General features: G+C 46.3%; 2 protein-coding genes across 2 annotated transcripts; one reads left to right on the top strand and one right to left on the bottom strand.

The window, feature by feature from the left end:
* Positions 1-8,127: 8,127 nt before the first annotated feature.
* Positions 8,128-11,697, top strand: s100t (S100 calcium binding protein T). The gene is made up of 3 exons (XM_024407212.2): positions 8,128-8,178; positions 10,864-11,029; positions 11,106-11,697. Exons 2-3 carry the CDS (start codon positions 10,865-10,867, stop codon positions 11,265-11,267), a joined length of 327 nt encoding a protein of 108 aa, XP_024262980.1. The 5' UTR covers positions 8,128-8,178; position 10,864; the 3' UTR covers positions 11,268-11,697.
* A 5,469-nt stretch (positions 11,698-17,166) lies between these two features.
* chrnb2 (cholinergic receptor, nicotinic, beta 2) lies at positions 17,167-51,393 on the bottom strand. Its single transcript, XM_042319343.1, is given in 8 exon segments — positions 17,167-19,037; positions 21,987-22,140; positions 22,142-22,326; positions 22,328-23,099; positions 25,388-25,497; positions 30,031-30,075; positions 30,195-30,340; positions 50,534-51,393. Coding segments are annotated over 8 exon segments (1,611 nt in total). The 5' UTR covers positions 50,580-51,393; the 3' UTR covers positions 17,167-18,884.
* Positions 51,394-52,945: the final 1,552 nt, after the last annotated feature.

Below are 52,945 nucleotides of genomic sequence, written 5' to 3'. Positions count from 1 at the left end.
TACAATGCTGCATTGCACCGGGGAGAGATAACAAGTCTATACTGTAATACAGGCAGATCTATACCCTACAGTCCTACTCTCCACTCCCCCGGGGCTAGCAGCCTCAGAGCTGTAGTGGATGTAAGTACTGTATGTTACATTAACATTCAGACTTAACAAACATGACGTGCACAGACACTATACAATTCAGTGGTTGTATAAGCCTGAGGCGTGGTCAAAGAAACAGCACGGACAAACAAGGAGACATATTTACTTTGCTGTTTTGGTTTGTGGAGTGCAGTTGTCGTTTAAAATATACATTATTACAATAGCTGTGCATTTGTATGAGTGTAGGATTTGTGTGTAATTATGTTTGTGTGTGTTCCAGAAGTGATAACTATGCATGGCTGCCTGTCAAGGGTGTTGTCTCCATTCAGCTAGTACCCTCTGATCCTGTATCAGGTACCAGCTTCCCTTTCAAACAGCCTCAGGCCAGACACACACCCACTAGGCTAACCACAGCCTCCAGTCTGCTGAGCTGTTTACATTATAAACCCCCTCTGGAGCTCCTATATTACCCTAAAGCCATTCCAACATGTTCTGCACTTCATTTCAATAACCACTACCATCTAACCTACTGGGAGACACAACCATTGTTTCAGTTCTTAACCTAATCACCAGCTGAAATTGGCTGCTACCAATCAGTGGGTCCAACACAGCATTTGGAAACACAAGCAGGGCAGCTGTTGGACCAGGCCCAGCCAACAAGGTCATCACACCACACGCCCTGAGGGGAACAGACACAGTTCACTGAGCAGATGCTTGAGAATGACAGATTAGTTTTTCCCAATTGTTTACACACTAAAATTGGAACTTGAAACGCAATCACCGAAACCTGAAACTCATGTACCAAATCCTTAAACCAAGTCTGCAAAATTGCCAGCTCTATAAACAATTCCAAGCTCTATAAACCAATTGGCTACACCCACTCCTCACAGGTGTAAACACTAGTTGCTGAATTGTTCACTTAGAAATCAGAGCTTTAGCACTCTAAAAGGCCAAAGATGAGCTCCTGTTTTGGAGGAAAATGGAAGTCAATGGTGAATCAAGAGCTAGAGGAGAAGGAGTGAGAAGAGGAGGACGAGGAAGGACAGTTGTCTCAGATGAGATCAGGGCCACATTGGATGACCATGTGCTCAACCATGGGTTGAGTATGAGGGAGGCTGGGCAGAGAGTTCAGCTCAACCTGAGCTGCTAAACGGTTGCATCTATCATTCGTACATTCAGAAATAACAACCGGTAAGTTACCTACCACCTACACTATGCTCTTTATGGATACTGCAGTCCGACATACCAGGAGGTCTATGTTACTCAGTGATTGTTACCCAACGTTACAGTAATGTCATTTGATATTGAAATAAAATAGATTATTTTAGCTTACTGTAACCAATCATATATTTGTGGATCTTCTGCAGAACTGAGAGATGGCCAGGCCATGGTAGAAGACACCGGCTGTTCACACCAGAACTGAGAGATGGCCAGGCCATGGTAGAAGACACCGGCTGTTCACACCAGAACTGAGAGATGGCCAGGCCATGGTAGAAGACACCGGCTGTTCACACCAGAACTGAGATACGGTCAGGCCATGGTAGAAGACACCGGCTGTTCACACCAGAACTGAGAGATGGCCAGGCCATGGTTGAAGACACCGGCTGTTCACACCAGAACTGAGAGACGGCCAGGCCATGGTAGAAGACACCGGCTGTTCACACCAGAACTGAGAGATGGCCAGGCCATGGTAGAAGACACCGGCTGTTCACACCAGAACTGAGAGATGGCCAGGCCATGGTAGAAGACACCGGCTGTTCACACCAGAACTGAGATACGGTCAGGCCATGGTAGAAGACACCGGCTGTTCACACCAGAACTGAGAGACGGCCAGGCCATGGTAGAAGACACCGGCTGTTCACACCAGAACTGAGAGATGGCCAGGTCATGGTAGAAGACACCGGCTGTTCACACCAGAACTGAGAGACGGCCAGGCCATGGTAGAAGACACCGGCTGTTCACACCAGAACTGAGAGATGGCCAGGTCATGGTAGAAGACACCGGCTGTTCACACCAGAACAGGAGACCGCTATTGTGAACATGGTGGTGGCAAACAATACCATTAGCCTACGAGAAATCCAGAACCACATCAATTCAGACAACACAATATTCAATAACATTCACCAGATGGGCTTGTCTACATTGGACCGTGTATTACAGTGTAACTGAATCCTGATGAAACAGGTCTACAGGTCGCCATTTGAGCGACACTCAGAGAGGGTTAAAGAACAGCACTATGAATATGAGCAAGTGAGTACTATACTGTGAATTTACTATCATATCAGCACTGTATAGACACATTACAGTACTGTAATCCAGTGTATTGTGCCTCAACATATTGACTGCTCTAGGTCACATTGTCTTGTCTGTTTCAGAGAGTCATGGAGCTGGATGCTAGCCAAAAGAAGGGGACGGAACATTATTGGCCACCGTGCCATTGTGAATGTCCCTGGACAGCGTGGAGGGAATATCACCATGTGTGCAGCCGTTAGCCAGCAAGGCATCAGCCATCACCATGCCAACCTTAGTCCCTACAACACCGCCCTTCTCATCACATTCCTGGACACACTACACGGCATCCTCATTCCAGCCGAGCAGAGGGGTGGACCAGAGCAGCCCAGGTATGTTGTCATCTAGGACAACGTGAGTTTCCACCGGGCTGCTCTGGTTCATCGACCACCCACAGTTTGCACCATATTCCCCATTCCTAAACACAATTGAATAGTTTTTTTCGGCATGGTGGTGGAAGGTGTATGACCGCCATCCCCTCACACGCCTCTTCTCCAGGCAATGGAGGATGCATGTGGTGAAGTTGATGTGGGGGCTTTTGGTGGCTGGACCCATCACTCCAGAAGATTCTGTTTAGCCAGGGAGAACATCGCTTGTGATGTGGATGAGGTGCTGTTTAGCCAGGGAGAACATCGCTTGTGATGTAGATGAGGTGCTGTGGCCAGACCAAAATAGGAGGAAGGTGTAATGAACACGAGGGGAGACAGCGCTGGTTTCAAGCGTTGTTTATTGCATAGGACCACAGGAGGAGGCAGGTAGCTGGGTCCAGGGGCAGGCAGAAGGTCATACACATGGGGTCCAAAAGGGCAACAGTACAGGCAGGGGAAAAGGCTAGTAACATAGTCCGGGAGATCAGGCAGTAGGTAGATAACAGGAAATCCGATAGGCAGGGAATAGGCAAAAGGTGTGGTTAGTGAGGCAGACAAAAACTATCATACACAGGAGAAGCCGATCATGGGCACCACAGCGCTCTGCAAGCCGTGTGTCACAAAACAAACAATACCTCACAGTGATGGGGTGCAAAGAACTGAACTAAATAGTGTGTGATAATGACATACAGGTGACTAGAATTCAGGTGATTGGAATCTGGAGAATGAGCTGCGTTCAGGGGATCTACGTGTTTGAGGATGTGAGTTTGAAGCAGACATTACAGCAGGATGTAGCCTAATGTTTTTCTTTCTTGCATTTTGCATGTGTTTTTGTCTTTAGAGTTTTGAAGGAATGAGCCACTTTTATTTTTGTACAGAAAACCCTTTATCTTACTGAATGTTTTTCCTGTTTTACTCCTGTTGGGTACAGAAAGTGTTACATACAAAACACAAGTGTTCAAAAATACTGCAATTTGGAAATAAATGACAATGTTTTTGCTACTGTATTGCATTTGTATGTGTTTATTTATGTATATTTGAGTAGGTATACATTACTGTAACAATATTTTACAACCGGCTACAGTGTAACACTGACAATGCAAACGGCATAAACCTACTGCTGGGATATTCATAGTAGTGTTTTGTGTTGAGCACATCATAAACCTACTGCTGGGATATTCAGTGTTTTGTGTTGAGCACATCATAAACCTACTGCTGGGATATTCATAGTAGTGTTTTGTGTTGAGCACATCATAAACCTACTGCTGGGATATTCAGTGTTTTGTGTTGAGCACATCATAAACCTACTGCTGGGATATTCAGTGTTTTGTGTTGAGCACATCATAAACCTACTGCTGGGATATTCAGTGTTTTGTGTTGAGCACATCATAAACCTACTGCTGGGATTTCAGTGTTTTGTGTTGAGCACATCATAAACCTACTGCTGGGATATTCAGTGTTTTGTGTTGAGCACATCATAAACCTACTGCTGGGATATTCAGTGTTTTGTGTTGAGCACATCATAAACCTACTGCTGGGATATTCAGTGTTTTGTGTTGAGCACATCATAAACCTACTGCTGGGACATTCAGTGTTTTGTGTTGAGCACATCAGTGTGTTGTTGGTTGGTAGACAGATCTATTCATATGACGTGTGTCATTTTGATGCAAAAAAAAACAAACATGGAAAGCAATAACAGTTTTAAATGCAGTGCTATTGCTACAGATTTGTAGAGTTTTGTGTTTACAGATTTGGGAAAATGGCCCAATGATTCAGCAAACATGTGTAAACAATTGTGGAAAACTGTAAATGAAATATTTTCCATTTCAGAGTATAAGTATTGAGATGGCCTGTATTTTAATCTTGTGGATGCCATGCATCTTTGAAAGAATATTGTCGGCGCCATAGCAGGGCCTCTCACCTTCCTCCAGGGCTTCTCCTGTTTATCTAAACACGCTTTCACTGCTTCCCCTGGCCTATGTTTTGACACGCAGTACAATATGGCTACAGGCCCGGGCCATGGTATTCCACTGCTACAATAGCACACTGACTGAGACAGTAAGTGATACCCCATTGTGGCTCTCTCTGCACCTTGGCTCCATTGTGGCTCTCTCTGCACCTTGGCTCCATTGTGGCTCTCTCTGCACCTTGGCTCCATTGTGGCTCTCTCTGCACCTTGGCTCCATTGTGGCTCTCTCTGCACCTTGGCTCCATTGTGGCTCTCTCTGTACCTTGGCTCCATTGTGGCTCTCTCTGCACCTTGGCTCCATTGTGGCTCTCTCTGCACCTTGGCTCCATTGTGGCTCTCTCTGGCTCCATTGTGGCTCTTGGCTCCATTGTGGCTCTCTGCACCTTGGCCCCATTGTGGCTCTCTCTGCACCTTGGCCCCATTGTGGCTCTCTCTGCACCTTGGCTCCATTGTGGCTCTCTCTGCACCTTGGCTCCATTGTGGCTCTCTCTGCACCTTGGCTCCATTGTGGCTCTCTGCACCTTGGCTCCATTGTGGCTCTCTCTGCACCTTGGCTCCATTGTGGCTCTCTCTGTACCTTGGCTCCATTGTGGCTCTCTGCACCTTGGCTCCATTGTGGCTCTCTCTGCATCTTGGCTCCATTGTGGCTCTCTCTGTACCTTGGCTCTATTGTGGCTCTCTCTGTACCTTGGCTCCATTGTGGCTCTCTCTGCATCTTGGCTCCATTGTGGCTCTCTCTGTACCTTGGCTCCATTGTGGCTCTCTCTGCACCTTGGCTCCATTGTGGCTCTCTCTGCACCTAAGCTCCATTGTGGCTCTCTCTGTACCTTGGCTCCATTGTGGCTCTCTCTGCACCTTGGCTCCATTGTGGCTCTCTCTGTACCTTGGCTCCATTGTGGCTCTCTCTGCACCTTGGCTCCATTCTGTAGTGTGGTGTGGTTGATGTGCATCGTCTGTGGACCTATTTGGGCGGTGTGGCTCTCTCTGTACCTTGGCTCCATTGTGGCTCTCTCTGCACCTTGGCTCCATTGTGGCTCTCTCTGCACCTTGGCTCCATTGTGGCTCTCTGTACCTTGGCTCCATTGTGGCTCTCTGCACCTTGGCCCCATTGTGGCTCTCTCTGCACCTTGGCCCCATTGTGGCTCTCTCTGCACCTTGGCTCCATTGTGGCTCTCTCTGCACCTTGGCTCCATTGTGGCTCTCTCTGCACCTTGGCTCCATTGTGGCTCTCTGCACCTTGGCTCCATTGTGGCTCTCTCTGCACCTTGGCTCCATTGTGGCTCTCTCTGTACCTTGGCTCCATTGTGGCTCTCTGCACCTTGGCTCCATTGTGGCTCTCTCTGCATCTTGGCTCCATTGTGGCTCTCTCTGTACCTTGGCTCTATTGTGGCTCTCTCTGTACCTTGGCTCCATTGTGGCTCTCTCTGCATCTTGGCTCCATTGTGGCTCTCTCTGTACCTTGGCTCCATTGTGTCTCTGGGATGTCCTCTGGGAAAAATGCTACCCTTGCTCGGATTTCATCAACCTTGTTGTCAAGAGACTGACATTGGCAAGAAGAATGCTGGGGAGTGGTGCACGATGCTCTCTCTGCACCTTGGCTCCATTGTGGCTCTCTCTGCACCTAAGCTCCATTGTGGCTCTCTCTGTACCTTGGCTCCATTGTGGCTCTCTCTGCACCTTGGCTCCATTGTGGCTCTCTCTGTACCTTGGCTCCATTGTGGCTCTCTCTGCACCTTGGCTCCATTGTGGCTCTCTCTGTACCTTGGCTTCATTGTGGCTCTCTCTGTACCTTGGCTCCATTGTGGCTCTCTCTGCACCTTGGCTCCATTGTGGCTCTCTCTGCACCTTGGCTCCATTGTGGCTCTCTCTGTACCTTGGCTCCATTGTGGCTCTGTCTGCACCTTGGCTCCATTGTGGCTCTCTCTGTACCTTGGCCCCATTGTGGCTCTCTCTGTACCTTGGCTTCATTGTGGCTCTCTCTGTACCTTGGCTCCATTGTGGCTCTCTCTGCACCTTGGCTCCATTGTGGCTCTCTCTGCACCTTGGCTCCATTGTGGCTCTCTCTGCACCTTGGCTCCATTGTGGCTCTCTCTGCACCTTGGCTCCATTGTGGCTCTCTCTGCACCTTGGCTCCATTGTGGCTCTCTCTGTACCTTGGCTCCATTGTGGCCAAAGTGGATAAATAGGCTACACCACGTCGCTCCCCTCTCCTCCTGTTTTCCTCTTCTGCTTTCCCTCTGCTCCTCTCTTCTGCTTTCCCTCTGCTCCTCTCTTCTGCTTTCCCTCTCATCTCCCTGGCTTTCTCAAAAACGTCTTGAAGGTAATATTTGATACTAATAATGTAAATGTGATCATCCTGAGGTAGTGATGTGGTGTCATGTCTGACAGCTTTTATGAAGGATGGATCTTATCTCTCCATCACAGGAAGGCAGGTGTCCGTCGTGTAAACAGAGAAGGAGGAGAGGAGACTGGGGGGGATGGGACAGAGAAGATGAGCAACAGGTGGAAGAAGAGAGGGATTGAGGAGGGGGGAGAGGTGGAGTGGGAGGAGGGGAGAGAGGCAGAGTGGGAGGAGGGAGAGAGGCGGAGTGGGAGGAGGGAGAGAGGCAGAGTGGGAGGAGGGAGAGAGGCGGAGTGGGAGGAGGTAGAGAGGCGGAGTGGGAGGAGGGAGAGAGGCAGAGTGGGAGGAGGGAGAGAGGCGGAGGGGAGGAGGTAGAGAGGCGGAGGAGGGAGGAGGGAGAGAGGCGGAGTGGGAGGAGGGGAGAGAGGCAGAGTGGGAGGAGGGAGCGAAGCGGAGGGGGAGGAGGTAGAGAGGTGGAGGGGAGGAGGGGAGAGAGGCGGAGTGGGAGGAGGTAGAGAGGCGGAGTGGGAGGAGGGAGAGAGGCGGAGTGGGAGGAGGGAGAGGCGGGGGAGGGAGAGAGGCGGAGTGGGAGGAGGGAGAGAGGCGGAGGGGGAGGAGGGAGAGAAGCGGAGTGGGAGGAGGGAGAGAGGCGGAGTGGGAGGAGGGAGAGAGGCGGAGTGGGAGGAGGGAGAGAGGCGGAGTGGGAGGAGGGAGGAGGGAGTGGGAGGAGGGAGGGAGAGAGGCAGAGGGGAGAGGGTGGAGGGGGAGGGGGAGAGAAGCGGAGTGGGAGGAGGGAGAGAGGTGGGAGTGGGAGGAGGGAGAGAGGCGGAGTGGGAGGAGGGAGAGAAGCGGAGTGGGAGGAGGGAGAGAGGTGGAGTGGGAGGAGGGAGAGGTGGAGTGGGAGGAGGGAGAGGTGGAGAGGAGGGAGGCAGAGGAGGGAGAGAGGTGGGAGGAGGGAGAGTGGAGTGGGAGGAGGGAGAGAAGCGGAGTGGGAGGAGGGAGAGAGGTGGAGTGGGAGGAGGGAGAGAAGTATTTAAGAGGCTGTCCATCTCCCCCTCCTCACCGTTCTTCGTTACTCTCCCTCTACGTGTCCAACAGCAGGCCAGCACTCCTCCTTTGCTCAGGTAAGGAAGAAAGGTTGACTCAGGAATGAATGCAGTTTTTCAGCAACAGGCAAAACAATTCAGCCCTTCTGCTCTTCAGGAGGTAGTTCTGTCTAGCACGGTAAAATGTGGAGCAGATTAAATATATTTCAGCTGTTTGTGATCTAGAGACAATGATACAAAGTTTGCGTTGCTGTAACCCTAAACAACGTCATTATAACTTTTACAGAGGGGGGAAAGCACACAGCCTGTACTGTAGACTTCACTACTCTGTGTGTTTGGTGATTTCATGTCTATTCCCTGGTCTATTCCGGTGTGATGTTAGCCTCTATAGAGTTTCTGACCTGTTGTGTTTCCTCTGTCCTGACTGACCTCTCTTCTCTTTCTTCTTTATTTTCTGTTTATGTAAATATCTTGCTCAAAGGAGGCAAATCTATATTTTTCCTAAACAAGAATGACCTCAGATTTCTGTTGGGATAAAGTGAATTTGATAAAGTGTAAATGTAATTGTAGGGAAAGAAGTAGAGTGGTCAGGGAAGAGGGGTGGGAGAGGTGGAGGTAAGATGGAGAGGTGGGGAAGGGATGGGGTGCGAAGGGAAGGTGGAGGGGTGGGATGGAGAGGTAGAGAGGTGGAATAAAGAGATGGGGGATAAAGAGATGTAGAGCTGAGGGGTGGGATAAAAAGATGGAGGGGTGGGATAGAGATATGGAGAGATGTAGGGGTGGGATAAAGAGATGTAGGGGTGGGATAAAGAGATGTAGGGGTGGGATAAAGAGATGTAGGGGTGGGATAAAGAGATGTAGGGGTGGGATAAAGAGATGTAGGGGTGGGATAAAGAGATGGAGGGGTGGGATAAAGAGATGGAGGGGTGGGATAAAGAGATGTAGGGGTGGAGGGGGGTGGGATAAAGAGATGTAGGGGTGGGATAAAGAGATGGATATAAAGAGATGGAGGGGTGGGATAGGAGATGGATAAAAGATATGTAGGGGTGGGATAAAGAGATGTAGGGGTGGGATAAAGAGATGTAGGGGTGGGATAAAGAGATGGAGGGGTGGGATAAAGAGGGGTGATGGAGGGGTGGGATAAAGAGATGGAGGGGTGGGATAAAGAGATGGAGGGGTGGGATAAAGAGATGGAGGGGTGGGATAAAGAGATGGAGGGGTGGGATAAGGAGATGGAGGGGTGGGATAAAGAGATGGGGGGTGGGATAAGGAGATGTAGGGGTGGGATAAAGAGATGGAGGCAGGGTGGGATAAAGAGATGTAGGGGTGGGATAAAGAGATGTAGGGGTGGGATAAAGAGATGTGGGGGTGGGATAAAGAGATGTGGGGGTGGGATAAAGAGATGGAGGGGTGGGATAAAGAGATGGAGGGGTGGGATAGAGAGATGGAGGGGGGTGGGATAAAGAGATGTAGGGGTGGGATAAAGAGATGTAGGGGTGGGATAAAGAGATGTAGGGGTGGGATAAAGAGATGGAGGGGTGGGATAAAGAGATGTGGGGGTGGGATAACGAGATGGAGGGGTGGGATAAAGAGATGTAGGGGTGGGATAAAAAGATGTAGGGGTGGGATAAAGAGATGGAGGGGGGTGGGATAAAGAGATGTAGGGGTGGGATAAAGAGATGGAGGGGTGGGATAAAGAGATGTAGGGGTGGGATAAAGAGATGTAGGGGTGGGATAAGGAGATGGAGGGGTGGGATAAAGAGATGTAGGGGAGGATAAAGAGATGGAGGGGTGGGATAAAGAGATGTAGGGGGATACAGAGATGGAGGGGTGGGATAAAGAGATGTAGGGGTGGGATAAAGAGATGGAGGGGTGGGATAGTGATATGGAGAGATGTAGGGGTGGGATAAAGAAATGGAGGGGTGGGATGGAGGCAGGGTGGTGGGATACATACACCTGTCTCCTCTGTTACCAACCATCCAGTCCAGCTCAGGTAGAGACTAGCTCAGGTTCATATGGTCCCAGTTCCTCCTGTACTGGTTTGGACAGGACAGGGCTATAGGGTTAAAGACAGGGTTAGAGTTAGAGCCAGGTGTGTTTCTACCTGGTGTGAGTTTCACTCTTATCAGAAGGCTGGGGTTCGCATATCCTGCTCACTATTACCTATCTCCTTTCCATTACAGTGTCTCAATGTGGCTCCCCACAGATCCAGGATCAACTTATCCTTAAGTGGGGAAACTAATCATCAATCATCATCATACTCCATGGCTAACTGTCTGGGGCTTTAGTAATGTAGTAGAACTCTTGGGGTTTGTAGTTCTTCAGGTGTTGGGTAGGATGACTTTATACTTGTGACTAATTCAGGAACTAGACAGGGTTGAGGAACAAGCAGCATCTGTCCTGCCGTGCTCAGCAGACATGGTGATTGCTAACTCAGTTGATACTGTACCAGTGGAGGCTGCTGAGGGGAGGATGGATCATAATAATGGAATGGAGTGATATCAAACACATGAAGTGTTTGGGGGGGGGGGGTGTTTCATGTGTTTGATATCACTCTATTCCAGCCATTATTGTGAGATGTCCTCCTCTCACCAGCCTCCACTGCTCTCTACAGTGTGATTGACTGATCCATCTGATCCTGGCTCAGCTTCCATGAGAAAATACAAAAACACTCTGCACAGGCTACATCACTTGATGTCCTACTACAATGTGAAACACCTACTCATTATCCTAACCATGTCTATTGTCTTTCTACCTCTGTAGTATGTCTAACCCTACCAAAACAGAGAATGTGTCCACCTTGGAGACTGCCATGCAGCTGATGATCCAGACCTTCCATAAGTATTCTGGAGACGAGGGCGACAAATACACCCTGAGCAGAGCAGAGCTCAAAGTGATGCTCTCTGCAGAGCTGGGCAACTACCTGGGGGTAAGGAGCTTCACACACACACAGACACACACGCACAGACACACAGCGTAAAAGTCTTCCTCTCTCCCTTACCCAGAATGCCCAGGACAAGGAAGCAGTGGACAAGGTGATGGGGGACCTGGATGCCAACAATGATGGAGAGGTGGACTTCACTGAGTTTGTTATCCTGGTGGGGGCGCTCACCGTCGCCTGCAACGACTTCTTCCTGGAGTACAACGACAAGGGGGAGAAGAAGTGAACACAACACACACACGTACACTCACACATATCTATGCTCTCTCTCTCTCTCACACTCACTCACTCACTCAGGAGGACGATTATTATGAGACATCTCCACTCAAATCCTGGCTAGGCTTAATGTCTACTGTTTAATAACAGAGACCTACACACACCATACATACCACACACATGCACACACACACTCTGAGATGTTCATAGATGCATCGTGGCACACTGGGCAGTGTGTTTTTGTGTTTAGTGTGTGTGCCATCTCAATCCAAACCAAACCAACACACAGAAGTTTATTCCAGAGTAAAAATGTGGAGTTTAAATCATCATTAATAACGGTCATTGTTGAATATGTGAATATAATTTCTCTATCTTTTCATTTGTTTTGTAAACTCCCTGTTCATTTCTTGTTCATTGTTAAACTGTTCCTCCTCAATAGAATAAACATGACATTTAACCAAAGCTTGTCGTGGAGTATTGTTGTGGTTTCTGGATACTTTGTGTGTATGTTTGGGATATTCCTCATTTTACCCAGTCTCTCTGATGGAGAGGAGTAGTAACACAGTCTGGCCACCAGATGGGAGCAGAGTGAAAGACTCTCCAGGGATGGACTTTTGTGTCTGTGCTGCACTTCCATTAACTTAATCAAATCCAATTTTATTGGTCACATACAGGTGTTTAGCAGATGTTATTGCGGGTGCAGCGAAATGCTTGTGTTTGTAGCTCTAACAGTTCAGTAATATCTAACAAGTATTTCACAACATGTACACACACATCTAAGTAAAGGAATGAAATTAAGAATATATAACTATATGATGAGCAATGTCAGAGCGGCATAGAGTAAGATACAGTAGAATAGAATACAGTATATACATACGAGATGAGTAATGAAAAATGTGTAAACATTATTAAAGTAACTAGCATTCCATTTATTAATGTGGCCAGTGAGTCCAAGTCTATGTATATTGTCAGCAGCCTCTAATGTGCTAGTGATGGCTATTTAACAGCATTTAACAGTCTGATGGCCTTGAGATAGAAGCTGTTTTTCAGTCTCTAGGTCCCAGCCTTGATGACCTTTTTGGCCTTCCTGTGACATTGGGTGCTCTAGGTGTCTTGGAGGGCAGATAGTTTGCATCGGGCAGACCGCACCACCCTCTGGAGAGCCCTGCGGTCACGGGCGGTGCAGTTGGCGTACCAGGCAGTGATACAGCCGACAGGATGCTCTCAATTGTGCATCTGTAAAAGTTTGTAAGGGTTTTTGGTGCCAAGCCAAATTTCTTCAGCCTCCTGAGGTTGAAGAGGTGCTGTTGTGCCTTCTTCACACCACTGTCTGTGTGGGTGGACCATTTCAGTTTGTCAGTGATGTGTATGCCGAGGAACTTGAAGCTTTCCCCCTTCTCCACTGCGGTCCCGTCGAGGTCATTCTGAAGGATATTACCTGAATAGCCTGATATTTTACATTACCACTGATACCAATAGTACCTGGATGGCCTGACAGTGACAGATCAGTTTCATCCATACCTTATGAAGATCTGTGAGCTCTACAATGAGCTCTATAATCTGTCCAACAACAGATCTCAGAACTGTGTTCCCCACTGACCCATCTTAGACTGTCCTCTCATTTTTAAGATGTTCTTCCTAAAGTTGAATCCAAAGCCAACATTACTGAATATTAAACCTTTAGAATTAGCAGAACAGACAGAATCCCTCAGGAAACAGATATTCAGGATGTTGGTAGTCTATACCAAATATGAAATGTTTCCATTGTCGATGAACACTGATGTGGTACAGAATTGTAATGTGATAGGAATGCATTAATCAAACATTACAAATGGTACTACAACACACATGCAAACACACAATCCTGTAAATGTGCACATACAACAGTTGGTTGGCAGTAGGAAGAACTTGAAATTACCTTGAAACAGGCCTGTTAGTACAGTAATAGTTTATTTTACTGTAAAGCTACAGCACTTTGAATCAGGTTACGGGCCATAATGTTTATTTTACTGTAAAGCTATGGCTCTTTGAATCAGGTTACTGGCCATAATGTTTATTTTACTGTAAAGCTATGGCTCTTTGAATCAGGTTACTGGCCATAATGTTTATTTTACTGTAAAGCTATGGCTCTTTGAATCAGGTTACTGGCCATAATATTTATTTTACTGTAAAGCTATGGCTCTTTGAATCAGGTTACTGGCCATAATGTTTATTTTACTGTAAAGCTACGGGTCTTTGAATCAGGTTACTGGCCATAATGTTTATTTTACTGTAAAGCTACAGCACTTTGAATCAGGTTACTGGCCATAATGTTTATTTTACTGTAAAGCTATGGCTCTTTGAATCAGGTTACTGGCCATAATGTTTATTTTACTGTAAAGCTACAGCACTTTGAATCAGGTTACTGGCCATAATGTTTATTTTACTGTAAAGCTACAGCACTTTGAATCAGGTTACTGGCCATAATGTTTATTTTACTGTAAAGCTATGGCTCTTTGAATCAGGTTACTGGCCATAATGTTTATTTTACTGTAAAGCTACGGCTCTTTGAATCAGGTTACTGGCCATAATGTTTATTTTACTGTAAAGCTACGGCTCTTTGAATCAGGTTACTGGCCATAATGTTTATTTTACTGTAAAGCTACAGCACTTTGAATCAGGTTACTGGCCATAATGTTTATTTTACTGTAAAGCTACAGCACTTTGAATCAGGTTACTGGCCATAATGTTTATTTTACTGTAAAGCTACGGCTCTTTGAATCAGGTTACTGGCCATAATGTTTATTTTACTGTAAAGCTATGGCTCTTTGAATCAGGTTACTGGCCATAATGTTTGTTTTTCTGTAAAGCTACGGCTCTTTGAATCAGGTTACTGGCCATAATGTTTATTTTACTGTAAAGCTACGGCTCTTTGAATCAGGTTACTGGCCATAATGTTTATTTTACTGTAAAGCTATGGCTCTTTGAATCAGGTTACTGGCCATAATGTTTATTTTACTGTAAAGCTACGGCTCTTTGAATCAGGTTACTGGCCATAATGTTTGTTTTACTGTAAAGCTATGGCTCTTTGAATCAGGTTACTGGCCATAATGTTTATTTTACTGTAAAGCTATGGCTCTTTGAATCAGGTTACTGGCCATAATGTTTATTTTACTGTAAAGCTATGGCTCTTTGAATCAGGTTACTGGCCATAATGTTTGTTTTTCTGTAAAGCTACGGCTCTTTGAATCAGGTTACTGGCCATAATGTTTATTTTACTGTAAAGCTATGGCTCTTTGAATCAGGTTACTGGCCATCAGCAGCATCAATCTTAGAAAGACAGGAAATTATGTTTTCTTTTGTGTGTTTTATGTGAACTCAGGGTAATTCCAATACCGTTCCAAGTGTGTGTGTGTGTGTGTGTGTGTGTGTGTGTGTGTGTGTGTGTGTGTGTGTGTGTGTGTGTGTGTGTGTGTGTGTGTGTGTCAGAAGAACATACAACAGAAACTGAATGTTGAACTGAACCTACAACCTTTATTGCGCAGGAACAAAGCTGTGAGCGGTTATTGGAGGACAACGCTCTCCTCTGAGTGGGGAATGGAGAAACACACAGAGACAAAGAGAGAGGGACAGAGGAGAGAGAGACAACAAGAAAGGACAGAGGAGAGAGAGAACAAGGGAATGAAGGATGGAGAAGGAAGAAAAGAGAGGTGGGGAGGAGGGAGTGGATGGACAGCACTCTGTTTGCATCACACCTCTACAGACAGGTCCTGAAGGGAAAGAGAGGACTCCACTCCACTCCACAGGATTTCACAGCTCTCTGATAGGCTTTACACACTCCTGGGCCTTTCCTGGGGATGTCCTGGGGTTCTTCTGGGGATGTCCTGGGGTTCTTCTGGGGATGTCCTGGGGTTATCCTGGCCCTCTCCTGGGGATGTCCTAGGGTTCTCCTGGGGATGTCCTGGGGATGTCCTGGGGTTCTCCTGGCCCTCTCCTGGGGATGTCCTGAGGTTCTCCTGGCCCTCTCCTGGGGATGTCCTGGGCCTTTCCTGGGGATGTCCTAGGTTTCTCCTGGGCCTCTCCTGGGGATGTCCTGGTGTTGTTCTGGGGTTCTCCTGGGCCTGTCCTGGGGTTCTCCTGGGCCTCTCCTGGGGATGTCCCGGGGTTCTCCTGGCCCTCTCCTGGGGATGTCCTGGGCCTCTCCTGGGGATGTCCTAGGGTTCTCCTGGGGATGTCCTGGTGTTATTCTGGGGTTCTCCTGGGCCTCTCCTGGGGATGTCCTGGGCCTCTCCTGGGGATGTCCTGGGGTTCTCCTTGCCCTCTCCTGGGGATGACTACCCCACTGTGAAAAGCCTGTGTCCCACAGAGTGACGCAAGGTCATGGAAGGGGATCACTCAGGATGGCAGTTAACACTTAGCTGGAGGTATATTTTGCTGGCTGGCTGGCTGGCTGGCTGGCTGGCTGGCTGGCTGGCTGGCTGGCTGGTGTGTGTGTGTGTGTGTGTGTGTGTGTGTGTGTGTGTGTGTGTGTGTGTGTGTGTGTGTGTGTGTGTGTGTGTGTGTGTGTGTGTGTGTGTGTGTGTGTGTGTGTGTGTGTGTCCAAATCCCACCCCACCAGGACCTGTTATAGCCAGAATCAGAGGGAGGAGGAACAGAGGGATGGAGAGAGATTGACAGAGGGAACATAACATGAGGAATCTGTCATTCAGAGATGGACAGAGAAGAGGGGAGGAGATATAGAAAGAAAGGAGGGGGCTGAGAGAGCAGGAGTGAGGGAAGGATGGTGGTGCTTCAGTGTGTAGGTGGGCTGGTCATTACCCTAATTTCATACCCCAATGTCTATACTACAGATGTCCAGGGAGAGAGAGAACGAGGGAAGAGGTGAGACAGCGAGGGAAGTAACTCTCTTGCACATTGCGGCAGACAGATATGATAATGCAGTGGGCAATGAGTACACACACACACACATCGGACATTAAGTAAATGAACCTGGCCCATTACTGTAATAACTATAGGTGGCGTGTGTTCTGACAATAATAATAATACAGCCTTACACACCGTTACACACCGGGGAGAGTCAGCTACAGAGCACAACACAATCTGAGAGAGGGAGGACAGGAGGGGGAAGGAGGAGAGGAGAGAGTCAGCTACAGAGCACAACACAATCTGAGAGAGGGAGGACAGGAGGGGGAAGGAGGAGAGGAGAGAGTCAGCTACAGAGCACAACACAATCTGAGAGAGGGAGGACAGGAGGGGGAAGGAGGAGAGGAGAGAGTCAGCTACAGAGCACAACACAATCTGAGAGAGGGAGGACAGGAGGGGGAAGGAGGAGAGGAGAGAGTCAGCTACAGAGCACAACACAATCTGAGAGAGGGAGGACAGGAGGGGGAAGGAGGAGAGGAGAGAGTCAGCTACAGAGCACAACACAATCTGAGAGAGGGAGGACAGGAGGGGGAGGAGGAGAGGAGAGAGTCAGCTACAGAGCACAACACAATCTGAGAGAGGGAGGACAGGAGGGGGAAGGAGGAGAGGAGAGAGTCAGCTACAGAGCACAACACAATCTGAGAGAGGGAGGACAGGAGGGGGAAGGAGGAGAGGAGAGAGTCAGCTACAGAGCACAACACAATATTGAGAGAGGGAGGACAGGAGGGGGAAGGAGGAGAGGAGAGAGTCAGCTACAGAGCACAACACAATCTGAGAAAGGGAGGACAAGAGGTGGAAGGAGGGAGGACAGGTGGGGGAAGGAGGAGAGGAGAGAAGGAGAAGAGGAAAGAGGGGGAAGGAGGGAAGGACAGGAGGGGGAAGGAGGTGAGGAGAGAGGGGAATGAGGGGGAAGGAGGAGAGGAGAGAGGGGGAAGGAGGAGAGGACAGGAGGGGGAGGAGAGAGGGGAAGGGGGAGAGGGCAAGAGGGGGAAGGAGGGGAGGACAGGAGGGGGAAGGAGGGGAGGAGAGAGGGGGAAGGAGGGGAGGAGAGAGGGAGGAAAGGAAGAGAGGACAGAGTGAGACACTGTCTTACTCTGATAATGAGAATCACAGTGATGACAGAAATTAACATTTGTGCAAACATTCATAACATACAATAGCTTATGTTTCATGAGAAAACATCCTTATTCCAACAATACATATCATCTGTCAGTTCTATATTCGACCACCCAATTTTGTGCAATCATGGCTCAACTGTAAAAGGAGGGAATTTACTCCATCTTGGCTCAACCCAATCTCAGTTTCCCAGGAACTTACTGAATCTAGACTCATCCCCTTGCAACTGTACCCGATGGCACAAGCTGCTATTATCCCAATAGAGCTGCATATGCAGACATCCTACACCTTTATCTTTCTCTAAGGCTGAATCCCAAATCACCCCCTTCGCCTGGCCCCTCGGCACTCCATTTGCGCGTTCACATGAGCCTCCGCCATTTGCACAAGTGTACTAAAGCTGAGCGAGTGAATATTATGGGGGTGTAGGGGCTAATTAGATCCTCCTAGAGCCACTTCGACCTAGCCAGCACGGATGCAGGCTTCAGAGCGACATACTATCCCGACACTTACTGCTATACGTCTGAAGTTAGCACAATTGAATTGTAAAAAATGGAGAGGCGTGTCTAATTATATACCACGTGCATGTGTTTATGTCTGATTCAGAGACTGGTCACGGTGGGTTTATTGATCCCATCGCCACTCTCTGGAAGTCACCCTTGGAGCTTCATCAGCAACACGTGACAACGGAGGGAGTTGGTATTGGAGAGGGGGCGGTTTGGGATTCACTATAACTACTTCATCTCATTCCATCTAACTCTCTGTCAATATCCCTCTCTCTCTTTCATATCTCTCCTTCACAATCTCTCTCTTCTCCTCATATAGTGTTAGCGTGCACGTCACAGGCTGTGTAGTACAGGTAATATCACATTCTTGTTTAAAAGCGTAGAGAATCATACAACAAACCACTGCACCCTACCTTTCTCTCAGGAACAGACACAGAGAAATCGCAATACTATTATATTCAAAGCTATACTGTGGTATACTGCTATGCTATGGTAAAATATACTGTACTGTACTATCAGTTGGCTTAACAGAAGTGGCTTGGAAAAACAATTATGAACCTTGACAACCCCCCACTTGCCTTTATATTTTTTTGATTGGTTGACACAGTTTCCAATCAAGGTTCTGTTACTGAAGCATTAAGTTCTGTACCAGTTAAGGTGTGACAATATACTCTCAGTAAGCTTGCACAGTCAGCCTGGAATGAAGAGCATTGATTGGCTGGCGTAGTGTTCTACAGGATGTCAAACAATTTAGAGATTGTCCTCTCTCCCTGATTGGCTTCTGCTGCTTGTCACTCAGAGGGAGAGAGGAGAGGCATAACTCCACCTTCCTCTGGGAAAAAGGCAAGAGTTGTCCATCCATTTATCCCTCCTCTGGAAAAAAAACGATCTTTAATACGATGTTGGTGTTAAGTTAAGTTCTTCAGTTCAGAACAGTTCAGTAGAAAGGCTATAAAGGTTAACAGGTGTGGCTCCTGTCCAATTTAGTTCCACAGACTTAATAAAACCCACTTCCCCTGCTGGGCAGGTCCCTGCCTCCTGCCCCTGTTCTGCTGTGCTGATTGGGTCGGGGCGGTGTCTATCGATGCTGCTGGGAACCTGGTTGGTCAGCCATTGGTGTTGGTGATGGTCTTGGCAGTGTAGTTCTGGAACAGTGGCTGGAGGAACATCCCGACCGTTCCGGACACACACACAATTATAAAGATCCACAGGAAGAGACGGTCGATCACCATGGCAACATACTTCCAGTCCTCGCTCACCTGAAGAGGGTGTAGGCAGAGGTTTACATAAGTACAGTTCTTACTAAAAGTATTCACACCTTTGACTTTTTCCACTTATTGTTGTGTTAAAAGATAGGATTCAAATGGATTTAATTGTCATTTTGTTGTGAACGATCTACACAAAATACTCTAATGTCAAAGTGGAAGAACAATTGTAACATTTGTAAAAAATCTATGAAAAATAAAATACTAATATACAGTATCTTGTTTACACAAGTAGTGTAACGACCCTGGGTTTATAAACGCAGATATCGACTCTGCCGCTCAAGCATGCTTTTGGGGCACAGCCGACAGCACGCTGGACTTTGATAGAGACCTACCCCAAGCGACTTACAGCTGTAATCGCAGCAAAAGGTGGCGCTACAAAGTATTAACTTAAGGGGTCTGAATAATTTTGCACGCCCAATGTTTCAGTTTTTGATTTGTTAAAAAAGTTTGAAATATCCAATAAATGTCGTTCCACTTCATGATTGTGTCCCACTTGTTGTTGATTCTTCACAAAAAAATACAGTTTTATATCTTTATGTTTGAAGCCTGAAATGTGGCAAAAGGTCGCAAAGTTCAAGGGGGCCGAATACTTTCGCAAGGCACTGTATGTGTAGGGTACAGAGATGAGGTAGTCATTCAAAAATCACTATTATTGCACACAGAGGGAGTCCATGCAACTTATTATGTGACTTGTTAAGCAAATGTTAACTCCTGAACTTGTTTAGGCTTGCCGTAACAAAGGAGTTGAATACTTATTGACTCAAGACATTTCAGATTTTAATTTTTAATGAATTAGTCAAACATAATTCCACTTTGACATTATGGGGTATTGTGTGTAAGCCAGTGACAACACAACATCTCAATTCAATCCATTTGAAATGTAGGCTGCAACACAACATCTCAATTCAATCCATTTGAAATGTAGGCTGCAACACAACAACATGTGGAAGAAGTCAAGGGGTGAATACTTTCTGAAGGCCCTGTAGACGATGAAGGAAAACACAGCTCTCTTTTCTCCTCTTCCTCTATCACTTGTCTCTCTCACTTTCTCGCTCCTTCCCTCCCCCTCACCTATTAAAGGGGGGTGAGAGGCGGGGTTGAAAGGTTAATGTGAGTGGAGACTGGATTCCACCACAGAGCTCTGATGAGGTTTGACACTGAAAGAGGGTGAGGAGGAGAAGAGAGGTGAGGGGAGAGAAAAAAAGAGACCAGATGTAGGGGAACAAGAGATGGATGAGTACTGCAGGGAAGGAGAGGGAGGAGGAGAGAAGGGAGGTGGAGAGAGAAAGAGACCGGGTATAGGGGAATAAGGGATGGATGAGTACTGCAGGGAAGGGGATAGAGGAGGAGAGAAGGGAGGTGGAGAGAGAAAGAGACCGGGTATAGGGGAATAAGGGATGGATGAGTACTGCAGGGAAGGGGATAGAGGAGGAAAGAAGGGAGGTGGAGAGAGAAAGAGACCGGGTATAGGGGAATAAGGGATGGATGAGTACTGCAGGGAAGGGGATAGAGGAGGAGAGAAGGGAGGTGGAGAGAGAAAGAGACCGGGTATAGGGGAATAAGGGATGGATGAGTACTGCAGGGAAGGGGATAGAGGAGGAGAGAAGGGAGGTGGAGAGAGAAAGAGAGACCGGGTGTAGTGGAATAAGGGATGGATGAGTACTGCAGGGAAGGAGAGGGAGGAGGAGGAGAGAGGAGAGGGGAGAGAAAAAGAGAGACCGGGTGTAGGGGAATAAGGGATGGATGAGTACTGCAGGGAAGGAGAGGGAGGAGGAGGAGAGAGGAGAGGGGAGAGAAAAAGAGATACCGGGTGTAGGGGAATAAGGGATGGATGAGTACTGCAGGGAAGGGGATAGAGGAGGAGAGAGAGGGGAGGGGTGATGATGACTTGAAGAGGACAGGAGGGAGGACCTGAAGTGAAAGAAGGATCAGGTGGGTCTTAAAAGTGTCAGGGTCTCTCATTCCAGGAGAATGTTCTTTCCTCCCTTTCCATGTCTTTAAGCATCCCTGCCCACTGAAGGAACCCCCCTTGTCGTTCATCCTCCTCTCTTTCTACTCCTCTACTCCTACGTTGGGAGAGCCCTGTTTTATTCACTCAAAATGCTGATATCATACAGTAGCTAAGATTAAAACTGTGTTAAATATTCAGAGCAGAACAAGTGTAGCCCATGAATTCATAACCATTCACCCATAGTTATTCTCTCTAGAATGTAGCAGTAGGTGGTAGCTATTCATAGGTTGCACCTCCGTCACTCGGTCGCATCATGCCATTGTTATGAACGTTCTCAAGCCGCCCTCCACCATAGTGGTGCCCAAAAGTTGTGATAAGCCCAGTCATTCTGAACAGAGGCAATTGACTGTTTAGTCTAAATTACACTATAGTGGACTGGAAATATGATTATATTGCTAAAGTGGGCAAATATTTAGTAGGACACAACTTTGACATCATTATCATGTCATCAAATGTACTTCAAACAGACGGCAATGAAGTCATTAGCTAGCAATGCTAACGTTAGCTAGTTAAAATCCGGTGGCCTCCCCTCAATCTTAGCTAGCTAGCTAACATTATACTGCATTTAAAGTCAATCTGGCAACATCAAAGTGATGACAAAGGGTTTTCCTAATAATTATTTTCCTCCTTTTGAATGTCATTGTATTTCCAAGCCACTACAATGCACTTTGCATGAAATCTTCATCAGCGCTTATTGACAATGCATTGAGTAGAGTGCTAGGCATCAGTCCTAAAACAAATGTTCAAAACAATACCGTCTCGAAACAAGCCTATCTGCTGTGAATAAGTGTAGATATATGGCCTTCTAGACCGAGTGTAAGTAACATTCTATGATGTGTATGGCAGAACAGGGTCAAGACATCAGATATATAATGTGATATATAGTTGTAGTGAACTGTGAATACATGGTGTATTTCTACGTTACTCACACTCTGGTCGTCATCTTCAGTCTTCATGTGGTTGGCGATGAAGCGGACCCCGTCGACAGCCTCCTCCAACCCAGGGCAGGCTTGTCCTAGCACGGCCTGGGTCAGGGCTGGGCCCCCTCCTACCTGTTTCCCCCTGGGCCGGTTCCCCTGCCCCCTCCCTGTCTTCCCTCAGCCCGTTCAGCCCCTCCATCGACCCCCTCCCCTCCTCCTCCCCCGCGCCCCCTCCCAGCTCTCCTACAAACTGTTTCACCGACGCTCGGTTCACGTAACACGTACAGGGGTCGTTGTTATCCGTGCCACCCCCTCCGCCCCCCAGCCCCAGGCCCACCATCAGCCCCCGGTGGAGCCCCATCCCTGCCCCCCTCCCTCTGCTCCTGGCCCCTCCGTCGCTGGCGCAGCTTCTGACGCTCGCAGCTGTTCTGGGGCTGGCGCATGAAGAGCAGCGCAGGTAATTTGTTGAGGAACACCAGCTTGACCCAGGGGGGCATGGTGTGTGTGGTGGGTGAGCGGTGGTGCACGTTGAGAACACACACACTGGTGACAATAGAGAAGGTCACCAGGACCATGGTGAACATCAGGTACTTCCCAACCAGAGGAACGTCCAGGGAGGTGGGGGGGACGATCTTAGAGATCAGCAGGAGGAACACAGTGAGGGCCAGCAGGACAGAGATACACAGGGTCATCTTCTCTCCACAGTCAGAGGGCAGATAGAACACTAAGATAGCCAGAGAAGTGATGAGGACACAGGGGATGATGAGGTTGATGGTGTAGAACAGAGGTTTCCTGCGGATGATGAAGTCATAAGTGATGTCTACGTAGGTGGGGTCAGCAGGGTTCTCGTTGCGGCGCCCCGGCAGGGCGATGATGTCCCACTCTCCGCTGGGTGTGAAGTCGTCCATGCTGGCCACGTCGGACCTCAGGATCAGGTCGATCTCTGTGCGGTCGTAGGTCCAGGAGCGGAACCTCATGGTGCAGTTCTGCTGGTCGAAGGGGAAGTGTTTGACCTCGATCTTACAGGCTGACTTGTAGATGGCTGGAGGCAGCCAGAAGATACTGCCGTCATGGGAGACCACCGCGTTGGAGTAGAAGGAGACCTCGTACATTCCGTCAGCACTAAGGAAGGAGGGGTGGAAAGAGAGAGAACGTTAGACTATTGGAAGGATTTTAGATATTAAAATACAGTATATAAAATGCATGCCCTTTTAAATCTATCACATCTTTGAAAACAAATTAGTAATACATACAGATTAAAATGAGCAGAAAAGAGCGAGACGTTTTCTCCTATAAATGGGTGTAAATGTAACTTCAGCTCTCTGTGTGTCTCATTAGATTTCCTCCAGTCTCACTACAGATCCTTTATCACACAGCCTCAGCCACATCTCACACAGACAGGACTGGGTGACAGGGGCAGGACAGGTAAGACTCTACTGTTACAGACAGCCAGGTAAGATGACCACAGAAGATATCTCTCTCTCACACACACACACACACACACACACATTCTGACTACAGAAAGATGGGGAAGGTCAGACAGATGAGGGTGTGATGTGTATCAGGACTGCAAAGTAACACACGACTCCTTATATAAACATGCTGGTCACTGCTCAGGTGAACATCATCCTTCCTTAACCTGGACACAGCTAGGACAACTCAAGAGAACTCAGGTAGAGAACAGGTCAAATCCCTCAGGTAGGGAACAGGTCAAATCCCTCGGGTAGAGAACAGGTCAAATCCCTCGGGTAGGGAACAGGTCAAATCCCTTGAGTAGAGAACAGGTCAAATCCCTTGGGTAGAGAACGGGTCAAAGCCCTCGGGTAGAGAGGGGTCAAATCCCTCGGGTAGAGAACAGGTCAAATCCCTCGGGTAGAGAACAGGTCAAATCCCTCGGGTAGAGAACAGGTCAAATCCCTCGGGTAGAGAACAGGTCAAATCCCTCGGGTAGGGAACAGGTCAAATCCCTCGGGTAGGTAACAGGTCAAATGCCTCAGGTAGGGAAAAGGTCAAATGCCTCAGGTAGGGAAGGGGTCAAATGCCTCAGGTAGGGAAGGGCTCAAATGCCTCAGGTAGGGAATGGGTCAAATGCCTCAGGTAGGGAAGGGGTCAAATGCCTCAGGTAGGGAAGGGGTCAAATACCTCAGGTAGGGAAGGGGTCAAATACCTCAGGTAGGGAAGGGGTCAAATACCTCAGGTAGGGAAGGGGTCAAATACCTCAGGTAGGGAAGGGGTCAAATACCTCAGGTAGGGAAGGGGTCAAATACCTCAAGTAGGGAAGGGGTCAAATACCTCAAGTAGAGAACAGGTAAAATACCTCAGGTAGAGAACAAAGAAGGAGAGCAATGGAAGAAGATCAAGATATTGATCCGTTTAGCCCCCGCCGGTTGGTTAATCAGTGTAAGACGGCATTAGAGAAAGAGGAGATCGAGGCCAGACAGTTCACTTTCACTGATAAGATAGCTTACACAGGGTTAAGACACTCCGATAAGATAACTTACACCGGGCTAAGAGACTACGATAAGATAGGGACTAGAATACTGGAGTTGAGAAACAATGCTGTACTGTGTGTGTGTGTGTGTGTGTGTGTGTGTGTGTGTGTGTGTGTGTGTGTGTGTGTGTGTGTGTGTGTGTGTGTGTGTGTGTGTGTGTGTGTGGAAGTTGGTTGCTCTTTTGACACCTATGTAGAGCAGACAGTTGCTGAAGCAAGCCCATAGTGTCATGCCTCAACAGCCTTGGTTATCACTGCAAACTTGTGGCGCTGATATTTGGGAGTCTCGGCCATGTACTTAGGCTGACAGTATGTGGCCTTCAGATTACCGGCCTGCAGAGGACAAAGGCAATGCTGCCACCAAGGTACTGCTCTGTGTCAGCGGTCATGGACAGCTTAGCTGTTTGGAGAAGGAGGTGCTTTCTGTATCTATAAGTGTCCAGATATCCATGTCTTTAAAATGTTTGGATCCTTCTTCACTGTAATGTGATTTGTGGATTCAAATAGTATTGACATTGTGTGTGTGTAACTCACTTGTTATACAGAACAACGTCAGGCAGCTAGGTGTGTGTGTGTGTGTGTGTGTGTGTGTGTGTGTAACTCACTTGTTATACAGAACAACGTCAGGCAGCTAGATGTGTGTGTGTGTGTGTGTGTGTGTGTGTGTGTGTGTGTGTGTGTGTGTGTGTGTGTGTGTGTGTGTGTGTAACTCACTTGTTATACAGAACAACGTCAGTCAGCTAGATGTGTGTGTGTGTGTGTGTGTGTGTGTGTGTGTGTGTGTGTGTGTGTGTGTGTGTGTGTGTGTGTGTGTGTGTGTGTGTGTGTGTGTGTGTGTGTATGTGTGTGTGTGTGTGTGTGTGTGTGTGTGTGTGTGTGTGTGTGTGTGTGTGTGTGTGTGTGTGTGTGTGTGACTCACTTGTTATACAGCACAACATCGGGCAGCCAGATGTGTTTGGAAGGCAGTCTGACCTTCTCCATGCCATCAAACTCCTCAGGGACCCAAGTCAGACGGTAGTCCTGCCATTCCTGGACACCAATCACAGACCAGAGAACAGAGTTAATGACCAATCACTCAGCTGAGAAGATTGTTACTAACCAATCATACAGCAGAGAGGAGAGTTAGTGACCAATCACACATCTGAGAAGATTGTTAGTAACCAATCACAGAGCAGAGAGGAGAGTTAGAGGCCAATCACTCAGCTGAGAAGATTGTTACTAACCAATTATAAAGCAGAATGGAGAGTTAGTGACCAATCACACATCTGAGAAGATTGTTAGTAACCAATCATAAAGTAGAGAGGAGAGTCAGTGACCAATCACATAGCTGAGAAGATTGTTAGTAACCAATCACAGAGGAGAATTAGTGACCAATCAAAAGTCATAGAAGAGTGTGAGACCCACAAACAGCTGCTATGAGCTTCACTTTTGAAATAACATTCAGCGAAATGCATCTTTACTATCCATAATGATCTTTATGTAAATATGTTCCTATAGAGACCTTTACTGTCCTGTCCAGGAACAGTGTGATAACTCAGCTCCATTAATTAGAGATGTAAAACAGAAGGACTAATGTCTACCATGACCCTATAGTAAATCAGTTAAAAACACTCACTCAAACACACATCTAATCATCCTGACTGAAATGGCCGCCTGCCAAGGAGGTATCCAGATCGCGTGTGTGACAGTGAGTGCGTGTGCGTATGTATGTATGTATGTACAGTGCCTTGCGAAAGTATTCGGCCCCCTTGAACTTTGCGACCTTTTGCCACATTTCAGGCTTCAAACATAAAGATATAAAACTGTATTTTTCTGTGAAGAATCAACAACAAGTGGGACACAATCATGAAGTGGAACGACATTTATTGGATATTTCAAACTTTTTTAACAAATCAAAAACTGAAAAATTGGGCGTGCAAAATTATTCAGCCCCTTTACTTTCAGTGCAGCAAACTCTCTCCAGAAGTTCAGTGAGGATCTCTGAATGATCCAATGTTGACCTAAATGACTAATGATGATAAATACAATCCACCTGTGTGTAATCAAGTCTCCGTATAAATGCACCTGCACTGTGATAGTCTCAGAGGTCCGTTAAAAGCGCAGAGAGCATCATGAAGAACAAGGAACATGCCAGGCAGGTCCGAGATACTGTTGTGAAGAAGTTTAAAGCCGGATTTGGATGTTAAAGCCGGATTTGGATGTTTTGTGTGTCTAGGTTGTTTTTCTGTGTTCGGCCTAGTATGGTTCTCAATCAGAGGCAGGTGTCGTTAGGTGTCTCTGATTGAGAATAATACTTAGGTAGCCTGGGTTTCACTGTTGTTTTGTGGGTGATTGTTTCCGTGTCTGTGTTTGTTTCACCACACAGGACTGTTTTGGTTTTCACATTTATTGTTTTGTATTTTTGTAGTGTTCTCGGTTATCGTCTATATTAAAGATGTTTAACACTAACCACGATGCGCTTTGGTCCTCTCCTTCAACGGAAGAAAACCGTTACAGGACTGGTGTCCTTGGCATCTCCTCTTGGCTACGACCAAGGGCCTCATAAAACACGTATGCTCATTCTCTATTCAATTACAGACCATCAATCACCTTCACACATGCACATGTGTACACACACACAGACACACACAAACAGGTTTCCATAACTGTTCATAACTGATTTATACACATTAGTGCATTTACAGCTGTGCGTGTGCATGTGTGTGTGAACCTGTCCACTGGGCAGTGTGTTTTGTTGCAGGCCCCAGCTGCAGACACACAGAGAACCAGCTGTGTAGAACAGGGTCAGAACTCAGGAGCATGCCAGGATTAGTCTCTCACAACAATACAGAACTGTGTCTCTCTCTGCCGCATACTGCAATGTGATGCTCCCGAGTGGCGCAGTGGTCTACGGCAATGCATCTCAGTGCTAGCGGCGTCACTACAGACCCTGGTTTGTTTCCAGGCTGTATCACAACCGGCCGTGATTGAGAGTCCCATAGGGACAGCGCTGGGCACAACTGGCCCAGCGTCGTCCGGGTTCGGGTTTGGCCGGGGTAGGCTGTCATTGTAAATAACAATTTGTTCTTAACTAACTTACCTAGTTAAATAAAGTTTAACTAGGAGAGGAGAGAGGAGGTGAAGATGAAGACAGAGGGATAAGGAGAGAAAGGTGAAGACAGAGAGATAAGGAGACAGAGGCGAAGACAGAGGGATAAGGAGACAGAGGCGAAGACAGAGGGATAAGGAGAGAAAGGTGAAGACAGAGGGATAAGGAGAGAGAGGTGAAGACAGAGAGATAAGGAGACAGAGGCAAAGACAGAGGGATAAGGAGAGAAAGGTGAAGACAGAGGGATAAGGAGATAGAGGTGAAGACAGAGAGATAAGGAGACAGAGGCGAAGACAGAGGGATAAGGAGAGAGAGGTGAAGACAGAGGGATAAGGAGAGATGAGGTGAAGACAGAGAGAAGGAAAGAGAGGTGAAGACAGAGGGATAAGGAGAGAAAGGTGTTGACAGAGGGATAAGGAGAGGAAGGTGAAGACAGAGAGATAAGGAGAGGTGAAGACAGAGGGATAAGGAGAGAGAGGTGAAGACAGAGAGATAAGGAGAGAGAGGTGAAGACAGAGGGACAAGGAGAGAAAGGTGAAGACACAGGGATAAGGAGAGAGAGGTGAAGACAGGGGGATAAGGAGAGAAAGGTGAAGTCAGAGGGATAAAGAGAGGTGAAGACAGAGGGATAAGGAGAGAGAGGTGAAGACAGAGAGATAAGGAGAGAAAGGTGTTGACAGAGGGATAAGGAGAGAGAGGTGAAGACAGAGAGATAAGGAGAGGTGAAGACAGAGGGAGAAGGAGAGAGAGGTGAAGACAGAGGGATAAGGAGAGAGAGGTGAAGACAGAGGGATAAGGAGAGAGAGGTAAAGACAGAGAGATAAGGAGAGAAAGATGTTGACAGAGGGATAAGGAGAGAGAGGTGAAGACAGAGAGATAAGGAGAGAGGAGGTGAAGACAGAGGGATAAGGAGAGAGAGGAGACAGAGGGATAAGGAGAGAGAGGTGAAGACAGATGGATAAGGAGAGAGGAGGTGAAGACAGAGGGATAAGGAGAGAGAGGAGACAGAGGGATAAGGAGAGAGAGGTGAAGACAGAGGGATAAGGAGAGAGAGGCAAAGACAGAGGGATAAGGAGAGAAAGTTGAAGACAGAGGGATAAGGAGATAGAGGTGAAGACAGAGGGATAAGGAGAGAGGAGGTGAAGACAGAGGGATAAGGAGAGAGAGGTGAAGACAGGGGGATAAGGAGAGATGAGGTGAAGACAGAGAGATAAGGAAAGAGAGGTGAAGACAGAGGGATAAGGAGAGAAAGGTGTTGACAGAGGGATAAGGAGAGGAAGGTGAAGACAGAGAGATAAGGAGAGGTGAAGACAGAGAGATAAGGAGAGAGAGGTGAAGACAGAGGGATAAGGAGAGAGATGTGAAGACAGAGGGATAAGGAGAGAGAGGTGAAGACAGAGAGATAAGGAGCGGTGAAGACAGAGGGGGAAGGAGAGAGAGGTGAAGACAGAGGGATAAGGAGAGAGAGGTGAAGACAGAGGGATAAGGAGAGAGAGGTGAAGACAGAGAGATAAGGGGAGAAAGGTGTTGACAGAGGGATAAGGAGAGAGAGGTGAAGACAGAGAGATAAGGAGAGGTGAAGACAGAGGGAGAAGGAGAGAGAGGTGAAGACAGAGGGATAAGGAGAGAGAGGTGAAGACAGAGAGATAAGGAGAGGTGAAGACAGAGGGAGAAGGAGAAAGAGGTGAAGACAGAGGGATAAGGAGAGAGAGGTGAAGACAGATGGATAAGGAGAGAGGAGGTGAAGACAGAGGGATAAGGAGAGAGAGGAGACAGAGGGATAAGGAGAGAGAGGTGAAGACAGAGGGATAAGGAGAGAGAGGCAAAGACAGAGGGATAAGGAGAGAGATGTGAAGACAGAGGGATAAGGAGAGAGAGGTGAAGACAGAGAGATAAGGAGAGAGAGGTGAAGACAGAGGGGTAAGGAGAGAGAGGTGAAGACAGAGGGATAAGGAGAGGTGAAGACAGAGGGAGAAGGAGAGAGAGATGAAGACAGAGGGATAAGGAGAGAGAGGTGAAGACAGAGAGATAAGGAGAGGTGAAGACAGAGGGAGAAGGAGAGAGAGGTGAAGACAGAGGGATAAGGAGAGAGAGGTGAAGACAGAGGGATAAGGAGAGAGAGAGGTGAAGACAGAGAGATAAGGAGAGAGAGGTGAAGACAGAGGGATAAGGAGAGGTGAAGACAGAGGGAGAATGAGAGAGAGATGAAGACAGAGGGATAAGGAGAGAGAGGTGAAGACAGAGGGATAAGGAAAGAGAGGTGAAGACAGAGAGAAGGAGAGAGAGGTGAAGACAGAGGGATAAGGAAAGAGAGGTGAAGACAGAGAGATAAGGAGAGAGAGGTGAAGACAGAGGGATAAGGAGAGAGAGGTGAAGACAGAGATAAGGAGAGAGAGGTGAAGACAGAGGGATAATGAGAGAGAGGTGAAGACAGAGGGATACGGAGAGAAAGGTGAAGACAGAGTGTAACTGACCTGTGTGAGCCATACGTTGGTGGTCATGACCTGCTCTCTCTCGTGCTGCAATAGAAAGAGGAACACAGCAACATTATTGGGGTGGGTTAGAGACATTATTATGTTCTGAGGTGGGTGGGTTAGAGGCAGTTCATGGGCCACCCCACATACAGACACATACTCACCACACTGATGAGCTGGGCCAGGGACACCATCAGCTGAACTGTCACCAGCTCAGAACCATTGGTCGCTGGGCGGATCAGTTTGTTATAGTGGGCGGGGTTTAGCAGGTGCTCCACCAGCCGCTCTTCAGTATCCGCCCCCAGGCTGCCTGTAAAGAAATAAATAATTGGTTCACAGACATGTCCATCAAACGCTTTCTATGGTGATAACAACAACAACAAAAAACAAGAACAAAGGATATAGCTGAAACTGTTTAATGGGGAGGCCTTGTGATGAAGCTGTATGTTAGTCTGCTCGATGACATTGTGTTCAGTATAAAGCTGGGAGTCTATGAGGCATGATGGTATTCCTCTCTGCCTGCTGGAACATGTCAGCACAGCTCTAGTCTCTCCCTGGCTCAGGAGCTGACATCATATCAATGAGTCAAGCAGTCTTACTGTCTCTCCCTCTATCCCTCTCTCCCTCTATCCCTCTCTCCTCTACTGTCTATTTCTCTCCTCCTCTATCTCACTTTTCCTCCAACTCTTTCTCTTTCCCTGTCCTCACCCCACTCCCACACCCTCTCAGGTTGTTGTCAAATCACTGGAGTGGCTTGGTTTTGGCAGGGCTGTCACAATACCACACAAAGTGGAGGATAAATACTGCTGCAGGAGACACACCACAACAACTCTCTCTCTCTCCCCTTCCCTTTATCTCACTCTCTCTCTCCCTCTCGCTCCCCTTCCCCTCTCTCTCTCTCCCTCTCTATTCCCTTCCCATCTCGCTTTCTCCCTCTCTCTCCCCTTCCCCTCTTTCTTTTTCCCTCTCTCTCCCCTTCCCCTCTTTCTTTCTCCCTCTCGCTCCCCTTCCCCTCTTTCTTTCTCCCTCTCTCTCCCCTTCCCCTCTTTCTTTCTCCCTCTCTCTCCCCTTCCCGTCTCTTACTCCCTCTCTCTCCCCTTCCCCTCTTTCTTTCTCCCTCTCGCTCCCCTTCCCCTCTTTCTTTCTCCCTCTCTCTCCCCTTCCCCTCTTTCTTTCTCCCTCTCGCTCCCCTTCCCCTCTTTCTTTCTCCCTCTCTCTCCCCTTCCCCTCTTTCTTTCTCCCTCTCTCTCCCCTTCCCGTCTCTTACTCCCTCTCTCTCCCCTTCCCCTCTTTCTTTCTCCCTCTCTCTCCCCTTCCCCTCTTTCTTTCTCCCTCTCTCTCCCCTTCCCCTCTTTCTTTCTCCCTCTCGCTCCCCTTCCCCTCTTTCTTTCTCCCTCTCTCTCCTTCCCCTCTTTCTTTCTCCCTCTCGCTCCCCTTCCCCTATTTCTTTCTCCCTCTCTCTCCCCTTCCCCTCTTTCTTTCTCCCTCTCGCTCCCCTTCCCCTCTTTCTTTCTCCCTTCTCCCTTCCCCTCTCTCCTCTCTCTCCCCTTCCTGTCTCTTACTCCCTCTCTCTCCCTTTCCCCTCTTTCTTTCTCCCTCTCTATTCCCTTCCCATCTCGCTTTCTCCCTCTCTCTCCCCTTCCCCTCTTTCTTTCTCCCTCTCTCTCCCCTTCCCCTCTTTCTTTCTCCCTCTCTCTCCCCTTCCCCTCTTTCTTTCTCCCTCTCGCTCCCCTTCCCCTCTTTCTTTCTCCCTCTCTCTCCCCTTCCCCTCTTTCTTTCTCCCTCTCGCTCCCCTTCCCCTCTTTCTTTCTTTCTCCCTCTCGCTCCCCTTCCCCTCTTTCTTTCTCCCTCTCGCTCCCCTTCCCCTCTTTCTTTCTCCCTCTCGCTCCCCTTCCCCTCTTTCTTTCGCCCTCTCTCTCCCCTTCCCCTCTTTCTTTCTCCCTCTCTCTCCCCTTCCCGTCTCTTACTCCCTCTCTCTCCCTTTCCCCTCTTTCTTTCTCCCTCTCTATTCCCTTCCCGTCTCTTAATCCCTCTCTCTCCCCTTCCCCTCTTTCTTTCTCCCTCTCTCTCCCCTTCCCCTCTTTCTTTCTCCCTCTCTATCCCCTTCCCGTCTCTTACTCCCTCTCTCTCCCCTTCCCCTCTTTCTTTCTCCCTCTCTATCCCCTTCCCATCTCTTACTCCCTCTCTCTCCCCTTCCTGTCTCTCTTACTCCCTCTCTCTCCTCTTCCCCTCTTTCTTTCTCCCTCTCGCCCCCTTCCTGTCTCTCTCCCCTTCCCCTCTTTCTTTCTCCCTCTCGCCCCCCTTCCTGTCTCTCTCCCTTTCCCCTCTTTCTTTCTCCCTCTCGCCCCCTTCCTGTCTCTCTCCCCTTCCCCTCTCTCTTTCTCTCTCCCCCTCTTTCCCCTACTTTCTCTCTCTCTCCCCCTCTTTCACCTACTTTCTCTCTCCCCCTCTTTCCCCTACTTTCTCTCCCTCTCCCCCTCTTTCCCCTACTTTCTCTCTCCCCCTCTTTCCCCTACTTTATCTCCCTATCCCCCTCTTTCCCCTACTTTCTCTCTCCCCCTCTTTCCCCTACTTTCTCTCTCTCCCCCTCTTCCCCTGCTCCATCTCCCCATGTTCTCTCTCTCCCCCTCTTTCCCCTGCTCTCTCTCTCCCCCTCTTTCCCCTACTTTCTCTCTCTCCCCTCTTCCCCTGCTCCATCTCCCCATGTTCTCTCTCTCCCCCTCTTTCCCCTGCTCTCTCTCTCCCCCTCTTTCCCCTACTTTCTCTCTCTCCCCCTCTTCCCCTGCTCCATCTCCCCATGTTCTCTCTCTCCCCCTTTTTCCCCTGCTCTCTCTCTCCCCCTCTTTCCCCTACTTTCTCTCTCTCCCCCTCTTCCCCTGCTCCATCTCCCCATGTTCTCTCTCTCCCCCTCTTTCCCCTGCTCTCTCTCTCCCCCTCTTTTCCCCTACTTTCTCTCTCTCCCCCTCTTCCCCCCATGCTCCATCTCCCCATGTTCTCTCTCTCCCCCTCTTTCCCCTGCTCTCTCTCCATCCCCTCTCTTTCCCCCACTTTCTCTCTCACCCCCTCTTCCCCCTGCTCCATCTCCCCATGTTCTCTCTCTCCCCCTCTTCCCCCTGCTCTCTCTCTCTCTGTGGCGTTCTGTGTTCAGTGAGCATGAATGACGGCCTCAGCGGTTGGATCAATGAAGACTGTAATCATAAGCCGTAAACTCCCCCATCCCTCTCTCCGTTTTATCTCCATCGCCTTTTCTCTCTGACAGACTGATATGGTCTCTTCCTTCGTTCCCATCACTGTCATCAATACAAATGCTGTCAGCCTGTGTGTAGCTATTTGTCTGTTTGTTGTGTGTGTTGATGTGAGTGTGTGTAAGGGGGGTAAAGACGTGCTTGTGTGTATGTGTTTATCTTTGTGAGTTTGTTTTTTAGGGGTGATGGGGTAGAGCTTGAGGCTGAGGATTGTGTGTGTGTGTGTGTGTGTGTGTGTGTGTGTGTGTGTGTGTGTGTGTGTGTGTGTGTGTGTGTGTGTGTGTGTGTGTGTGTGTGTGTGTGTGTGTGTGTGTGTGTGTGTGTGTGTGTGTGTGTGTGTGCGTGTGTGTGTGCGTGCGTGTGTGCGTGTGTGCCACATGAATAATACACATTGCTACTGAACAAAGCACGGTGGGCTCAGCTCCTGATCTTAGACATGCACTACAGACACACACACTCCTTGAATGCCCTTGACTACACTCGTCACTATGCACACACACACACACACCTAGGATACAAACACACATACACACAGTACACTACAGTTCAATACTCCCTGTCAGCACCTGCTGCTAGGCTTTAATGACATCCCTCACTATATACTCACAGAGAGCATCTGAATAAATGACCACCATTATCTCTGTCTTTCTCCTTCTCTCTCTCCCCCTTTCTCCCTCTCCTTCTCTCTCTCTCTCTTTCTCCCTCTCCTTCTCTCTCTTCACCTTTCCTTTCCTTTCCCTCCCTCCCTCCATCTCCCCCGGCCACTGTGTCATAGTCAGGCCCAGGCAGAATGGTTGTAATGTTGCTGGTAGCTCAGGTTGTATCCAGCCTGTTTTCCATTGCAAATATTGCAAAGTTAATGTGACAGCATGAATATTTCAGACTGACTCCCACATTAGACCTCGGTAAGACCTCGGGAAGGGAGGTAGAGGTACGAAATGATGACCTTACCCTGAGACTAAATCAGGATGAGACTAGATGAGACTAGATAAAGATGAGACTAGATAAGGGTGAGACTAGATAAGGATGAGACTAGATGAGACTAGATAAAGATGAGACTAGATAAGGGTGAGACTAGATAAGGGTGAGACTAGATAAGGATGAGACTAGATGAGACTAGATAAAGATGAGACTAGATAAGGGTGAGACTAGATAAGGGTGAGACTAGATAAGGGTGAGACAAGATAAGGATGAGACTAGATAAGGATGAGACTAGATGAGACTAGATAAAGATGAGACTAGGTAAGGATGAGACTAGATTAGACTAAATCAGGATGAGACTAGATAAAGATGAGACTAGATAAGGATGAGACTAGATGGGTCTAGATGAGACTAAATAAGGATGAGACTTGATGAGACTAGATAAAGATGAGACTAGATAAGGATGATACTAAATAACGATGAGACTAGATAAGGGTGAGACTAGATAAGGATGAGACTAGATGAGACTAAATCAGGATGAGACTAGATAAGGATGAGACTAGATAAAGATGAGACTAAATCAGGATGAGACTAGATGAGACTAGATAAGGATGATACTAGATAAAGATGAGACTAGATAAGGGTGAGACTAGATAAAGATGAGACTAGAAAAGGGTGAGACTAGATAAGGATGAGACTAGATGAGACTAGATGAGACTAAATAAGGATGAGACTAGATGAGACAAGATTAGACTAAATAAGGATGAGACTAGATAAGGATGAGACTAGATGAGACTAGATAAGGATGAGACTAGATAAGGATGAGACTAGATGAGACCTAGATAATGGATGAGACTAGATAAGGACAAAACTAGATAAGGATAAGACTAGAAACGGATGAGACTAGATAAGGATGAGACAAGATAAGGACAATATTAGATGAGGATGAGACTAGATAAGGATAAGACTAGAAAAGGATGAGACTAGATAAGGATGATATTAGATAAGGATGAGACTAGATGAGGAAGAGACTAGATAAGGATGAGACTAGATAAGGATGAGACTAGATAAGGATGATATTAGATAAGGACGAGGCTAGATGAGGATGAGACTAGATAAGGATGAGACTAGATAATGATGAGACTAGATAACGATGTTATTAGATAAGGATGAGACTAGATAAGGATGATAATAGATAAGGATGATACTAGATAAGGATGAGACTAGATGAGACTAAATCAGGATGAGATGAGACTAGATAAGGATGATATTAGATAATGATGAGACTAGATAAGGATGATATTAGATAAGGATGAGACTAGATAAGGATGATAATAGATAAGGATGAGACTAGATGAGACTAAATCAGGATGAGACAAGATAAGGATGAGATGAGACTAGATAAGGATGATATTAGATAACGATGAGACTAGATAAGGATGAGATGAGACTAGAAAAGGATGAGACTAAAGGATGAGACTAGATAAGACTAGATAAGGACGAAACTCGATAAGGATAAGATAAGGATGAGACTAGATGAGGATGAGTCTAGATAAGGATGATATTAGATAAGCATGAGACTAGATAAGGATGAGACTAGATGAGACTAGATAAGGATGTTACTAGATAAGAATGATATTAGATAAGCATGAGACTAGATAAGGATGAGATTAGATGATACTAGATAAGAATGAGACGAGATAAGGATGAGACTAGATAAGGATGATATTAGATAAGGATGAGACTAGATAAGGATGAGACTAGATAAGGATGATAATAGATCAGGATGAGACTAGATGAGACTAAATCAGGATGAGACAAGATAAGGATGAGATGAGACTAGATAAGGATGATATTAGATAACGATGAGACTAGATAAGGATGAGATGAGACTAGAAAAGGATGAGACTAAAGGATGAGACTAGATAAGACTAGATAAGGACGAAACTCGATAAGGATAAGATAAGGATGAGACTAGATGAGGATGAGTCTAGATAAGGATGATATTAGATAAGGATGAGACTAGATGAGGATGAGACTAGATAAGGATGAGACTAGATAAGGATGAGACTAGATCAGGATGATATTAGATAAGGATGAGACTAGATAAGGGTGAAACAGGATGAGACTAAATCAGGATGAGACTAGATAAGAATGAGACTAGATAAGGAGGATAATAGATAAGGATGATACTAGATAAGGATGAGAGTAGATGAGACTAGACAAGACTAAATAAGGATGTTACTAGATAAGGATGATATTAGATAAGGATGAGACTCAATAAGGATGAGGCTAGATGAGACTAAATCAGGATGAGACAAGATAAGGATGAGACTAGATGAGACTAGATAAGGATGAGACTAGATAAGGATGATATTAGATAAGCATGAGACTAGATAAGGATGAGACTAGATGAGACTAGATAAGGATGTTACTAGATAAGAATGATATTAGATAAGGATGAGACTAGATAAGGATGAGATTAGATGATACTAGATAAGAATGAGATGAGATAAGGATGAGACTAGATAAGGATGATACTAAATACGGATGTGACTAGATGAGACTAGATACGGATGAGACTAGATAAGGATGATATTAGATAAGGATGAGACTAGATAAGGATGATACTAGATTACGATGAGACTAGATAAGGATGAGACTAAATAAGGATGATACTGGATAAGGATGAGACTAGATAAGAATGAGACTAGACAAGGATGAGACTAAATAAGGATGAGACTAGATGAGACCAGACAAGGATGAAACTAAATAAGGATGAGACTAGATGAGACCAGATAAGGATGAGACTAGATAAGGATGAGACTAGATAAGGATGATATTAGGTAAGGATGAGACTAGATAAGGATGAGACTAGATAAGGATGATATCAGATAAGGATGAGACTAGATAAGGATGAGATGAGACTAGATAAGGATGATACTAGATAATGATGTGACTAGATAAGGATGAGATTAGATGAGACTAGATAAGGAGGAGACTAGAAGAGACCAGATAAGGATGAGACTAGATGAGACTAGATAAGGATGATAATAGATAACAAAGATACGAGATAAGGATGAGACTAGATAAGACTGGATCAGGATGAGACTAGATCAGGATGAGACTGGATAATGTTGAGACTGGATAATGAGGAGACTAGACAAGGATGAGACTGGATAATGATGAGACTGGATAAGGATGAGACAAGATAATGATGAGACTAGATAAGGATGAGACTGGATAAGGATGAGACTAGATAAGGATGAGACTGGATAATGATGAGACTAGATAAGGATGAGACTAGATCCGGATGAGAGTGGATAATGATGAGACAAGATAAGGATGAGACTGGATAAGGATGAGACTCGATAAGGATGAGACTGGATAATGATGAGACTAGATAAGGATGAGACTAGATCCGGATGAGAGTGGATAATGATGAGACAAGATAAGGATGAGACTGGATAAGGATGAGACTGGATAAGGATGAGACTAGATAAGGATGAGACTAGATAATGATGAGACTATATAAGGATGAGACTGGATCAGGATGAGACTGGATAATGATGAGACTAGATAAGGATGAGACTGGATAAGGACGAGACTGGATAAGGATGAGACTGGATAAGGATGAGACTGGATAATGATGAGACTAAATAAGGATGAGTCTAGATAAGGATGAGACAGGATAAGGATGAGACTGGATAAGGATGAGACTGGATAATGATGAGACTAAATAAGGATGAGACTAAATAAGGATGAGTCTAGATAAGGATGAGACAGGTTTTGTCTACAAACATGGTTTATTTTTTGGGGTGATTCGAATAGTTACAAGACTTCATGTGCTTCCCCTCCGAACCCCAAAACACAGAGGTCTAAGAAACAGCAACACACTCATGAAACACACACTCGTGTTCTACTTTACACACACACAGCCCATTTCACACAAACATTCAAACACATTCATACACACCACAGGAGGATGGTGGCACCTTGGTTTCCTGACCCCTCCTGTCTCAGCCTCCAGTATTTATGCTGCAGTACTTAATGTGTCGGGGGGCTAGGGTCAGTTTGTTATATCTGGAGTACCTCTCCTGTCCTATTCGGTGTCCTGTGTGAATCTAAGTGTGCGTTCTCTAATTCTCTCTTTCTCTCTCTCTCTCTCTCTCTCTCTCTCTCTCTCTCTCTCTCTCTCTCTCTCTCTCTCTCTCTCTCTCTCTCTCTCTCTGTCTCTCTCTCGGAGGACATGAGCCCTAGGACCATGCCCCAGGACTACCTGACATGATGACTCCTTGCTGTCCCCAGTCCACCTGGCCGTGCTGCTGCTCCAGTTTCAACTGTTCTGCCTTATTATTATTCGACCATGCTGGTCATTTATGAACATTTGAACATCTTGGCCATGTTCTGTTATAATCTCCACCCGGCACAGCCAGAAGAGGACTGGCCACCCCACATAGCCTGGTTCCTCTCTAGGTTTCTTCCTAGGTTTTGGCCTTTCTAGGGAGTTTTTCCTAGCCACCGTGCTTCTACACCTGCATTGCTTGCTGTTTGGGGTTTTAGGCTGGGTTTCTGTACAGCACTTTGAGATATCAGCTGATGTACGAAGGGCTATATAAATCAATTTGATTTGATTTTGGTTTCCAGGTGTTTAATGCTATTCCACTGGCTCCATTCCAGCCATTATTATGAGCTGTTCTCCCCTTAGCAGCCTCCACTGACACACACCTCAAACCAACGGATAGAAGGTTAAGACACACCCTACTGGGGGAAACCGGGACACACAGGACCAGCACCCTGCATCTAAATTGAATCATCTTGTTTGGCTTATTGTAGTGATGATGATTCATATTTATATAGAAACCCTATTGCACAGTGGGAGAGGAGGGGGAGGTGAGGGGTGAGATTAGAGGGGGAGTAGGAGGGTTGTGTTCTCTTCTCCTCTCTGTAGCTGGCTAGAGAGGTTTTTTGGTGGCGGCTGAAGCCTTTTATGCTGTCTCCTGTCTCCTTGTGTCTCCACAACCAGACCCAGGCCCCAGCCCAGCAGGCTGGCTGTGGAGACACCAGGAGACAGGACAGGGCAGGCTGGATGTGGAGACACCAGGAGACAGGACAGGCCAGGCTGGCTGTGGAGACACCAGGGGGCAGGCCAGGCCAGGCTGGCTGTGGAGACACCAGGAGACAGGACAGACCAGGCTGGCTGTGGAGACACCAGGAGACAGGACAGGCCAGACTGGCTGTGGAGACACCAGGAGACAGGACAGGCCAGGCTGGCTGTGGAGACACCAGGGGGCAGGCCAGGCCAGGCTGGCTGTGGAGACACCAGGAGACAGGACAGACCAGGCTGGCTGTGGAGACACCAGGAGACAGGACAGGCCAGACTGGCTGTGGAGACACCAGGAGACAGGACAGGCCAGGCTGGCTGTTGAGACACCAGGAGACAGGACAGGCCAGGCTGGCTGTGGAGACACCAGGGGGCAGGCCAGGCCAGGCTGGCTGTGGAGACACCAGGAGACAGGACAGACCAGGCTGGCTGTGGAGACACCAGGGGGCAGGACAGGCCAGGCTGGCTGTGGAGACACCAGGGGGCAGGCCAGGCCAGGCTGGCTGTGGAGACACCAGGAGACAGGACAGGCCAGGCTGGCTGTGGAGACACCAGGGGGCAGGCCAGGCCAGGCTGGCTGTGGAGACACCAGGAGACAGGACAGGCCAGGCTGGCTGTGGAGACACCAGGAGACAGGACAGGCCAGGCTGTCTGTGGAGACACCAGGGGGCAGGCCAGGCCAGGCTGGCTGTGGAGACACCAGGAGACAGGACAGACCAGGCTGGCTGTGGAGACACCAGGGGACAGGCAGGACAGGCCAGGCTGGCTGTGGAGACACCAGGGGTGGAGACAGGCCAGGCCAGGCTGGCTGTGGAGACACCAGGAGACAGGACAGGCCAGGCTGGCTGTGGAGACACCAGGGGGCAGGCCAGGCTGGCTGTGGAGACACCAGGAGACAGGACAGGCCAGGCTGGCTGTGGAGACACCAGGAGACAGGACAGGCCAGGCCAGACTGGCTGCAGGACTGCTAGGCTCCAGCATGCTGGTTCTCAGAAGACCATAGCAGTCGTCATAACTAAGGCCATAACACTGATCCTAAAACTAACAGCAGAGTGGACAAAATGAGCTACTGGGTTTCTGCATTCCAGAACTCTCTGGAACACCTCAGAACTCACACCAGAAACAGCTACTGGTCTTATAGGAGAAGAGGCACATGGACAAAAAATATTAAATGGAGAAAATATGGTGACAGCATTTTTGTTAGTCATAAAGCCTTTGGAAAACCGTCACCCTCATCTTCTTTCTCTGTGTTTTTGGATATTCAGTTGATTGAGATGATTGCTTTTATTAAGGCAGAGCAACTAGCCAAGAGGCACAATCCTTCTGCTCCTCTTGGTCTGAGAATAACATATCACATATCACATCACGTCATATCAAATCACATAATATCTAATTGTATCTCAACATTTCACAAACATCATATCAAATTAAATCATATCAGGTCATATTGCCATTCTGTATCAGAGTACAGAGATAGAGACATTAGCCCAAAACTCTAAGAGTCCGACAGGCACACACTGCCAGGCCCTATACTACACTACACCCTCACAGACACAGATCATTTAGACTGAGGAAGAGATACGGCCTGCTAACCAGTAATAGTCCGTATCTCACTGTAACTAACATCCTTTGCATTGGCCAATGTCACTACAGACTGATTTAACTTATTGGAACATTACTGGCGTATAATCAGGAGCTGTGATATGACTCAGACCAGGCTTTCGATGAATTGAGCGATAAATGATAGTTTGTCACAGAATTACTGCTAGTTGACTGGCATTGTGACAGTAGCTTTGGCACTTATAGGGCATTTAGTTTGAATGGTAATGGAAATCTCATCTCTTCCTCCATACGCACCAAAAAATTATTTATCTTACATTTTGTGCACAAATTTGTGTACATCCCTGTTAGTGAGTATTTCTCCTTTGCCAAGATGATTCATCCACCTGACAGGTGTGGCATATCAAGAAGCTGATTAAACAGCATGGTCATTACACCGGTGCACCTTGTGCTGGGGACAATAAAAGGCCACTCCAAAATGTGCAGTTCTGTAACACAATACAATGCCACCGATATCTCAAGTTTTGACATAGCGTCCAACTGGCATGTTGACTGCAGAGCTGTTGCCAGAGAATTGAATGTTCATTTCTCAACGCCGTTTTAGAGAATTTGGCAGTACTGCAACCAGCCTCAAAAATGCAGACTACGTGTAATCCCGCCTGCCCAGGAGGGGGAAAAATATTCTGATTCCTATGCCCTCCCAGGCCCACCCATGGCTGAGCCCCTGCCCAGTCATATGAAATCCATAGCTTAGGGCCTAATGAATTTATTTCCATTGATTGATTTCCTTCTATGAACTGCAGCTCTGTAAAATCATTGAAATTGTTGCAGGTTGCCTTTATATTTTTGTTCAGTATACATTTGTTATATGATTTAAGCCAGTTTTGGGTATATACACACTACCGTTAAAAAGTTTTGGGTCACTTAGAAATGTCCCTGTTTTTGAAAGAAGTATACATTTTTGTCCATTAAAATAACATCAAATTGATCAGAAATACAGTGTAGACATTGTTAATGTTGTAAATGACTATTGTAGCTGGTAACGGCTGATTTTTAGTGGAATATCTACATAGGCGTACAGAGGCCCATTATCAGCAACCATCACCATCACACCCATTATCAGCAACCATGTGTTCCAATGGCACGTTGTGTTAGCTAATTCAAGTTTATCATTTTATAAGGCTAATTGATCATTAGAAAACCCTTTTGCAATTATGTTAGCACAGCTGAAAACGGTTGTGCTAATTTAAAGAAGCAATAAAATAGGCCTTCTTTAGACTAGTTGAGTATCTGGAGCATGAGCATTTGTGGGATCGATTACAGGCTCAAAATGGCCAGAAACAAAGTACTTTCTTCTGAAACTCCTCAGTCTATTCTTGTTCTGAGAAATGAAGGCAATTCTATGCGAGAAATTGCCATGAAACTGAAGATCTCGTACAACGCTCTGTACCCTTTACAGAACAGCGCAAACTGGCTCTAACCAGAATAGAAAGAGGAGTGGGAGGCCCCGGTGCACAACTGAGCAAGAGGGCAAGTACATTAGAGTGTCTAGTTTGAGAAAGATGCCTCACAAGTCCTCAACTGGCAGCTTCATTAAATAGTACACGCAGAACACCAGTCTCAACGTCAACAGTAAAGAGGAGACTCTAGGATGCTGGCCTTCTATGCAGAGTTGCAAAGAAAAAGCCATATCTCAGACTGGCCAAAAAAAAGAAAAGATTAAGATGGGCAAAAGAACATAGACACTGGACAGAGGAACTCTGCCTAGAAGGCCAGCATCCCGGATGACTTACCAAAACTATAGTTTGTTAACAAGGGATTTGTGGAGTGGTTGAAAGGGGAGTTTTGATGACTCCAACCTAAGTGTATGTAAACTTCCGACTTTAACTGGGGGATTCAAATAACTGGATTCAGTCTGTATATAACTGGGGGTGGTTGAACCTAGTGGTTCCAGCATTGGGCCAGTAACTGAAAGGTTGCTGGATCGAATCCCCCAGCTGACAAAATTTGTGGAGTGGTTGAAAAACAAGTTTCAAGTTCTACAACCTAAGTCTATGTAAACTTCCGACTTCAAGGTAAAAATCTGTCGTTCTACCCATGAACAAGGCAGTTCTTAACTTACTTCACGAGTTAAATAAAGGTTACATTTAAAAAATGTAACTTGAGTCTTCCTGGGTATGACATGACAACTTGGCACACCATTCTTCTCTGAAGATCCTCTCAAGCGCTCTCAGGTTGGATGGGGAGCCTCGCTGCACAGTTATTTTCAGGTCTCTCCAGAGATGTTCGATCGAGTCCGGGCTCTGGCTGGGCCACTCAAGGACATTCAGAGACTTGTCCTGAAGCCACACCTGCGTTGTCTTGGCTGTGTGCTTAACGTTGTTGTCCTGTTGGAAGGTGAACCTTCGTCCCAGTCTGCCAGACTGCTTTGTAATAGACAGACAGTCCCAAGTCACATGGAACAACAGAGCGAAGAATACGTACAGTCATTTAGGTGTGTTTTTAATTTGTTTTATTTCACCTTTATTTAACCAGGTAGGCCAGTTGAGGACAAGTTCTCATTTACAATTGCAACCTGGCCAAGATAAAGCAAAGCAGTGCGACACAAACAACAACACAGAGTTACACATGGAATAAACAAACATACAGTTAATAATACAATAGAAAAAGTCTATATACAGTGTGTGCAAATGAGGTAGGATAAGGGAGGTAAGGCAATAAATAGGCCATAGTGGCGAAATAATTACAATTTAGCAATTAAACACTGGAGTGATAGATGTGCAGAAGATGAATGTGCAAGTAGAGATACTGGGGTGCAAAGGATTAAGTGTCTGCCATCACCTGCTGGATGTTATATACGCTGAATATACTGTATCACCACAGCAGGTAGTGCCAGTTTACATGAGGGGTAACAGATGTGGTGTGTGTAGCGTGGAGGGGGTGTTGTCTGTACACATGTGCGTCAAATCAAAAATCAAGTCACATGTTATTTGTCCCATACACGTGTTTAGCAGATGTTATTGTGGGTGTAGTGAAATGCTTGTGTTTCTAGCATTAACAGTGCAGTAATATATAACAGTAATATCTAACAATTTCACAACAATACACACAATCTAAAGGAAAGGAAAGAAATTAAGAATATATAAATATTTGGGCGAGCAATGTCAGAACAGCATAGACTAAGATGCAGTAGAATACAGTATATACATATAAGATGAGTAATGCAAAATATGTCAACATTATTAAAGTGACTAGTGTTCCATTATTAAAGTGACCAATGATTCCAAATCTATGTATATAGGGCAGCAGCCCCAAATGTGCTAGTGATGTCTATTTAACAGCATTTAACAGTCTGATGGCATTGAGATAGAAGCTGTTTTTCAGTCTCTAGGTCCCAGCTTTGATGCACCTGTACTGACCTCGCCTTCTGGATGGTAGTGGGGTGAACAGGCAGTGGCTCAGGTGGTTCTTGTCCTTGATGATCTTTTTGGCCTTCCAAATGTGTGTATAAAACACCCCCTCCGCTCTGTGTTAACTACTCATTTATACAATTAATGCGTTAACTACCCTGTTTGTATAAAGTTAATGTGTGTGTGTGTGTGTGTGTGTGTGTGTGTGTGTGTGTGTGTGTGTGTGTGTGTGTGTGTGTGTGTGTGTGTGTGTGTGTGTGTGTCTCGTTGTTGTACTGATGATGATAGATGGTTAGTTAACCCAGGGCTGAGGGGGAGTCCCCTGTCCTGTCACTCTCTATTGATTGGTTGGAAATCTAAAGGCAGCTGTAACTCGGCCAATCAGTGATGTGTTTATTGCTCTTCTCTGCGCCAATCCATGTTGAGCAGACATCAACAGTAAATTACAGAGAGGTTAATGAGCCGAAACAACACAAAACACCAGCCAACAGCAACCACTTACCCCTGCTGAACAACTCATAAAAATAGCCACTGGACAATTTACATTGAACCCCCCCCTTTTACACTGCTGCTACTTGCTGTTTGTTACCTATGCATAGTCACTTCGCCCCCACCTACATATACACCTACATGTACCTCAACTAGCCGGTACCCCTGCACTCTGACTCGGTACCGGTACCCCTGCACTCTGACTCGGTACCGGTGCCCCTGCACTCTGACTCGGTACCGGTACCCCTGCACTCTGACTCGGTACCGGTGCCCCTGCACTCTGACTCGGTACCGGTGCCCCTGCACTCTGACTCGGTACCGGTGCCCCTGCACTCTGACTCGGTACCGGTGCCCCTGCACTCTGACTCGGTACCGGTACCCCTGCACTCTGACTCGGTACCGGTGCCCCTGCACTCTGACTCGGTACCGGTACCCCTGCACTCTGGACTGGATTGTCTTGGCAAAGGATCAATTCTCACTAACAGGGATGTAAACTAAATTTTTAGAGAAATAAGCTTTTGTATATATGGAACATTTATGGGATCTTTTATTTCAGCTCATCAAACATGGGACCAACACTTTACATGTTGTGTTTATACTTTTGCACAGTATATATGCAGACCTGAAGAAATTTAAGCAGCACTTTGAAAGCAAGCATTACAAGTCTCAAATGGACCCAGTACTGGTTGATGTGCAGGCCTAAGTGGTCACACACACTCAAATGGACCTACAGCTGGGGTAAGATTCTTCCATCATTCACACACAGTAGACATAGTATAAACCACCATGTTGTCAACGAAATGCTGTCCTCAATGCTATTGTCTATGGCTCAATTTGTGGAAATGCTGTGATGACTCATTGTCTTTAATGTCACACAATGACCACGATTTGAATGCTGCAACTAAGACGGAAGGACGTTGAGAGACACACTCTGAGGCCCAGAGTATGACTGGACATGGGGTAACAACAATCTAAAGGGGTGTTGAAGCACACCAGCACCACATTTTATGTTTATTCCATGGCTAACCATCTCTCTAGCTACCCCTTATTCCACACTATGCCTTTCATGCCCCATGGTCCCTCAACTTCAGACCCTTTTAACTCTCCATCTTATCGCTGTAAAACCACCCTACGTTCACCCAATTTCCCTATGCTGCTTCCTTCACTTGTTCTTCTCCAGATTTGATCATATCTAGACTCAGAAACACATTTAAAAGTGTTGTGGTGTACTGTTTTTACTACCTTTCTTTCGCCTATGTAAATTCTGTCCTCCTGCTCATCCTGGGGTTCAGACTGAATGCAATGGTAAAGGTGCTGCCCACAATTGATAGCAGCAACATGGAGCTGTTACATTGACCAGAAGGGTGTTGATATAGCTGTGTTTAGGCATGGCTTCATGGACCTGTTACACTAGAAGGGTGTTGATATAGCTGTGTTTAGGCATGGCTACATGGACCTGTTACACTAGAAGGGTGTTGATATAGCTGTGTTTAGCCATGGCTACATGGACCTGTTACATTGACTAGAAGGGTGTTGATATAGCTGTGTTTAGCCATGGCTACATGGACCTGTTACATTGACCAGAAGGGTGTTGATATAGCTGTGTTTAGGCATGGCTACATGGACCTGTTACACTAGAAGGGTGTTGATATAGCTGTGTTTAGACATGGCTACATGGACCTGTTACATTGACCAGAAGGGTGTTGATATAGTTGTGTTTAGACATGGCTACATGGACCAGTTACACTAGAAGGGTGTTGATATAGCTGTGTTTAGGCATGGCTACATGGACCTGTTACACTAGAAGGGTGTTGATATAGCTGTGTTTAGGCATGGCTACATGGACCTGTTACATTGACTAGAAGGGTGTTGATATAGCTGTGTTTAGGCATGGCTACATGGACCTGTTACATTGACCAGAAGGGTGTTGATATAGCTGTGTTTAGGCATGGCTACATAGACCTGTTACACTAGAAGGGTGTTGATATAGCTGTGTTTAGGCATGGCTTCATGGACCTGTTACACTAGAAGGGTGTTGATATAGCTGTGTTTAGGCATGGCTACATGGACCTGTTACACTAGAAGGGTGTTGATATAGCTGTGTTTAGACATGGCTACATGGACCTGTTACATTGACCAGAAGGGTGTTGATATAGTTGTGTTTAGACATGGCTACATGGACCTGTTACACTAGAAGGGTGTTGATATAGCTGTGTTTAGACATGGCTACATGGACCTGTTACACTAGAAGGGTGTTGATATAGCTGTGTTTAGGCATGGCTACATGGACCTGTTACATTGACTAGAAGGGTGTTGATATAGCTGTGTTTAGGCATGGCTACATGGACCTGTTACATTGACCAGAAGGGTGTTGATATAGCTGTGTTTAGGCATGGCTACATGGACCTGTTACACTAGAAGGGTGTTGATATAGCTGTGTTTAGGCATGGCTTCATGGACCTGTTACACTAGAAGGGTGTTGATATAGCTGTGTTTAGGCATGGCTACATGGACCTGTTACACTAGAAGGGTGTTGATATAGCTGTGTTTAGACATGGCTACATGGACCTGTTACATTGACCAGAAGGGTGTTGATATAGTTGTGTTTAGACATGGCTACATGGACCTGTTACACTAGAAGGGTGTTGATATAGCTGTGTTTAGACATGGCTACATGGACCTGTTACACTAGAAGGGTGTTGATATAGCTGTGTTTAGGCATGGCTACATGGACCTGTTACATTGACTAGAAGGGTGTTGATATAGCTGTGTTTAGGCATGGCTACATGGACCTGTTTCATTGACCAGAAGGGTGTTGATATAGCTGTGTTTAGGCATGGCTACATGGACCTGTTACACTAGAAGGGTGTTGATATAGCTGTGTTTAGGCATGGCTTCATGGACCTGTTACACTAGAAGGGTGTTGATATAGCTGTGTTTAGGCATGGCTACATGGACCTGTTACATTGACCAGAAGGGTGTTGATATAGCTGTGTTTAGGCATGGCTACATGGACCTGTTACACTAGAAGGGTGTTGATATAGCTGTGTTTAGACATGGCTACATGGACCTGTTACATTGACCAGAAGGGTGTTGATATAGCTGTGTTTAGGCATGGCTACATGGACCTGTTACACTAGAAGGGTGTTGATATAGCTGTGTTTAGACATGGCTACATGGACCTGTTACATTGACCAGAAGGGTGTTGATATAGCTGTGTTTAGGCATGGCTACATGGACCTGTTACACTAGAAGGGTGTTGATATAGCTGTGTTTAGGCATGGCTACATGGACCTGTTACACTAGAAGGGTGTTGATATAGCTGTGTTTAGGTATGGCTTCCTTGTTTTGAGTCTGTTAGGTGTGTTTCTCATTCTGCTGGAGTTGACCTAGTATTTTCTATAAAAGCTACCTTACACCTTCAGTTGTTTCTACATTTGTAACTCACCAACCAAAATTTACAATATGCTGTTTTACATGGTGTTATTTGTGCTGGTCTAAAATCAGAAGAATCTGTGTGTTGTTCTCTGATAGGAATACTAGTTCATAGGGTGATCTTCGATGTCCCAGGTTTGTGGCATTGATGAAGAAATCATTTCATCTTTACTTACATTCAGATGTTTATATGTTATGTATAAAAGGCACATGCATGCATTGTTTACTATTTAGATTTTATTAAAACAATTGAATTGTTGGAGTTAAGGTGTGTGGTGGTTATTTCTTTATTATCAAATGAGGAGAGACAAACTCATCACACAAGTCAGATTTACACATAAACTAATCTTAATTCACTTATTAATAAGGAAAGCAGGTCACACCACACACACAAGTTAATAATGTGAGTACCCTGCAATAGTGATGGCTGGTCAACGAACCATCCTTATATGATTCGTTGAGAGCCCCGACACAAAGGAAACAAAGCTCTTTTATAGCAAAGATACACCCCCTTAGTCTACATGACAAACAACAGATGTGTAGAATAGGTCATAATGATTTGCATAAAATAAATTGACAATTCACAGCAGACAGTATCTGCTGTAAAGACTGTTCTCATTGTGCAGAAACCAGGGTCTGGCCTGGTCTGAACAGGGTCTGTTCCTCTCATCATTATCCATACCGGAGCCATCTCTATCCTGGTACCTCCCAGCACACAAACACCAACTCATGCTATGGAATGCGGTCTTTAGGTTTTATCACCAAAGGCATGGTAAATCCACGGTCAGCATTGAGCCCCCAGAGGCCCAATTCAGAAGACCATGCCCAGATGACAGTGTTATAAGACCCCTATTATATTCCACAAAACATCTTGTAATTTCGCTCTCACAGGTGTTTGACGTGATTGATGGGCGACTGTTGCATTCTGGTAAAAACAATATGCTTATTCATTCATGATTATGGATACATTCTGCAATGAGTTCATTTGGCTTTGAATCTGCAACAGAACATGTCAACAAGTTAGTTCTCAATTGCTTTAATACAGCAGTGCATTCTAACACCATGCCAACTTATTCATATAGCTGGCTGACAGCAAACGTGTCAGCTAGAGATGAAGTGCAAGAGCTTGCAGGGATTTGTAGTCTACGTGCAAGAGCTTGCAGGGATTTGTAGTCATGATGTCTATTTGATGCTAATTAGCATTTTGGAATCCGAGAGTAAATAGAGCTGAATATATAGATAAAAGTATCGTTGTCTGAGAGAGATTTACACGAGAGCGAACCATTTCCATGTTTCACTGCTAGGTTTTATGACGCGTCCACTGTGGGGCTCAATTGTGTAGGTAGGGGGGTGTATGTGTGTAGGTAGGGGGTGTATGTGTGTAGGTAGGGGGTGTATGTGTGTAGGTAGGGGGTGTATGTGTGGGCCATGTGAGTGCTTATATTTGTCCTATTTCACACAAGTACACGTCCATATTGAGACACCCTCGGGAGTGGTGTCATGGCCAGGGTCTGCCTTTATCAACGGTGACCCTGGTGCAATTAGGGTTAAGTGCCGTGTGTGTGTGTGTGTGTGTGTGTGTGTGTGTGTGTGTGTGTGTGTGTGTGTGTGTGTGTGTGTGTGTGTGTGTGTGTGTAAATCATACATCTAACCTTGGATCCCACACTAGGGTGATAATGTTACTTGATCTGTGTACTATAAGCAAGGCCAGCTATACAGTGACACATAATCTTCCATTATCAGTCATGTAACGTCATTAATGGCTAAGAAATATAGACTAAAAGGCTATGTCGATGGGAAAAACATTCTCTCAATAGAAAGGAAGACATATCCACACAGTAATGGGGACTCAATAATCATGGATTGCTTGGGTATAGGATTCAACGCGTCTTTTATTGTAGGAGGGGAACTCACCTTCTCCATTGTATTGCATTCTGCAATATATGAACGCGTAGCATAAAGAGAAATATTGTCTTCCTGGTTGCCTTCAGTAATGTTGTCATAAAAGATCACCCCAGTTGAGCGCATAACGTAATGCAGTTATGATGTATCATTTCTCCCTAACATCATCATTCCGTTGTAGCCTAGTACGTACTCACACACAGCCGTTAGGAGAACGATGGTGACACAGCAATGAAACGGTCATTATCTGTATCTTGTCTTCTCCTCTCCCTTTATCCAACTACCCCTCCCTCAAAGCATCCTTCCATTAAATCTATAGAAGACTAATGTATGGTGCTTTCAGCACCTCGTGGTCGTACCGAGAAGAGCCACACAAAAGCGCATCATTCCCGACTCCGGCGAGCCATTAACAAAGCCTCGACAGACAACTTACTCACCTCTCACAATGGCGAGTAGGCACAGCAGCAGCGTCCAAGCGCCCATCGCTGCTCAGATGCGTGCGTATGTGTGCGCTCCGAACCAAAAGGTGCTCACTCGAACCTCGAACGCCTCCGGAACAGACGCAGTGTACTCTTCTTGATATTCCGTTATTAATTCTTCACTCGGTACCTGTCATGGTTCCGTCAGGTCTTCTCAGTACAGACATAGTTTTTATTCGTGTCTAAAATCTCCAGGTATACTTACGAGTCGAGCCGAGCGGGATTGGCTGTCCGTGTTGTGCTAACAGCCTGGACTCATAGACTAGACGTAACATAGTAAATGTAAATCCGGGATACTCAAATTAGTCATGTTATGTTTGGTGTGGTTACATAAGACAGAAGGTTAATTAAGGCAAAAACTAAAGTAGGGTGGTTGGTCCGGGTGGATGGGTGGATGTTTAATGCAAAGGTTGATGGGTGGAAATAGAACGCAAAAGTATAGCAACCCAAAAGTTGCATTTCGAATCTCATCACGGACAACTTTAGCATTTTAACGAATTACCAATTTTGCAACTTCTTATGACTTTTGATCTATTTTGCAACTATTTAGCATGTTAACTAACCCTTTCCTTGACCCTAACCTTAACCCTAAACCGTAGCCTAGGTAATGTTACTGTTAGCCACCTAACTAATGTTAGTGAAAACAAATTGGAATTTGTAGCATATGATAGGTTTGCAATTTTGTAAAATATTGTATGGTGTGTGGTGGTTATTTCAATATTGCAATAATAACATATTGTACAAATTGCAATTTGTAAGATATCATATGATGATCGACATCCACTAATTAATACATACAGAGCCTTGCAAAAGTATTCATCCCCTTTGGCGTTTTTTCCTATTTTGTTGCATTACAACCTGTCATTTAAATGGATTTTTATTTGGATTTCATGTAATGGACATACACAAAATAGTCCAAATTGGTGAAGTGAAATGTAAAAAATAACTTGTTTCAAAAAACAAAACAAAAACAAAAAAATGGAAAAGTGGTGAGTGCATATGTTTTCACCCCCTTTGCTATGAAGCCCCTAAATAAGATCTGGTGCAATCAATTACCTTCAGAAGTCACATAATTATTTAAATAAAGTCCACCTGTGTGCATTCTAAGTGTCACATGATCTGTCACATGATTTCAGTATATATACACCTGTTCTGAAAGGCCCCCGATTCTGCAACATCACTAAGCAAGGGGCACCACCAAGCAAGTGACACCATGAAGATCAAGGAGCTCTCCAAACAGGTCAGGGACAAAGTTGTGGAGAAGTACAGACCAGGTTTGGGTTCTAAAAAAATATCTGAAACTTTAAACATCCCACAGAGCACCATTAAATCCATTATTAAAAAATGGAAAGAATATGGCACCACAACAAACCTGCCAAGAGAGGGCCGCCCACCAAAACTCACGGACCAGGCAAGGTGGGCATTAATCAGAGAGGCCACAAAGAGACCAAAGATAACCCTGAAGGAGCTGCAAAGCTCCACAGAGGAGATGGGAGTACCTGTCCATATGTCCACTTTAAGCCGTACACTCCACAGAGCTGGGCGTTAAGGAAGAGTGGCCAGAATTTTGGGGGCTTTTTGGCCATCAAGGAACACACTATGTCTGACACAAACCCAACACCTCTCATCACCCAGAGAACACTATCTCCACAGTGAAGCATGGTGGTGGCAGCATCAAGCTGTGGGGATGTTTTTCATCGGCAGGGACTGGGAAATTGGTTAGAATTTAAGGAATAATGGATGGCGCTAAATACAGGGACATTTCTGAGGGAAACCTGTTTCAGTCTTCCAGAGATTTGAGACTGGGACGGATGTTCACCTTCCAGCAGGACAATGACCCTAAGCATACTGCTAAAGCAACACTCGACTGGTTTAAGGGGAAACATTTAAATGCCTTGGAGTGCCCGAGTCAAAGCCCAGACCTCAATCCAAATGAGATTCTGTGTTATGACTTAAAGACTGCTGTACACCAGCAGAACCCATCCAACTTGGAGCTGGAGCAGTACTGCCTTGAAGAATGGGCAACAATCCCAGTGGCTCGATGTGCCAAGCTTATAGAGACATACCCCAAGAGACTTCAGCTGTAATTGCCGCAAAATGTGGCTTTACAAAGTATTGACCTTGGGGGGTGAATAGTTATGTATGCTCAAGTTTTCCGTTTTTTTTTGTCGTATTTCTTGTTTATTTTACAATAAAAAATATTTTGCATCTTCAGAGTGGTAGGCATTTTGTGTACATCAAATGATACAAACCCCCCAAAAATACATTTTAATTCCAGGTTGTAAGGCAACAAAATAGGAAAAATGCCAATGGGGGGTGAATACTTTCACAAGCCACTGTACCATATGAAACGTAGCATATCATACCAGT

The sequence above is a fragment of the Oncorhynchus tshawytscha genome, unplaced genomic scaffold, assembly GCF_018296145.1.
Source record: "Oncorhynchus tshawytscha isolate Ot180627B unplaced genomic scaffold, Otsh_v2.0 Un_scaffold_17_pilon_pilon, whole genome shotgun sequence".
Taxonomy (NCBI): Eukaryota; Metazoa; Chordata; class Actinopteri; order Salmoniformes; family Salmonidae; genus Oncorhynchus; species Oncorhynchus tshawytscha.
Note: the sequence above shows the minus strand (reverse complement) of the source record. Positions and strands in the feature narration are given on the sequence as shown.

What these genes read in the sequence shown, in the direction of transcription:
- s100t (XM_024407212.2), top strand. Translation starts at nt 10,865, where the DNA reads ATGTCTAACCCTACCAAAACAGAGAATGTGTCCACCTTGGAGACTGCC. An exon ending in AGCTGGGCAACTACCTGGGG is followed by an intron (nt 11,030 to 11,105) that starts GTAAGGAGCTTC and finishes TCCCTTACCCAG; the next exon opens with AATGCCCAGGACAAGGAAGC.